This window comes from Carex rostrata, chromosome 13, assembly GCF_964058835.1.
Source record: "Carex rostrata chromosome 13, lpCarRost1.2, whole genome shotgun sequence".
In the NCBI taxonomy this organism is placed as follows: domain Eukaryota; kingdom Viridiplantae; phylum Streptophyta; class Magnoliopsida; order Poales; family Cyperaceae; genus Carex; species Carex rostrata.
Window position 1 is genome coordinate 10,955,294 of NC_135930.1, and position 71,615 is coordinate 11,026,908.

At 32.8% G+C, this 71,615-nt stretch overlaps 6 protein-coding genes across 12 annotated transcripts; 3 read left to right on the plus strand and 3 right to left on the minus strand.

Annotated features, from left to right (window-relative positions):
* The first annotated feature begins 3,760 nt into the window (after positions 1 to 3,760).
* On the plus strand, positions 3,761 to 6,879 carry LOC144564066 (putative pectate lyase 5). Its single transcript, XM_078313572.1, has 5 exons — positions 3,761 to 4,011; positions 4,582 to 4,992; positions 5,335 to 5,667; positions 6,142 to 6,280; positions 6,546 to 6,879. Exons 1-5 carry the CDS (start codon positions 3,860 to 3,862, stop codon positions 6,765 to 6,767), a joined length of 1,257 nt encoding a protein of 418 aa, XP_078169698.1. The 5' UTR covers positions 3,761 to 3,859; the 3' UTR covers positions 6,768 to 6,879.
* Positions 6,880 to 11,918: 5,039 nt separating this feature from the next.
* Positions 11,919 to 14,637, minus strand: EMB1006 (Pentatricopeptide repeat (PPR) superfamily protein). The gene is made up of 2 exons (XM_078314072.1): positions 13,846 to 14,637; positions 11,919 to 13,343 (listed from the first exon to the last, which is right to left on the minus strand). The coding sequence occupies exons 1-2, from the start codon at positions 14,595 to 14,597 to the stop codon at positions 12,041 to 12,043; spliced, it is 2,055 nt and encodes a 684-aa protein (XP_078170198.1). The 5' UTR covers positions 14,598 to 14,637; the 3' UTR covers positions 11,919 to 12,040.
* Positions 14,638 to 19,318: 4,681 nt separating this feature from the next.
* LOC144564494 (TAF RNA polymerase I subunit A) lies at positions 19,319 to 23,803 on the plus strand. 2 transcript variants are annotated; one of them, XM_078314092.1, is made up of 10 exons: positions 19,319 to 19,690; positions 19,852 to 19,956; positions 20,452 to 20,543; positions 20,873 to 21,105; positions 21,192 to 21,379; positions 21,581 to 21,669; positions 21,902 to 22,041; positions 22,134 to 22,225; positions 22,339 to 22,454; positions 22,609 to 22,831. In XM_078314092.1, the coding sequence occupies exons 1-10, from the start codon at positions 19,370 to 19,372 to the stop codon at positions 22,628 to 22,630; spliced, it is 1,398 nt and encodes a 465-aa protein (XP_078170218.1). In that variant the 5' UTR covers positions 19,319 to 19,369; the 3' UTR covers positions 22,631 to 22,831. The 2 variants fall into 2 exon arrangements, with proteins under 2 accessions (XP_078170218.1, XP_078170217.1); XM_078314091.1 differs by adding an exon at positions 23,149 to 23,803 and having other exon boundaries at positions 19,320 to 19,690; positions 22,134 to 22,454; positions 22,609 to 22,890.
* Positions 23,804 to 24,521: 718 nt separating this feature from the next.
* LOC144563984 (transducin family protein / WD-40 repeat family protein) lies at positions 24,522 to 30,563 on the minus strand. Of its 4 annotated transcripts, none has more exons than XM_078313451.1 (11): positions 30,111 to 30,563; positions 29,975 to 30,019; positions 29,705 to 29,767; positions 29,211 to 29,330; positions 28,635 to 28,780; positions 28,135 to 28,282; positions 27,667 to 27,750; positions 27,092 to 27,207; positions 26,613 to 26,671; positions 25,881 to 25,971; positions 24,522 to 24,929 (listed from the first exon to the last, which is right to left on the minus strand). In XM_078313451.1, exons 1-11 carry the CDS (start codon positions 30,208 to 30,210, stop codon positions 24,717 to 24,719), a joined length of 1,185 nt encoding a protein of 394 aa, XP_078169577.1. In that variant the 5' UTR covers positions 30,211 to 30,563; the 3' UTR covers positions 24,522 to 24,716. The 4 variants fall into 4 exon arrangements, with proteins under 4 accessions (XP_078169577.1, XP_078169576.1, XP_078169575.1 ...); XM_078313450.1 differs by having other exon boundaries at positions 29,705 to 29,770; positions 30,111 to 30,298; XM_078313449.1 differs by having other exon boundaries at positions 29,705 to 29,773; positions 30,111 to 30,298.
* A 6,352-nt stretch (positions 30,564 to 36,915) lies between these two features.
* On the minus strand, positions 36,916 to 41,906 carry LOC144564067 (CAAX amino terminal protease family protein). 3 transcript variants are annotated; one of them, XM_078313573.1, is made up of 9 exons: positions 41,749 to 41,906; positions 41,516 to 41,574; positions 41,028 to 41,273; positions 40,489 to 40,546; positions 39,912 to 40,036; positions 39,492 to 39,554; positions 38,982 to 39,106; positions 37,963 to 38,123; positions 36,916 to 37,285 (listed from the first exon to the last, which is right to left on the minus strand). In XM_078313573.1, exons 1-8 carry the CDS (start codon positions 41,819 to 41,821, stop codon positions 37,973 to 37,975), a joined length of 900 nt encoding a protein of 299 aa, XP_078169699.1. In that variant the 5' UTR covers positions 41,822 to 41,906; the 3' UTR covers positions 36,916 to 37,285; positions 37,963 to 37,972. The 3 variants fall into 3 exon arrangements, 2 of the variants coding, with proteins under 2 accessions (XP_078169699.1, XP_078169700.1); XR_013514541.1 differs by lacking the exon at positions 36,916 to 37,285 and adding an exon at positions 38,211 to 38,309 and having other exon boundaries at positions 37,970 to 38,123; XM_078313574.1 differs by lacking the exon at positions 36,916 to 37,285 and having other exon boundaries at positions 37,970 to 38,309.
* Positions 41,907 to 60,219: 18,313 nt separating this feature from the next.
* Positions 60,220 to 61,788, plus strand: LOC144564124 (histone-lysine N-methyltransferase trithorax-like protein). Its single transcript, XM_078313644.1, has one exon. The coding sequence runs from the start codon at positions 60,553 to 60,555 to the stop codon at positions 61,432 to 61,434; it is 882 nt and encodes a 293-aa protein (XP_078169770.1). The 5' UTR covers positions 60,220 to 60,552; the 3' UTR covers positions 61,435 to 61,788.
* Positions 61,789 to 71,615: the final 9,827 nt, after the last annotated feature.

Sequence of the window (71,615 nt, forward strand, 5' to 3'; positions counted from 1 at the left end):
CGGATTTTTGACTTGCACCTCAGGTATCTGGGGTGATACGGATTCATGAAAGTGGTCTCCATTTATGATATATGAGGTCCCGCAGGATTGTTTCTTAAAAGCATTTATGGTTTTTATTGGCAAATGATATGTCACGCAATATATTCAGTGAGGAGTGAGGACTTGTCATATTCAATTATAATAATGGACACTAATTTAAAAGAAATAGGCAGGTTTTTCAATAATTTAAATAAGTCGTGCATTATATTTAATACAGTTTGTAAATCATTTAGTTGTGATTTGGGTGTCGGTAAAATTTAATTTTGTAAATTTCTTAACGGATGACTAATTAATTTTAAAATTGGACCAAATTTATCTAATTAAACTTAATAAGCTATTCAACAAAATAGATATCCAAAAGAGAGTCGAATAATTAGGTTCAACTTGGAGACCTTTATACAAGTTTAACAAAGAATATCCTACGAAATAGTAAATGCTAGTTCACTAACAGTATGAGTGGTTGGATATAAGTCACAAAACGATGATCGCATTCGTTTTCACACAAGAACAAAAAACACTACTATGAATTAGAACTTTAGAAGAGAAGAGCTTACCACCACCGACAAGTGAGCTTCTGAATTAAAAGAATGTGTGGCTCCAACTTGTACCCAACTGATGGAGTTTTACAATATGTTATTTATTATGTGGGTTATTAGATTTTAGAAGTGACAATTAAGAATATATAAATAAAAAATTATACTAATAAATTGAGTAGTAGAACTAGAGTGCTCTTAAGCTCACCAAAGTTTTGGTGAGCTTAACTCTAAAACTTATCAAAGCGATTTCAAATGATGAATCCGAACCGTTGAAACCCGCCCACCTTACATGTGATGCATCTACATGTGAAATTTTTAAACATTCGAATTAATTTAGTATAAAGTCAAGCGGTCAAAAAACGTTCAAAAATGAATGCACTAAAATTAATTTATTAACCTTCTAATTTTGACCGCTTGACTTTATACTAAATTAATTCGAATGTTTAAAAATTTCATATGTAGATGCATCACACATAAGGTAGGCAGATTTCAACGGTTCGGATTCGTCATTTGAAATCGATTTTATGAGTTTTAGAGTTAAGCTCACCAAAACTTTGGTGAGCTTAAGAGCACCCTAGTTCTACTCTAAATTGAGATATATAGTTTTCTCTATGCACCTCTATTTATATTACAATGTTTTAGCTTTATTTTGAAGAAAATTAATTAAGAGTTTGAAAAAAAAAATAACATATAAACATCGGCCATATAAGCAAACCTCTTCATGCATTAAAGAAAAACAGATTTTTATCAAATAATCTCAATTTAGAATTTGCTTGACAACATGTAGCTGAAACAACGTACAAAAAAAAAATACGATTAATGTTTGCTTCCGACAAATTCAAAATGCATTGCAACTCTAATATAAATCTGAAACACACAGCTTATCATATCAGCATCCATCACTGGGCACATATTGGGTGCTTAGTAGCACAAGTACATCAATTAATGCACTATATCCCCTTGCGCCTTACCTATGTGGTGCCTTTAAAGAGCACCCTTTATGGAGCTTTTTTCAAAGATATCTGACATTAGCATGTGAGGTTCTATAACTGTTACCCTCTGCATGTGGAATGTATACAGTTGCACACAGTTTTATATAACTGTCAATCACTCAATTGTTGTTAATTTAAAATTAATTATTTCATAATTTGACCTTTAAAATTATCATGATAAACCTTCACATACACTTCATGCAATGCAAGCAACTCCATTATTCAAGCAAAATTGTAATGTATCTGGTATTATTTCATTTCCAAAGCTGGGCCTTATACAGAGGCAAATAAAAATATTTTTTCGTAGAAAAAATAAATAAATACAGAACTAATGAACTATGTATATTTGAACTATTGTATATGAACTATTGACTTTTTTTTTTCTAATAAAAGGATCATTTTTTAATGTACACGTAGTAGAGAAAATAATATAGCATCTAATGGTTTTATTTTGTTCACATTAAGAGCAGGGTTCAAATATCTCTATTTTTTAACCTTAAAAATAATACCTCTATTTTTTGTGCCTCCATCATACCTTTTTTTTAGAACTACAATAAATTATAATTTAAAAATTATGTCAAAAAACGTTGATATGATTTATATCATTTTTTCTATGCATACATAAAAGATCGACAATTTGATTTTGTTTTCATTAATATCAAGGACTTGTAAGAACACACTGATGTGGATAAATTATAAATGTTAATTTTTGAATTTATTGATTCATATAAAATCGAAATTAAAAATCTCAATATTTTTTGTGCAGTTGTGTATTTAGAAAAAACAATATAAATCAAATATATATTTTGACATATAAATTTTAATTGTTTTGTTATAAAAAAAAAACATAGATATGATGGAAGACACAAAAAAGAAAAAATAATTGAACCCAAACATGATAGAGACACAAAAATGAAGGTAATTCAACCTCCACTAATATAAATTTCACATAATTCCTTGCAAATTTGGATATTCAATTAAAGATTTCTGGTCTAGAGCCCGTTAATGATCTTGATGGCCCATTGGCATGCATCTGAGCACTAATATAAAATAATATAGTGCTCACTAAATTTTTTATTAAAAAAACCATAAAACTTAGTAACGTTAAAAAAAAAAAAAAAAATTTGAAGCGTCAACATACAATTTGAATTTTTATACATTCTCATCATGAGGTAACTGGTAAGTATTTAGTGGAACGAGCAACCTAATTGGGTTTCAACTTTTCCTCATTTGTCATATATGTAGCAATGTTTCAAATTGGATACAAAGAAGCAATATGGAACAACTGTTTGGTCAGGTTTGAAAATATAACAATTAGAGACAAGTCTCACCTTACCTGCAAATGGAACGAGTTCCGGAAAACAAATTACATGTAGGCCCAGTCTTATTAAAATAATATCATAACACAATTGTTTCTTTGGCTTATTTAAGACTTTGATCTTTGGTTAATAAGAGCGAGATCATATATGCTACTTTGCAATGCTTCAGGTAGATTTGTGCTATAGATTTATATTTTTAGTTTTAAATTTTAAACAGTCAATTTGAACCGTTCAACATGATTTTCATATGAAAATATACTTGAAAATCAAATTTACATTTTCTACAAATTTTTGTTATTTTTCAGATAAGCAGAAACCACATGGTCTAAAGATTATGGATCTTCGAAGGTAGTGAGATTCTATCTATCTAAAAAAATCAGTAATTTTTTTTTTAATAAAAATGTAAAATTTAGTGTGCAAGTACATTTTCATATAAATATTATGTTGAAAAATTCAGATCAGCCATTTGAATTGTGAAAACGAAAATATAAACCCATGACACGAACCGATCTGTGCATTGCAAAATACCATACCTCACTCACTCCATAAATCGAGTCAACAATTAATTTTGAACAGTAGAAGAATTGATCTGTTGAAAACTTGGAAACAAGCCAATTTACACCAAGCATGTTATCTATTACAATTTGGGACACAAGTTGGGGTCTTGTAACAGTGATCTTCCTAGACTAGTTTCATATATATACTTGGAAACAAGCCAATTTACACCAAGCATGTTATCTATTACAATTTGGGACACAAGTTGGGGTCTTGTAACAGTGATCTTCCTAGACTAGTTTCATATATATACTTGGAAACAAGCCAATTTACACCAATCAGCTTGTTTTCTCCTCCCTATGCCTATCTATTAAATTCTATATATACCAACCTCGTTCTCTGCCTCACCTCATGAAATTTATTCCCTTTCCCTCTTAATCAGTCACACAACAAACACACACACACACCCCACGAAAGAATGGCAACTCCCTCAATCTCTCTTATAGTACCTTTCACATTGTTCTCCATCTCATTTTTCATAATCTCAACCTCTTGTTCTCGTCTGAAACCACCAAACTTAGCAGCTGCAGCAGTTTCAGATCCTGAAGTCATAGTGGAGGAAGTGCACAGGCAAGTACATTTCCATTTTATACCCCCAAAAAGTTTTCTAATTTGTATTACACCCCTCACTATTAGCAAAGCTTTTCTCTATAAATGTAGACAATGATTCTGGTTTAATTTTCATAATATGCAAAGTTCTGGATTCAATATTTTTGTTTTTTTAGAACTAGCTACCTATTTAACATGGATACTACATTTTCTTGAAAGAAAAAAAAATTGCCTCCAAAACAGAGTCTATTAATATATTGGAAGAGAACTAACAGCAAGTCATGGAACCCATGGCTTGGTGTTGAGTTGCTTGTTCACTAAACCACTTGAAATGCTGAATTAATTTGCATGAAATTTGAGCTCTATTCTGGTAAAAAGAAGCTATTCAAACCCTTAAGAAGAATGTAAAATAGTAAAAAACTAAAAACTAAACTATTAATTATGGTATTAAGCCTCACTGAGAACTACGTACATAAATGGTACCGGTGGGCCCAAATCTAAGGGACTTCTCTTCTCACCAGAAAAACATGCCATAATCAATTTTACTGAAAGTAAAACTTGTCTCAACTGAGTGCTGAAAAGTTCTTACAGGGCTATAAATATGTCCCGAAGGCGGCTAAATAATTACTTATCATGTGGAACCGGGAACCCAGTAGACGACTGCTGGCGGTGCGACCCTGACTGGGCCCAGAATCGTCAGAGACTTGCTGACTGTGCAATCGGGTTCGGCAAGAATGCACTAGGGGGTAGGGATGGAAAAATCTACACTGTTACTGACAGCGGTGATGATGACCCGGTTAATCCTAAACCCGGTACACTAAGGTATGCAGTGATACAAGAGGATCCTTTATGGATAGTGTTTGCGCGGGACATGACAATAAAGTTGAAGGAGGAATTGATCATGAATTCTTACAAGACGCTCGATGGACGCGGTGCAAGCGTGCACATAGCCGGCGGCCCGTGCCTCACCTTGCAATATGTCACAAATGTGATCATACATGGGTATGTATGCACACAGCCTCTTGATCTCTTGATTAGAACTGATTTGACTTGCTTTACAGAGTTATACAGTGTAATCTGCTTTTATATATGTATTTCATTAGGTCAATGTGAAAGAGATTTCCAACAAAGTCATAAATTTAGTACACTTTTGTGTGATTCCATTGCAACTAAAAGTCATTGAACAAAATTTCTCTTTAATTAAGGGTCCACATGATGACTTTTGTAAATCCGACCTCAATGAAACGAAATTTGCATCAATTTTTTCTAATATACAAGAACATATTAGGTACACACAAAATTAAAAACCAATTAAAGGTTTGTGGCTGTTAATTTGGCTGTCAGGCTGCACATACATGACTGCAAGCCGGGTGGAAATGCGTACGTGCGCGACTCGCCAGGACATTACGGCTGGAGAACCCGATCGGACGGTGACGGGGTCTCAATCTTCGGTGCAAGCCACATCTGGGTGGACCACTGCACTTTGTCGGCCTGCACTGATGGACTGATCGATGCGATTCACGGTTCAACCGCCATAACAATTTCAAATAACTACATGAGCCACCATGACAAGGTCATGCTGTTGGGTCACAGTGATGCGCTCCTGTCAGACAAAAGCATGCAAGTCACCATTGCATTCAACCACTTTGGAGAGGATCTCATCCAAAGGATGCCTAGGTAATCTGTTCCTTTTTTTTTTTTATGAAAGCCTTAATAAAAAAAAAATAGAATTATCTGAAAAGCAAAAAAGTAAACTGAGGTACATTTGACCAATTTGACCAGTGTTTACCCCCTCAAATTATGGCGTGGTCTCTTTTTTCAGCTTTGGGTTGCCAATTATAGAAACCCTTTCTAAATGTGCAACTTACAAATGAGTCCATATTTCCCTTCAAATCATGGCATAGTCCTTTTCAGCCTCAGACCAAATTAATCTAGGTTCACAACTTTCTTTGATGTGACTTCATCAAACAGAGGAGACACTATTGATAGCTTCTTTTGAACCTTCTCAAACAACTGGGCACTAAATATATCCAGCTATATTCTGAAAATGAAATCAAGGTTTTTTGTAGTATATGATCACTGATTGATTAATGTTTATTTATTTGCAAACATGTACAATTGGCTGAAAATGGATCTGTTACTAAAATGTAGGTGTAGGCATGGTTATTTTCATGTGGTGAATAATGACTACACACACTGGGAAATGTATGCTATCGGTGGAAGTGCAGCCCCGACGATCAACAGCCAGGGAAACCGCTTCCTTGCGCCTAACGATGATTCCTCGAAGGAGGTACCGCTTTTCCCTTCAGTTCCAAATTTATTTCCTCTCTCAAGAAATTAAAAAAAAAAAGAAAAATTATATTTTAGGGGAAATGTTCTATTACAGTAAAAATGGCATCAAAGGCTGATAATATGTTTACACATTTTCCTTCTCAATAATAGATTATTAATCTCATGAATAAGAAATAAAAAAGAAGAAGTTGTTATGCTATTTTTCTTTTCTTGTGATAATATTCCAATGCAGCAAACTGATACTTTGCAATAAATCTGTGTAGGTAACTAAGCGCGAGGATAGTTCAGAGAGCGAGTGGAAGCAATGGAACTGGCGATCATCGGGCGATCTGATGTTAAACGGTGCATTTTTCACCCCATCTGGCGCCGGCGCCTCCTCCAGCTATGCCAAGGCCTCCAGCCTCGGGGCCCGTCCGTCATCTCTCGTGGGGACCATCACCACTTCGGCCGGGGCCCTCTCATGTAAAAAGAGTTCTAAGTGCTAACTATTAGTTAGCTTATGTAATTTGTGGTATATTTTTGAGGGAATTTGATTCAACCTCGGCTTGTTAGTGACCCCAAAAAATGACATGGGGGCAAGTCATGATGTGTTGAGTTTGGTTCGTGATTTTATGTTTGCTAATTTTATTGCCTTCATACTTAAATTTTGATTATATAAGAGCTTCTACCTTCATGAAATAGATTGAAAGTAAAATAGAAATAATTGAAACTAATTTAAAGTTAATTAGGAAAGCACTGCACTCATGTAATTAATTTTGAGGATAGTTCAAATGCCTCTAATTTTTGTGTCTCCATTATACTTTCATTTTTAAGAATTTTAATAACTCAAAATTTAAAACATAAAGTCAAAATAAAACCTTTGAATATGATCTACATCATTTTATCTATGCACGTTTAAAAAATTGTGACATTTCAACTTTGTTTTGGTTGTTATCAAGAGCTTGTAAAAACGTAATAATGTGGATAATTTCTAGACGTTGATTTTTTAAATGATTGATTTACATAAAAACAAAAATCGAAATGTGATACTTTTTTTATGAGACAGAGAGAAAATAACATAGATCATATATAACGGTTTTATTTTAACGTTTATGATTTAAATTTTGATCTATTAATATTTTTAAAAATGGAGGCATGGTGGAGAGACAAAAAAAAATGAAGGCATTTGAACCCTCCTCATTAATTTTAATTGTTTTTAGCGTCCAAAAATTGAAAAAAAAACTTCTTATACATTCCGGAAATTAATTACTCACTGAGATGGAATAAGCAAATAAGAATTAATATTTTTTAGAGAAATGTTCTGGTACCCCGAGCCATCAAACCCGAGCTTGTTCTCGAACTGGTTTAACTGGGTTTAACCGTCCGCTAATAACATAAATTTGTTAATTTTCCATTAATTAACGAATCGTTGTTTTAACGCATCGCTGTTTTATGTTGATTGTTTTAAATGTTAGCTTTGCACGGTTTTGTCCTACGTTTTAATTTCATGGACAATCTATTAGGAGGAGTTGTAATCACTAATCCCTGAGCTAGTCCCCCAGCTTGTTAATAGTCCTGTAATCATTAATTAACTACTTAAGTACTTTAACTAGTTAAACTAGTTATAAGTACTTGAACGTACTATAAAGTACTTTAAAGTACAATTTAAATCCAGTTAGCTCGAGGACGCGGTGGGGGATTTGTTCTAATTTTAATTATGCAAATTAACAGCTTTTGATATTTAATAACTAAAAAATAGTCTTCATTTTGAACAATTAATCTATTAAATGAAGATTTTTCAATGTCTGTAAACATAGGTTTATATGCTTTAAAATGTGTTTGTAAACACATGTTTATATGCACAAATTTTCAATGCTTTGTTTATGTTGTTTGCTTGCCAGTATATATTGGTTTACATGCTTTACTTGTTCACAGATACTGTTCCTGACACATTCGCTACCAGACAATAGCCTTCCTACCTTTGTTACTGAGTGCAGATGTTACCGTTGCGATCCTGGATTTATAAAGCTGCTGTTTGAAGGGCACATGAAAGCTTGTCATCAGGTCTGTTCTTCCCAATAGCTTCATGAATGTATAAAGCTGGTACATATTTAAACTCTATTTATGTTCTTTTGTAGTGTCCAGATTCAAATTTCATGTGTTTGTTCGACTTATATCCTCTTTGCTTAGTATAATTCTTAAAATTTTAATGCACTCTTAAAATCAGAAATATATTTGTTGATCGATAATAACTTATGATGATGAAGCTGCAGGAGCCTGATGTCTTATTCAATTAAATTGTAGGAAGCTCACAGGGATATACAAGTCTGCATTTCTTTTTGGCTTACAGAATTGACTCCATCCTCTTCGTGCCTTCGACATTTCTTATATTGAATCCATTATTTGGAGGTACATTACTTCCTTTTTTCCTTTGTATTCCAATTTTCTTTCTTTTTTGTTCATATTTCCATAAATATATATATATATAGGAGATGGAATTGTCAAAACCCGATAACATTCTTCTTGATGCAAACTTCTGTACAAAATTGCAGACTTCTTATTGATATTTGTTCACAAGTATTGGTCTTGGTGTTAGGCATGTCTTAGAACCTGAAACAATTCACAGGTATTGATATTAATCAGAGAATTTTCAATGCTTTGTTTATGTTGTTTGCTTGCCAGTACATATTGGTTTACATGCTTTACTTGTTCACAGGTATTGTTCTTGGCACATTCTGCACAAATGAAAAATAAATGTGCTGGGGGATGCCCTCGGGGATTAGTACAAATTTAGAGTTGTAAATTTCGTGCTCGGAGACGTGCTTGGGGATTGGTTCAAATTTAGAGTTGTAAATTTTTGCTCGGGGACGAATTCAGGGATTCGTTTTTGTTTAAAAAAAATGAAAATTTAACTCATTTACAATGAAAGTTAAACACTTGAATGCAGTTGATTAAACGCTTTCCTTTATATGTTTAAATTATACGATTGTTTCGCTGCATTTGGCTGTGCTTTTGTTAAATTTTTTTAACAGAGCGTTTTTCTCTTCATGCAGCGAAATTCTATACAATAAAGAAATATTGGTACTGTTATTGCGCTGTATGAAGTAAAACATGATCTTTTTGTCGCCGACATTCTAGAAGGTTGGAGAACGTGGACAGGTACTTTGTTTGGGGTACAATTATCAGCTTCCTATTTTTTAATATAACATTTTGAAAACAATTTAACTAAAATATTATTTCTATTTATAAATTTATCATACTATCTCTGAAATTGCAAATGAGTTTGTCATATAGAATTTACAATTGAATAAACGAAATTGCAAATGAAATTAATATCTATATATTATGATAAATGCAACTGTTATGGATATGGACCCCTCTCTCCTTAACCTATACATATATATATAGTTGGAGAGTTGGCAACATGCTATTGATTGAGACATGGAGAAGGCATGTGATGTGTCTCTACCCATGACATGTTTGATAGAAACGCAAGACCAGACATACTGCACCTCAATAATTCTTCTCTACAAGGATAAAATATAAGATTTGTTTTATGAAAAAAATAGAATGAAAGAGAACGGGATACTAACTTGAAAAGCTCAAGACAAATTCCAAAGGAAATGCCATGGGAAAGCATTAAAATACGAATGTGTTCCTTTCGTTTCTCGAAATATGTAAAAAATAATCCACTTAGGTTATCCACAAAATTTTCATTGATTTCAGATAATTACACTAAATTTACATATACAAGAAATTACTTTTGCACTACGTAATCTGCATCATTTATTTGCAAATTATAAGTGCTTATATTTAAAATATAAATTCTTCATTCTATTCTGAATTCTGAATTCTGAATGGTCATAGTAAAATCTAAGTTCAAATAATTTGTCGAATATAAAAATATAAATGGTCTTTTAAGCCTCTTTATCTTGCTTGCAAGATCAAAAGCTTCGGTCCCAAATTTTTCTGTTCACCTATTTTATTCCAGCAATTTATTTATTTTTTTAAGCATGAAATAATGATACACGACTGCCAGATCAAACAAATCTATTTTATTTATAAAGGCGCAAGTATTGACAGGAAAATTTATCTTAAAGTAAAAAAAAAAAAAAAAAGCTGGGTCAATTGTGTTTTTTCAATCTTCATTTAATTTTCCGAGAGAAGTATAAACATGCCTCCAGACAGGGGCGGATCCACTGTAGCACAGGGGGGGTCAGCTACCCCCGCTGAATTTTCAAAAATAGTGCTAAAAATTTGCTTTTCGGACCTCTGCCCCTCCCTGAAATTCAAATTGCCCCCCTGTAGCCCATTCTGGAATTCTAATAGACGGAATGGAGCCCATATAAACTCTGAGCGAAACAAATTAGCGGAGCCCAAATAGGCGATGATCCCAAATAGCGAAAATTAGTTGAACCAAAATGTTTTTATTTATTTATTTTTAATTCAAAGGCAAAGACTGCCAAGTTGAACCAAAATGTTGATTTCAAATTTCCTATAAATGTTGAATTTTTGATTATTTTCAAGTAATTTAGGATTTTTATTATATTGATTGGTATTTTTTTTGTTATGTTGAATTGTATCCGATAAGCTATTGGGTTTGAATCCAATAAGCTATTTGCATCCGATTATTGTCCCGTCCTGACAAAAATCCTACGTCCGCCCCTGCCTCCAGATTTGTTCAGAGATTTCAAATACAACAAATCATTTATTTAAACATAAGAAGAGAGTATAATTATCATTTTTTTTTTTTGGGTTATTACACGTTGGCGCTCTTGAACTATTGACCAATTGGCAGAATGGCAGGTGAAATATCAGAACCTATCTAATGTCTAAGTATCTATCAGTTTATTGTTATTTAATATTTGATTTTGTTTTATATTTTTTATCTCACAATAAATCCAAATACTTGAGTTAGGCCTACCTGATAATAAAATTGCTTTTCATCAAGAATATAATTGTAATAACCATTTAACCAATTGATTGAACATCTGATTAGAAAATTATAATATTTGATTAAGCTCCTGTGACTCCCATCTTTTCTTTTCCTGGTCTATTTTTGTGCACAAATTCTTACCAAAACCTTACTCAACTCACCGAAAATTAGTGTCTCCTATGAAAAAATAGAGAGTTCAAATGCACCATATCTTTCAAATCATTTTTCTCCGTTTTCAAAGTCCAAATAGTCAATCCGAACCGTTAGATGCGATCTATATATTAAGATGTCCTTGGAGACCAAATTTTATATTTTTTGAAACTTTTTTACTATTTATTAAACCACTTTGAAAATCGCTAATCCAATGGCCCAGAAAATGCAAAATCAGTTATTTTCAAAGTGACTTAATAAATAGTAAAAAAATTCAAAAAAGTGTAAAATTTGATCTCCAAGCACATCTTAATATATAGATCGCATCTAACGGTTCGGATTGACTATTCGGACTTTGAAAACGGAGAAAAAGGATTTGAAAGATAGAGTACATTGGGTGCACAAAAATTTGAGTGCATTTGAACCCTCCTCGAAAAATAACGATGATCTCAATGATATTAATTAGAGCGGCCTAAGATATATACTTATAGGAGGTGCCTATGATTGGAAAATGTACCATTTACCTCGAAAAAAATAAAAGTAATACCCACATGAAGATCACTATCAGAGCTCAAGAGTAAACTGAAAACTTTACTCACCACAAGTTTCTCTTCTTCTTTTTCCCAGTCAATTAAATAAGTTAGAAAATATACAAATACAGGCATAAAGCCATGATGATTACACATATCTTCTTCATGAATCACCAGTAAGCCTGGCAATGCGGGTTCGTCTCTTTTTGTTCTTCCAAAATTCATCTCTTTTCCCCCTTCTTTTGATCCCAAATTTGCTATTGACAATCCCCAAAATGGCACTTCGATCCCTTATATTTTTTGTTTTCTTCATGTTCTGCAAACTAGCCCTTAATTTTGCATAGGACTTCATGTCAGGCACCAGACCCTTTCTTACCATTTCTTTGTGGTAATAAAATGCCTTGGTAAAATCACGCACCCGAATATATGCATAAACTACAGTCAGATATGTAATTGAATCAGGTTTCAATTTGAGGGTCGTCATCTCTTTTAGCAATGTTGGTATCTTATAGTGTTGACCTCCCTTGGCATATGCATTTATCAATATATTGTATGTCATGGTTGTGGGCTCCATGCCCAGCTTACAAAATTCACATATAACATCTCTGGCTTGTACATAAAGACCGTTTTTCCCCAAACAATCCAAAATTATGTTAAACGTTACCCTAGTTCCCTCAACCTTGTTTTCCATCATGTATTTCCATATCTCCATAACCTTGTGTGCATCTCCAACGCGCCTAAATGTACTTAACAAAGCCGAGTATGTTTCAATGGAAGGCTTAACTCCTTCCCGTACCATGTTCTGGTATGTGATGAGCGCCTTCTCATGCCCACCACTAATTGAATATGCATGTACGAGAGCCGTATAAGCATGTGTATTGGGGTGAATGCCTTCCTTTTTCATACGCAAAAAAGCATCATTTGCCATTTCACTATCCTTTTTTCTCCCATATGAACTAATTAAACTCGTGTATGAGTTCACATCTGGGGCCAAACCAAAATCCAGTAGTTCAGAAATAAGGCTTTCTACAACCTGAGGTTGCATCCTCTTACTATAAGCGTCCATCAAAATGTTGTAGCTCACTATGGACGGTTTTATCCCTCTCTCTCTCATCTCTCGAAATAACCCCTCTGCCTTTGCTACTTCATTTGATTTCACATAAGTGTCCATCAAAGTGTTGTAAATGAAGGTGTTAGATGAAATCCCTCGCTTCTCCATTTCAGATTGGATAATCAAGGCTTCTTTCGTTAATCCCTCTTGGCAAAAGGATCTGATAAGGGTTGAAACTGATTCAAGGCTCCATTTAGCACCTCTCCGTGTCATACTTTGGAATAGGTCCCATGCATCTTTTGCAGTTTTACCCCTTGTTTTTTGCAAAATTGTTATGAGGATAGAGCACGTGATGTGATCAGGTTGAATATTGTTTGATTCTAGCATTTCATATACTTGCCATGCATAGTCATATCTGAAATTTACAAGTATAAAACTATCAGGTATTGGTCGAGAATTCATATTAGTTAGGCCACTACAATGTTTAATAAACATCATCTCTATCATTTTTGTTTACTCGAATTTTAACTCAGCTAGCTGTTGCTCTTTTTGAACGAATGGTTTGCAGCAGCATGTACCAATTGAACTGATCCAGTACTGGTACAGTAATATCATGAAAATAGTAATAGAGGGTTTTTGTGTGTGTGTGTGTGTGTGGCTCTAATCAACTGCACGATGAGGAATTTCGTGCCAACATAACACAAGCGAACAGGTACTAGTATGAACCATCAAAATGGTACAAGTATGATGGATCATCGAGGTAAAATAAAAGAGTCCACTTGTCAGGTACCACTACTTGCCTTGACATACATTGCTGGTAAATTACAAGCCATTCAAAACCAATACCAGTAAAAACCAGCTGGTACCATAACCCTTGGTATGTAACAAACCAATGCTAAATTTAGAGCATTACGAACCTGCCACATATTGCAAGGCTCAAAATGGCTGAGTTATAGACACAGGCATGTCTAAACTGCTTTTCTTGGGGAACACTTCGGACTAAAACCATTATCTCCTCCGACATGCGGGCCAGGCCTAGAGCTGGGAATATTACTGAAAACGATCTGGGAGTGACCAGTACAGGGTCCTGAACCCGCATCCATTCAAACAAATAAAGGCATTCTTTAACTAAACCCTCTTGACTCAGCTTTTTCAAAAGAGATAAACAATCTGCTTCGCTAACAGTCCCCCCAAATCCCCCCAATTGTTCCCCCAACGTCGCATTTTTAGGCAAATTTCTCGCAATCTCGAGCATTTTCTCTACATTACTTGATTCGATTGATCCAGATTCTTGATCTTGTCGGTTTCCTTCAAACCGGGTCTCTCGAATATCGTTCAACTCTTCCAATTGATCCTGAAACAAACTACAGCCCAACACCCCGTCCTTCAAGAAATCGATTAGCGGGTCCGGGTTTGGCTCTCTGACTGGCTTTGGATCAATTTGGTTAGGTTTCCTTTGTTCTATTTCAGGTTGGTGGGATTCGAGATGCGAGGGAAAAATGGGGGAGAAGGCGGGAGAAGAACATGGAATAACTAGGGTTCTATGGGGTTTTGGTTTGGTGACGAAAAAGAAAGGAGAGAGAGAGAAGGGATTTGGGTGGGTATAAGAGCTAGAATAGAGGGGTAATGAGCGGAGAGAGGAATACGCGTTGAGTGGCTGGAGCGCCATGAGTCCAGTTCGAAATTGGAGCTCTGGGGGAGATACTGATAAGGTAAAAGAGGTGATCATCTCCAGTCCATTGAAACTGGAAATTTCAAATACTGCTGGTGAATTGGTGCCGGAATGAATCACGATGGATTTAATTGATAAAGGATAAAAGTATTTGTAGACATGATATTATTTTATAAATTAAGTGAATTTTAATATTACTTGATAATTATCGTATATCATTCAATATGAATCGTGAGAAATATAAATATTGACTACTATAAATTTCAAGTATTTGATCAACGATATAACTTGTATCAAATTTCATCATTTTGTATATGAGCAATATAAAATAACATGTAGATTACTTCTTATTATTTTATTATAATTACAAATTATTTTGACTATTATTGATACTATTAACTTGTTGTTAGTGAATCTCTGACAATTAATAAAACCTCGTGTCTCTGAATCTTATTCGCGAGTTTCTAAAAGACGTCCATGTTCAACACACTAAAAATCTGATCCGCTGATGATAAATTGGCTAAGAATTTATCTAGTTCGTAAATCGATTATAAAATTATAGAAAACAAATAAATTCAACAAATGTCCGATTTCATAGAAACTGATTTATGGACTGCAAAAAAATTCTCGTAGCCAATTTGATTTAGGTGCTTTGCAAAATGAAACTTAAGGAAGAAGATGAATAGATGATTGATAATCTGTCACTTTTACCAATACAAATTCAGTAGAAATTTACACATTAGGATGCAACATTTGATTCATTAGAATGCTAAAAAAATATTGATCTTATTTTTTTTTTAAGGTTAATGGCTTTAATATTGATCGTACTTGGACAATAAAAATGTGTTCTATTGAAGAAAATGATAAATTAGTCTTTTTCATCTTAAAATAAAATATATTAATATTAAGTTCAAATAAAATGTTTAAAATTGGATTTAAATAAACAAGGAATGAGATTGTTCTTTTGGGAAAATAAACAATTTTCAAATTTTAATGGAAAATTTAAATATTTAATTTTTTTTATGACTATGACAATAGTTATCTCTAATTAAAAAAAGAGAAATAAAGAATTTTAATATTTTGATAAAGAAATAGACAAATTAGAATGTTTAATGCCAACCAATCTCTCAAATAAAATACAAAATAACAATGAGTATGGCTAATATAGTATCATTGTCATTTTAGTCTATATAACACCAACTCCAAAACCTATCAAATCGAGTTCAAATGATAAATCCAAACCGATCTACTTCATTAGTTGTGCGTTTACATGTAAAATTTATAAGTTTTTGATTTTATTTGGTATCAAGTCAAGCAGTCAAATATGTGAGTTTTTAAGTTAATTTTAATACATTCATTTTTCAATTTTTTTGCCGCTTGATTTGATATTAAAATAACTTGAAAATATAAAAAGTTTGCATGTAAACGCATCACTCATAAAGTAAATTGATTTAAACGGTTTGAATTCACCATTTGAACTCGATTTGATAGGTTTTGGAGTTGGTGTTATATAGACTGAAATGACACTGATGTTATATTAGCCATACTCAATAACAAGAGTCTTACTTATCAAAATTACAATAGAATTAAAGAGGGGGGGGGGGGGGGGGGGGTGTCAAAGTAAGTTTTAAGTTATCAATTGATGATAGGTGAGAGCAGTGTTATTAAATCCGGTTCTATGCGGCGCATATGCGTATGCGGTCCTCAACCACATAAAATCCAAATATGCAGATTAATATGCGGTATTCAGTCTTAGTATTAACCAAAACTAAATAAAGCCCACTTAAAATATTTCATTTTATTAATAAATATTTCGGATTCGTATCCAAATAAAGGATCAGCAACCCAATTGTTACTACTCATCAGGACAAATCCAGTCAAGTGGGTTTTGGCTAGGTCTCCAGCTTCTTTTATAGAGTCCCAGCCGGTTCGTTCTATTTAGTTACTTGTGGTGGGACTAAAGAAAACAGTGAAATCCGGATTCAATGCATAGATTGACGCAAAGTTCATATATTTTATTAAATCCAGTGACGTGTCACGCCTCACGGCCTTGCATTCAATTAAAATAATAAAAGGCAATGTAAATGGGCCAAATGGGCTATGTATATGTGCAAATTTAACAGGCTTTTTCTCTCGTTATTAATTCTTAAATTAGCCCAATCTTTATATATATGCAAATGGGATACTGGACTGTTTATTTTTTTGTAACTAAAATTATAAATTATATGACTAGACTGTTAGATAAATTGCAAATACTACTAAATTCCGCACATATAAATCCGCATAAAAATCCGCATATGCGGCCGTATACCGTATATGTGGTATGCGGTGGCCTTCCGCATACCGCATAGAAACCGCATTTCACAACACTGGGTGAGAGATTACGAAGGGAGAATGCACAAATTGCCCTTCATTTTCAAACCAACAAACAAAATACCCCTCTTCATAAATTATTAACAAAATGCCCTTGTGGGCTCCACTTTCTCTTCCCTTTTCTCTCTCTCTCACTTCTCCTCATTTACTCTCCATCATTTTTTATTTAAAATGGAGGGTTATGCAACATACCAACAAATATAAACACATTTCCTTGTTGCATAATTTGTCGTGTTTTATTTAATAAACCAATCTCTTTATGCAGTTTTTTTTATTTCAAATGGAGGATTATACAACAGATCATAAAATATAAAATGCATCAAGATTGATTTATTATTTAATGTTGGTCATTAAATTGCTTTCAATTTAAAAATTATAATAAAATTATTTATTATTATGTTATTAATATTTTCGCCTAGATTCACAAAGTATGTAGTGAATATTATTTTCTTAATATTTTGTACTTTATCCAAAAAGTTTGTAGGATGTAGCAAATATTTATTAATTTTTTTGTTGCTGATTAAATTGCATTGAGATTGTTTCATGATGTGTTATATTAGTTTATTTTTTTTGTCGCAAATATTTTGTACTTCATCGCATCAAGATTAGTTTATTATTTTTGTTATATCATTTTTCAAGCTTGCATACAGAGCAGGAATAGATTTCATTATACTATACTAGTATTATAACAAATTTCATTATACTACACCAGTATTCTTTTTTATGAAATTAAATATAAAAGCATAATGCAATGGTGGCCCTATGGTTCAAGTGTCTTCAATTTTTTTGTCTTCATTTTAAAAATTACAATAACTTCAAGTTTAAAACTTAAATAAAAAAAAAAAGTTATATATGATCTCTATCATTTTCTCTATGCACACATAATATTACAAAATTTCAATTTTATTTTGATTAGAATTCAGAGCTTGCAAAAATGCATCAATGTGAATAAATTATGAATGTTAATTTTTCAATTTATTAATTCATGTAAAACTATAATCAGAAAATGATAATTTTATTGACATATAGAGAAAATAATATAGATTAATTATATTTAACGGTTTTATTGTATCGCATAAATTTTAAAAATGATGAAAGCATAAAAATTGAAAATATTTGAACCCTCTTCATCTTTCAAATGATTACAAAATTCAATATTTTGTCCAATCAAATAATTAACTAGCTAAATTGTGAATTGTAGATCTGGTTTTAGATCCTCTTAACTTATGTAAGAAATTTAAGACATCAAAATAACCGACCAAACAAATTTAGAAATGTTTATTAATATCGCCCCTTAAGATAAAAAATTTAACATTCTTTCATGTGGGGCATGTTTTCTACACTGAATGGGACATTAAAGTTTGCTATCATGATTTATGTTAATACATTAATAAAAAAATATGTCTTTTACCTTGTCAAAGAGCCATAGTCTATAGTCCATAGGAAACTACAATAATATAACCAAACCTATCAAAAGATAAGAAAATTGTGGTGACATCATATAATTATTTTATAAAAAAAAAAAGACTAATTGTTGGACACTAGTGATATAATTTTTTATCCGTAGAAATTAATAAAATAAGATGTATGAAAATAGAAAGATTTGCAACATTTTTAGAAAGATCAAGATCATTAGTCCCAAATCAAAATTTTAATACTTTCTTATTCATTCTGAACAACTTTGATGAGAAAAAATAATTAAAATTATGGATCGGAACTAATGATCCCGATCTTTCTAAAAATATTACAAATAAAACACTTTTTCTATTTCTGTATAATTTATTTTATTAATTTCTATAGATAAAAAAATCTCCACTAGTGACTGGAGCAATTCGGTAAAGCAGCGGCTACCAATTAAACAAATTAAAAGAAAATTATGCAACAAAAAAATGTGTTTATATTTGTTAGTATGTTGCATAATTCTTCATTTTAAATAAAAAAATAATGGAGAATAAATGAGGAGAAGTGAGAGGGAGAGAAAAGGGAAGAGAAAGTGGAGCTCATAAGTGTATTTTGTTAATCATTTATAAAGAAAATTATTTTGTTTGTTGATTTGAAAATGAAGGGCTTTGTATATTCTCCCAATTACGAAAGGATTTGATCTGTATTATTCACATTCCGATGAGTATCAACAGAATTCTCACGCCATGGAATCGGATCCTCTGAGGTAACTCAAATTTTGGATTTGTATTCTGACTGTCCGATCAGAATGCAGTCAATCAGGGTCGGTTAAAATTTACGGAGCCCACGGTGCGGATTCTGATCGGACGGTTTATATCTAAATTTAAAGTTTGAGTTACCTCAGGATAATTGGCAGCGACACCTCTTAAAGCCTCCGCAAAACCCTTTCCTTCTTTTCTCTGAACCCTAACCGTAGCGCTACTAACTCGGCATCAATGGAGTCGACAAGCAACGGCTCCGCATGGACCCTTGAGCGGGAATTGAAGGAGGAAGAAAAAAAAGAAAAAAAAGAAGAAAAAGAAGAAGAAGAAGATGATGACGATGACAACGACGGCGATGAACAAGAAGAACGAAGGCGCCAAACGGGCGAACTCCCTACCCTGCCCCTTGTCTCGCATCATCGTGGAGAGTTGCTTTATCTATTAGAGAAACTCCTCTCTTTCCATCAATGGAAAGACGCCGCCGGCGTCGTCAGCCAGCTCCTCCGATCTCCTCCTAGAACACTCAGCGACAAACAGCTCCGACGGTTGTTCATGGTAATTAAGAAACCCGATTGCTCTCCCATGGAATAGACGTGTGTATGGCAATTCAAGGCATTGATTAACGAATCTATGTCTTTGTCTGATTTTTTTTTTTTCTATTTTATTTCCTTGTTAGCGCATGTGTTCATGTGGATTATGTGTTTGTTTGCAAATAGGCTGCTTGTGAAATTGAAAAGCAGCTAGGTGATGCAGATAATTTTCTTAACGGGGCCAAGCAAATTCTCGAAGGATACATCGAACAGATGCTTAGCCCTGAAATGGTAAGCACACATTTTTCTTCTCTGTTTAGTTAATTTTTGAAAACTGAATGTTGGGCTTCGTAGATAGTTATGTATTTTTCTGTACCTTTAGCAGTCGGTCTAGCAGCAGGATTTGCATGCAATGCTTAATACCCTTTGTACTCTTTGTCTAGATTTGAGTTAACTGCTCTGCTGGTATTAGATAAGTGAAATTGATTTTCACTTTGGTCATTTATGCGATAATGCATGAACAAATTGGACACTTAAATGATGCTGAATCGTATCATTCTGGGCTTCAGCTGGGAATGCTTCAGGCTTAGTTTTGGATTTTAGTGTTCTTTAATTTTAGCAATTATGCAATTATAAAGAAATTGGTAACTTATGGTAACAGTGCCATCTTGGTGATGACCAGGGTGGTCCTAGTCGGTACTTTGGATAGGCCGAATGACAGTCTTTATCCCATGCCTATCTTTCAATTCATTCAGCTTGTTTTGATATCGGTATATGAATAAGCAGATTGCAAGTGCTAAACTGGAGGTTGCTAATTTTTACCTCTCACAAGGTGAATATGAAGATGCATACCATTATGCCACAAATGCACAGATTTCGTATGTCTGTTTCGTTGCTTTTCTGTCTCTTTATCTTGTACAGTTTTATATTTTGGTTGATTCTCATCAAACTTGTACTTTTATGTAAGTTGGTTTACTACTTTTAATAGTAAATAGAGGTCACAAATTGTGGCGTGCTTAATGAGCAGTGAAACTATAAGGGAGTAAAAACAATGGACCTAGAATATGTATCAGTTTTGATCAACTGAATGGTTTGTATGTACCAATATCATTACGGAGTGAACTGTACCAAAATCACAGATCCAACAAACTCTCAACTCTCGAGAATCAGTTATTCATCCTCATTAAATGCACAACATTTTGTTTAGGTTGCGTGGGAATTTAGCTCAAAACACAGATCGAAGGGGTAATCCTTTTGTTAATCTGACACTTGGGATGATCTGTTACAAGTCTTGGTACAGAAACTTACCTGAGGACATGAAAATACAGAGCTGTGATGAAAGGGGTACTAGAGGCCTCTATCAAAGTGATGTAGAAGCCGGTTTTGGTTCTCCTACCAGCCATGGAAGATTGGAGGATCCTTCAGTTTTTCTTGTACGTGGTATGTTCTAAATGCCCTCTTTGGATATGATATGGAACTATTTATGTTATATGGTTATATCCTTTATGAGATGAAAATGTATAAAGGACTGGATGTGCGTCTACTGCCCATAAGATTGAGGCGGATGCATGAAGATCTTGAGTATGACATTCAAGAGTACCGTCAATTGGCTAAGGACAAAATGTATGAAGAAGGGGTGCAATGTCTTAGCAATGCCTTGCACTCTTCACCTCCAAAGAGTGCTTCACTGGATGCCTTGGAGCCCTTAATTCAGGTCAACTTTTTGGAAATTTTCTCATTTATGTTTTTTGTGCTGATATTTAGCTGATACCTAGAAAATTGCCAGGTCATTCTTTGGTGTTACTTTGGTATTTTCTCCTTTTCTGTCCATTAGCACCATCTGTAAATTTTATCTTTGTTCTTAAATTATTATCCTGCTCTTGCTTTTTGAGTAAGAGTATGCTTATGGTTCCAGCTCTTGCTTCTTGGTGATCGCGTGGCAGAGGCGGCTGCTAAGCTTGCCATCTCGTGCCGTCGGCTCAATTATTCAGCCATTCCATTTAGGTTAGTTTTTCTGTCACTCTTAAAAAATACACCTGATGTGTTAATATGGTATGAGCTTTTTCTAACATTCTTTGCATTTCTGTATGACGTGGCTTTGGTAGGGATACTTAAAATTTTATGCCAGTACTGTAACACACTTGATTGAGCTAAGAATGTGCTCCAGCTTTGGTGATTAACCTTTATACTTGCTGATTTAAGAAGGCTTATGGAAAGAACATAATTAATCTTGCAGCTTGAGGGCCAGATTCCTAGAGTGCTTTGCTCCACAGGAAATAGCCACCATCTCTTCTTGTTATCAGGCAGCTATGAAAATAGACTCAACATGCTCTTCCTATGTTGAAGGCCTTATTAGAATTCACAGGAACAGAAGCGGTACAAGCTCAAACCTCGCTCCTGCTCTCTTTTAAATACTGATTTCCTTCCATTTAAATTGAATGTCATGTATAATTTCTTCTTTGCCTCAGATGAGGACTCTATGATGGTGTTATTGGAGATGATACCTCGACATATAGATGCAATGGTGTCTTCTAGAGTCTCAGTAGGTCAAGATGACGGGGTTAGTATTGGCAGAGAGGTCAAAACTAGTGTGTGGGAAGAGCTGGCATCCTGTTTTTTGAAAGTTACAAATTATTTTCGAAAGATAATAATCTCTGAAATTTTATCGGAAAGGGTTGCACGTGCCACCTGGAAAACACGTTTCCGCTGGTGGAAAGAAAAACATTTCAGGGAGATATCTTCCTCTTCTCAAGCTCATTCAAGAATGTCCGAACAGGCTTGTGTATCTGGTACAGTTTCTCAAACTTGCATGATAATCTAGTCAGTTTATATCGAGTTATTAATTAGCACTGTTTTGTTTTGTTGTGTTTCTTTTTCTTTGAATTTTGTTTTGACAAAAGGAAATGCTTTGTTATATTTGGATGTATTATTGGTTATTGGTAGGTGCTTCAAATGCAGGCTCTGATTCAAACAAGCGACGGTGTTTGAAGTGGAAGGAACACTATGATCCTGACCTAGAAAACAAAAGTGAAGCTACTTGCAATTATTGTAATACAAATGTAAGAGGGATTCAGGAGATGAAGGAGCACCTAATTGGGAAAAAGGGATTTATTAGAGCATGTAACAGTGTCCCACAACATGTAAAGATGGAACTAGAAAGGCTACTGAACGGAAAAGGTAGAGAAAAAGAACAAAGCAATCTGAGGCTCCTGCCCCTTCATCCAGGTATGATAATGAAGAGGCTCCCCTGTACTCAGTACACTGCTGATTATAATTTTATTCTGTCTTGTTGGGTGTTAATTCAGTTTAATTCAGTCTGGTTTGATCCAAACCTATAAACCAAACCAAATAAGTCAAATAAAATCTGGCTTTTTTTGTGTGTAACAAACTTTTCAAACGATATGAACTACTGACTCATTTAAATATATGGTTATTGAATATTTTGTTAGTTGATTGACATGACATCGGATTTTGGTGCTACAGGGGATGACAAGCTCTTGGCATGTAAGGCCGCATGTGCAAGCCACATTTATGGGCCCAGTGATGAATATGTGGTAGAGATCCTAAAAGTGCTGATGATGCATGGGATAAATGATCACATTTCCTTCTTGCAAACGCATATGCAAAGCACTTTGAATTTCCGTGGTCTTTTGGGATCATGCTAGTTTGTGCTTTGGTGGCAAACTTTGGTTCTACCTGGCTTTAAAGTCGCTCCCACCTACAAGATCAAGTAGGAACCCTGCCTATATTCTATCAACTATGCCGGGATGAAAAGAAGAAGGTGCTTCTTGTTTTTTTTTCTGTCAAAATGAGCAGCAGGCCAAAATAATACATAAGAAATCTCTTCTGTAGTACATTATTGGTTATTTTTGTGTTCAAGATTGTATTGGTGCACTGTGTACGTTAGATCGTTGCAGTTTTCTTATGAAGCTAAATATGGGATGTAAAAAAGGTGGTATGTTTATTTGTTTATGTTATTAAGGTTTCATTTTGGTTATGCAATTGGAGCAATAGTTTCGAGCTGAATTTACCATTTGTATCCATGGATTACCTAGTAGCAAGTACCATGAGCATGAAGGTTGGTGTTGGATGTATTAGTCTGTTATGATTAATTGCATAAAATTTGATTTCCAAGTTATCTATACATTTCTTTAAATTTATTTTTTAATTTTCAATAATATTTGAACTTAGTTAAAATTGCATTGTTAAGATTATCAAACTAAAGCTGGTGTGTATTGACATAGTAGGTTGAATTCGTCAAAAAAAAAGGGTCAACTTTATTGTTTCCTCAGTGTCTTTTTAGTTTGCAGTATATCTGGTGCCAGCTTAAATCATAACTTTTAAATTTATCCTAGTACAAATCTGAAACACAAAACAACGATCAAAACTACAGTTGGCGCACCATTTGTCTGAATCTCATTGTCATCCAGTTGAGACTCGAGAGACTGCAACATGTGCGACTTTAGTAACTGATACTATGGTAAATAACTAAATATTAAAGATTTAAAAACTATTATGGAGATGATAATTTATCATCTAAAAGAGAATATTTAAATGAATTTAAATACATTCAAGTGATGTGAAAATTCCATCTTTTTATTTAAAAAAAAATTAAAAACCATGTGACACAAAATTTAAACCCATTAATATGCAACTAAATTCAGGCAAATATTTGACTAATCCAAAAATACATATAAAGAGATGAGAGTAATAATAGTTAAAAGAGTTAGAATTAAAGAGGACATGAATGATTTCATTTTCTGATAGCCTCTATCAGTTCTTTCAAAAAAAAAAATGATTTCATTTTCATATAAAGTGATACCATTATCATTTTCATAGTATCATCAATACATCCCTTCAATAAATTGGAATACCATTATCATTTTCATAGTATCATCAATTCCATACAGAAAATAACACAAGTTCTCTTAACCTTGACTATTCAAAAACCTCGCAATAACTGCTATAACCAATACAAACAGATTATACAACACAATTGACCAACAAGTACTGCCTAAAAGTACACTCTATAAATAATCCCATTCTAAAATCTAGAGGCCAAATACACGGGCAATACCATCATCTGAGACTGAAACAATGGAAGTACCATCAGCAGTTAGGGCCAGGGATTGTACTGTACTACGGCCTGTGAAAGTTCTTTCACAGTTTCCAGTTAAACTGTCCCAAATACGCACTTTTCCATCTATGCAACCACTTGCAACATATTGGGTTGTGCCGAGCCATGCCACACATGTTATTCCCTCCTGTGAAATTGTTCAAATTGCCCCAATGTTATATACCATTAGTGAAAAGCAAGACAAGAAAAGGAACAAAAAATGATAATCTGTCCCAAGAAATTGGAAAGCTCATCTGCCGAACAAACATATAACTGCACCACTCATCACCTTGTTTCTCAAAAAAGCATGAGAAATTAGTGGTTTTGGCATTATTTCAAGAAGATGGGAACTGACATGGCTTTATAATCAGAGGGATATATGTGATTTGTGTTCTATAGGCACAGGCATGCTATTTTATCATCATACTGTGTCATAAAGCTCAAGCAACCAGACCAACCAACTCAAATGCCAGCAAAAACCGAACCAACTCATAATTGTTAAGATATTTTGATCAAAACCAAAACCCAACCCATGCAACCACCCAGCTCCCAAAGAAAAAAAAAATAAAGGGAAGAAATAATCCCATATCAATTTGGAAACCATGACAAATGGATAAAACAGTTATCAAAATTCAACAAGAGATAAAACTGTATATACCACTCTCCCTATTATATAAGTTGTTTGTCAAACTTGGTGCAATTAGAAAACTTCTTGATCACCAATCAACTGTCGATACAACTAAATTGTTATTCTTTCAAACTGCTTAATGGATGGTCATTGGTTTTCGAATTGCACCAAATTTGATACATGACATATCTAAAACTACAGAGAAGATATTGTAAGTTTTATTTTAAGAACTGTTTGGTCGGTTTGTCATGGTTGTGAAACATATTTGCTGTTCAATATTACTGGTCCCAAGTAAGAATGACAGCACAATTATAATGTTGTTTACAGAATAACCTGAAGTCAATCATTCATAAACCAAATCTAATCGAACCCAACTGACCCAAAACCAAAATAAATCGAATCCGACAGGTATTATGTACAGCAGACGGACAGCATTGAACAAACCAATAATTTTAATTGTTCACAAATTACCTCATGTTCACAAATGCAACGAGAAGAGGTTCGCTGGAGCTCCCAAATTATAAGCTTTCGATCTATCCCTCCTGTTGCCGCAAATCCAAAGCTACATATCCATTTTATGTAGATTAATATTACATTAGTTATCCCTGTATCTTCTTTTTCCTTTAGTCCTTTTACATTAGTACAAAGTTTGTCATAATGGCTATAGTCTTTTTTGTCTTTTCTCCGTAAAAAAATTTAACAATTTTTATATGATTTTATTTGTTCATTTCAGATATTACTTTTGATTCCTGGATTACACAAGTCCTTATATTTAAATTAAGCAGGATTGAAAAGGAAATTTTCAATAATCAATCAATAATTTTTTTTTTCTGATGATTCTCAGCCAAAACTTTATGGTGAAGCATATTCTTCATCTGCTGACATAATATAGATGGCACTGATATGCCGTATTTTTTGTGGGCCACCTGATCAAGGTATATATTACTCCGCTGATCCGTTTTCTGTTGATCTGACCTGATCCATTTGATTTTAATCCGACAGCCATGGCACGTCAGAGCCATAGTTTCTATTGCAGCAGATGAGTTAAATTTCCAGTGCTGGACTGTAATAGATTCAGAAACTGGCCTTAACTATGGTGAACTGATTTTGAAACCACAACAAGAACCAAAACATAAGGAAACCTGCTCAACAATAAAACATGATGCCATGTGAAGCGATATGAGTACCAGACAAGTAAATTACCTAGGAGAAATACCAATGCACTCAACCGAAAGGGTATGACCCACTAATGAGCCCCTAACCTGGAACAGGAAGGGAAAATAGCCTTACAATCATATATTTGAACCACAACTAAAACAACAAGGAAATGTATAGGCACATTGCCACCACAGATGGGTCTGCAATTATTTGTTCTTGTTTAATATCATCTACTTTCCTTAAATGGAGGGGATTGTAAATACATGAAGAAAGGTTTTTATTTTACTAGTGTGCACACAAAACATCTCATAAAACCCTACATGATATGGAAATTACCATCTAGATACCTCAACTATAATTTCTCTGTAAGTACCCAAATTACCCCTGCTTGCAGCTTATATAGAGAAAAGGACTGTAGGTGCAATATGAAACAAATGGATGTAGAAAATCAGATGCATAATATCATTTTATTGAGGTACAACTGAAAGGGACATGCAATTAATAAAAAAAGTTTAGGATTTGACCTGCCCAGTAGACAAGCTGACCATGTGCAACGATCCATCTTGCGCCCCAGTAACAGCAACAGTTGAATCAGCAGTTATCGCCATGCATGTCAAACTATCTTGATGGTAATTATGTCCTATACAAATCATTCTAAAGCATTTTAAATCGGCAAGGCAACAACTAAATATTGTTTGTGCAATTTTTTAACTTCATTAATTTTTGTCTTGCATGACAGATGCTTAACTGCATGGCTGAGAATTATTTGAAGCTAACTTTGAACATCTAGATTTAATCAGTTTCAAATTTGGGGTACTTGCCTATTCTGTGTCTAATACTACTATGTACTGCCTGAAACAATATACTACATTTTCGTAACTACATATCTTATCTATGAGAGTCCTCCAACAGCAGACACAAAAAAAAAATATAAAATAAAATAGCCTTCAAGTAAGCACCCCAAACAAAAAAAAATTATAGAGAAACCATACATATCTATTACTGAGCACGAGCAATTAAATATTTATTATAGCAGATAACTATGGTCAAAAAGTGAAGAAACAAGAAATTCTCTAGTTTTTTTTTTTTTTTTTTTTACCTAAAATTCGATGAATGCTTTCCCCAGTTTTAGGGTTCCATATCCTCATTGTTCTATCATCAGAACCGGAACATACTATCTTACCTGCAAAAAGATTTCAACAAAATACATAAACCGCAACATATGCAGAGGTAATTGTATATATTTTAAGATATTTACTAGGCTATCTATTTGTCAGTTTACTTAGATTTTGAATTTGCAAATTTATCTCTCATATAGAGGTTACAGCATACTTCACATCTCTCAGATACATAATATAAGAAAAGAACCAGCAATCTAGTATTCTACCAAATAAATTAAGTAAACTCAAGCTAGATTAGATATATTAGGACAACCAAAATATATCAAGGAAAAACTCGCACTTGATTGGATATTTGAGGGTAATTTTAAATTTTTTGGGAATAATGCAAGGAATAATATGGTTAGATCCAATTATAGATATAAATTCAGAAAATATATGCAAGTTACCATCGGGAGAAAAACCACCACAAGTGACTACACCACTATGGCCCGAGAAGGAACTAAGAAAGGCTCCTTTATCAGCATTCCACATGTAAACACTAGAATCTTCGGACCCAGCAATTATCAAGTGCCCTTTGGGATGCCATTTTATCCACTATTTCAAAGTAAAAAATCCAAATCAAATTGTAATATTTCACAAACTTCAAATTTAAGAAATTAAAATTAGGTGCATGAGTTAAATATGAACCAAGGGTCGACATATCTGGTATTAAACAAGTTAATCCTGGTATTGATAGTGTAACATTATGTAGTATATTCCCAATTTTACTTGGTATAATTAGTGTATTTTCATTTGTTAACCATTGTGCTTATTATCCATTAATCAATTGCATTTTCTAACTTGGTGTGTGCTTTAATGTGTTTTTAGGGTTGCAGCAATTCCTGAAGCAGTGCCTAATCATAACCCCTTCCAAGTACCCGCAGGTTCCCGTATTTAGGTACTTTACCTCAAATCCTTCACCGGAGCCCTCGAGAGTGAATTTTAGGGTACCCGAAGCAACTTCCCAAACCTTTACCAAGCCATCAAAACCTCCTGATGCGAGTAGTTGGCCATCATGGCTAAAGGCTACACTAGTCACAGTTTCCGTATGCCCTGATTGGATTTCAAAATGATGAGTTATGGGAGTTATTGTTTGTCTCATAAAGATCAGATATTTGTATTTTACCACACCAACAAAAATCGAAAAATAGGTACCACAAATCCACTAGTAAATATTTGAGCCTGGTTATTAAAGAACAGAGGCAGGAATAACAAAAATTTCCTATTATTTATCCAATTTTGTGTCATGTTATAAAACTAGAAATTTCAAAGTATGTAACTAACATATACCTACAAATCCAATCCCAACCAGAAAACATCAAACAAATCTTAAAATAAAATAAAAAAGTCAACAGAAATAATGTCCATAGTTTAACATTGCATATCCCACAACCAAACGCCCCATCAAATGATCAAATACTACCTCCTCCTTTCCTCTATAATGCACAAATAAACACACATACTGACACCCACAAACACTAACCTTGAAGCTCAAGTACTGCATCAGGGTTTCCGATCTTCCAAAGATATGCTCTTTCATCCTTCCCACCTGTGGCCACAAGTAATGGATCTACAGGACTGCATGCCACTGTATAAACTTCGTCTGTATACAATAAACCATACCAATATCAACAAAAACAGTTCTAGTCGTGCGACAGACTTGACCCACTCATCCTTGGTGAAAAATTGCCAGGTTTTGTGTTCTAACCTTCCAACTACGATGTTTACATGCAACCATACTAATTTTCTGGTGACTTCTTTTTGTGCTTGCCTGTGTTTTCCATTTTATAATTGGTATTTTTGTTCACAAGAACTGATAGTAGTAACCACAGACTAATAAGTAGTATATTTCTATCCTAATTCAATACAAAAGAACTTTTCACACTCTATTTATTTAAATAATTATATTATTTTCTCCAGAAAATACAAAAGAGCACTATTTTATTCATCATCAGTACATGATAACAGTATACTTACCAGTATGCCTCTGGAATTTGTAAACGGAACCAATGGCTCCATTTTGTATCTCTTCTTCTTCTTCTTCTTCTGCTAAGAATAAGCACGAGAGTTATTTCATGCTTCAAAAAAGAAAAAAAAGAAAAAAAAAAAAAAAAACTACAAATGAAAGCTTACGCCATTAAATTAGACAAAACAAAGACTAACAATTCAAAATGACACCAACTGGTGCTATAAATAGTACCGAAAGGAGGTACAAACAAACCAAGTACAATAGCAATGCTAGCTCACCAGGATTGTCATCAGGTTCCATATCATCATCTTGATCAGGGAGAACTACAAATTTTACAGAAAGAAAAATAAAAATAAGAGAAAATTAATGCAAATAATTGAATAGAGCTGAGAGAGAAAGAAAAAAAAAAAAAACCTTCTTCGTCAATGTCGTATTCATGTATGATATCATCTTCGTTTATGAAAACCTCTCCCTCGTCGGAATCCTCGCCACCGTCGCCGCTATGGATGCTCATCTCGTCTTCTCAGCTGCAGATGGGAGGGTTTTACAGGATATTTATAAAAGAATAAAAAATAAAAAGTAGCTCCACACCCGCCGCTAGTCTAACAGAGATGGAGGGTTTTACAGGATATTTATAAGAATTAATCCCCCACCCGCCGCCGTAGAAGATTGGAATGATGGCGGTCCGATGTCGGTAGGAACTGTTCCATCAGCATCAAGAGTTGTGCACATTTGATCAGCACGGATGTTAAAACCTTCGCGCGAATCTTAATATTGATCGAACGGCTCCGATGGAATATTGGACCAAATTTGGTATGATACCCATTGGATCCGCCCAATTCCAATGATGTGATGACATAAGTGATGATAGAATTCGTATCCTCTGAGATATCTCAAACTTTGCGTGACTTTATGGAAAATCCTAACCGTTTAAAGACGTTCTGCACGAATCTCAAAGCTCACATGACACTGACCCCCTACATCACCCCCGAATAGGCACCGGACACGTCGGTCACGCAAAAGTTGAGATATCTTAGAGGATACGCACTCGTGATGATAACGGGTTTCATGTTGTACTTCACCGTAGGATCAAATCAGAAAGGTTCCAATTAGACGAAAGACTTCCTAAATATTGCTGTATACTGCTAATCGCCAAGATATCCCATCCCTTATAGGTCTTTTGGGCCCCAGAATGTAAAAAAAAAGCCCAAGGTCGAAAATCGGACCGTAGTTACAAGAGAAAAGTCTAAACTTTTGAAGTTTAGCGGAAACGTACAATCTTACCTGACGGCCGTGAATGCGAGAAACGCCGCGCCCGCGCCCTGATTGAAGCGAGAAAACTGGAAGAGCGAGGCGAGGTATGGAGCGGAGAGAGAGAAATAGAGAAGGGAACGGCGAGACGGCGAGACCGGGTGGAGGGCTTTCTAGACTCGTGGAATCGGGACTGGAACGAGCGAAAGGGAGGGTTTTTGTCTTAACATACTATTTTTAAGTACGAATTATTGTATCTCATAACATATTAACAAAAGGGCCTCTGGACTCTAGAGTCTAGACGACGGATCCATTTTTTTTTTTTTTTTTTTTTTTTTTTTGTGCGCAAACGGATCAGATAAGGGCCTCTGGAGTCTAGACGGATCCAGTTTTTTTTTTTTTTTTTTTTGCAAACGGATCGGATATTATCTGACCGTATCCACATTTGTATCTGAAAATTAGATACGGATATCTGATATTTGAATATCTGTGCGGATACGGATATGAATATGGTTTTAAATTTTAATTATCTGTATTCGAACAATAGATATATATCATATAGTTTACCATAAATTATAAAAATATTTATGTATATATCTACGAATATCTGATATTCGATCCGTATCCGAAAATTAAAAACGATACGGATATGATTTTACCACTAATTGATAAACAAAATGTTAACATAAAATAGCTAAGTATAAATCTAACTATAAATAAATTTTAATTTGGAGTGGGCCGAGCTGAGTTGTGAATTGTGATGCACGTCTTTTGGAAGGAGATATAACAAAAATTTGTTTAGCAAATAGTGAAGCTGATGTTAAATTTGTCGAAATAAAAAATAAAAACTACACGTGAACTTTGAATTTACATTTGATATGTGTGAATTTGACACAATTTAACACTTATTTGATCACCAATATACCAAATTATCAACATAAGTGATAAGACCAATAATTTATAAGATGCACCAAATTTCAAATTTGTTTGTGTTTCATAGTCAACGGAAACAGCTTGTAAGTTTGTAGACATAATAAGTTATAAATACTGTATTTGGATTAATTTAGCTAGCTATATCCTATAGCTTGTCAGCAAGCTACGTCTTATACTCTTATGTTTAAGGGGGAATTTCACGTATACCCCTCAAAAACTTCAAAATTACGTATGTTCCCCTCTAAATTTTGAAATTACGTATTTCCCCCTCTAAACTTCAAAAACTCACAAATTTACCAATTTTATTGTTTTTTATATTAAAACTCATTCTAAATTTATAAAATACCTATTTCGTCCTTTACTAAAAGTATCAATGCCCATTGGACTCAAATTTGAATCTGAAGAGTTCATCTACCGTTCGATCCTTGTGCATCGCATTAAGATCCGTATGTGTTGCTTCAATATACATGCGTGTTCGCTTCAAGATTCGTACTGATCTAGCGCGCACATATCTTAAAGCAATTATGATATGCGCGCACCACATTAAGATATGTGTATATCGCTTCAAGATCTATGCTTGTTCGCTTTAAGTTTGTGCTGATCTAGCGCACACATATCTTAAAACAATTCGGATGATAGAGGAGCCCTTCGTGATTCAAATTTAAGTTTGATGGGTGTTTTATGCTTTAAATTAAGGGTAAAATAGGTATTTTATAAATTTAGAATAAGTTTTAATGCAAAAGACAATAAAATGAGTAAATTTATGAGTTTTTGAAGTTTAGAGGGAAAAATACTTAATTTTAAAATTTATAGGGGGAAATGCATAATTTTGAAGTTTTTGAGGGGTATACATGAAATTCCCCTTATGTTTAAACAAACACAAATAATTGTATGCATATATTTATTTTGTTTATTTATTCCGGGATTGGGAGATTCTAGAAGTTTCAGATTTTTCCAGATTAATATTATAAACATTTTATTAACTTCAGATATTTTAACGCTCTGATCCATGAGACTGACAACATGAAATTTTATAGAAGTCAAATTTGAAATTTGGAATACATATTAAAATAAATAAAAAATTCGTGTCAGTGAATTACCTAATGTAACACCATGATGGATCAAATATTCAAACTCGATATACATTATATCTAAATTTAAAAAAAAAATGATAAGCTTGATTGTCGAATAAATTTATCGTGACTAACTCAATTCCATACCTTCAACATGACAAATAGTAGTTTACTATTTTAATTCGTTGCATTTCGTTTGTGCTTCAGAGCAAAGGGGAAAAATAAATCGTAATTTTGTAGGCATAATATATTATTACCAACTATAATTTTTGGATTAATTTCGTTAGCTTTAGCTTTAGCCTGTCAGTAAGCTACATCTTATGTTTAAACAAACACAAATTATTATTTTATTTTTTAAATCATACTATCATAGTACCATCAACGTATTACATTTACAGTAGTTGCTTATTCAAAAGGAACTTAATAATTAAAATCGGTTTGAAATTTTAGAGGCACATTACAAATAGAATTTTTTTTTATAAACCATAATTGAATTTTTTTTTATGATACCAATATATTAGTTTTTTTTTAATAAAAGTCATAATAACTAATATGCCATTTCGGTCCGTCAATTTTTTTTTTCCTGAGACTGAAATCGCAATTTGGTCTGTATTGTTTTCACAGTTTTTCAGAAAAACAAGTCTAGTCATTGGTGTAACACCCATAGACCAAAATGCCATTTTGATCCAATTTTTTTTTAGTCTAGACCGAAATGATATTTTGGTCCAAACAAACTTTTTTTTTAAGAGTTTGCTTATAAGGCTGTCTCGGATGGGAAAAAAATTAATACGGGACTGAAATGTTATTTCATTCCAAAGATGTTTATGGATTTTCTGTGGTCGTTGGTATGAAAGCTGTGAAACCAATACAGACCAAATTGCCATTTCGGTCCTAAAAAAAAAAAAAAAAACTGGCAGACCAAAATGACATTTCAGTTCTTATGATTTTTATATTAAAAATAATCATGTTGGTTTCATAAAATTATTATTTTTAATTATGGTTTATAAAAAACATTCTTACATAAGGAGGGTTCAAATGCCTCCATTTGCCTCCATAATACTTTCATTTTTAAAAACATTAATAGTTCAAAATTTAAAACTTAAAAGTCAAAATAAAACCGTTGGATATGATATACATCATTTTATCTATGCACGTGTAAAAAATTATGACATTTCAATTTTATTTTGATTGTCATCAAGAGCTTGTAAAAAACACACTAATGTAGATGATTTCTAGATGTTGATTTTTGAACTTATTTATTCACATAAAAATAAAATTGAAATGTCATAATTTTTATGAGCAGATAAAGAAAATAACATAAATCACATCTAACAGTTTTATTTTGACTTTTAAGTTTTAAATTTTAAATTATTAAAATTTTAAAAAATAAAAATATAATGAAGGCACAAAAAATAGAGTCATTCTCTTCTTACACATAGGGGTAGAGTATTAATTATACCCGAGTCGGGTATACCTTACCCTGCCCGCCCGTGTCCGTTGCCCGGGGGTACTTGTGCCCGAGCTCGGGTATGGGTCGGGTACGCGGGTACAAGCAAAAAACGGACCGAACCGGTTTTTTTGGACAAATTCCCGACCATACCCTACCCGACCATACCCGTACTCGACCATACCCGTACCCGACTTTACCCTAGCCGGGTACCCGTCTACCCTTACCCGTACCTGTACCCTTATACCCGACCCAACTTTAATTCAAATTCAAACCCAAAATTTAATTTTTCCCCCACCCGGTTCAAAAAAAAAAGAAAAAAAAAAAAAAGAAAAAAAAAAAAAGAAAAGAAAAAAAAAAAAAAAAAAAAAAAAAAAAAAACAGAAAAAAAACCAGATCGGACCGGACCGCCCTGCCCCTCAAGGGTACAATGGGCACGGATATAAGACGGACAGGACACGGTTTTTGAAAAAAATACCTGAGATACCCGTCTACCCGTGATATCCGTGCCCGATCAATACCCTTGCCCCTGCCCGGATATACCCGGCCCGCCCGTGACCTACCCGACTTTAATCCACTACATAGGGGATATTTTAGTGATAAAAAACAGATTGATTTTAACAGGATTCCTAGACAGTTACAGTCTTACAGACATTCACTTGTACCTTGTCTCCTTTACAATAATCTGGAGACAGATAAGGATTTGAAAGAGCCAACTCAGCTTTTGAAATTTCAACTCTCTCGCCTCTAGGGGCACTAAATTAACTATTGCAAAAGGAGTGTTGATTAGACCATGGACGAATCAAATCAAATTCTGAGGGGAACAAAATTCACCTAATCTGACATGTCAAGCAGTACCAAGGTACAACTGAGGGAGGAATACTTTGACTGAGAATTTTGTGAGTTCTTCTGTGGTGCTCTTATTGTAACCATCCGTGTGGTGGTAACACAATTGAAGTCTTTATCTTTCCCCTAATTCAATGGATTGACAAAGATTTCTAAGAAATAGACAACAGGGATAAAATTAAATTATACCTTAATAGTTATCGTCATGTTGCGACTATTTTTTTAAGTGGTACTTTCAATATAGAACCACATGGACTGAATTTGGATTTGAATATGAGGAATTAGTGTCATTTGTAAAATAAAATTTTATGCTATATTATTTTATTTTTTTTAAATTGGTTTCTTTTATTTTTCAAATTAAATTATTAAGTTAGGTCACAATAACATTTTCTTTCTTTCTTTTTTGTAGACTATGTATAATAAAATAAAAAAGAACCATTACATATAAAAATAAAAATATCAACCCACAACACGAGTTTTGATTTTCAAAACATTTGAATCTCTGGTAAGTCGTATGACAACGAAAAGCTAATATATATATATATATAAAAGAATGAAGTCATCGTCTAAAGTGCGCAACAGGAACCTAGAACTAGAAGGCTTATATATTTGTGCTAGTCCATGGCCAAGAAACCAATCCTCTTGTGTATGTGCGTCTGTGTGTGTGTGAGAGAGAGAGAGAGAGAGAGAGCGTGTGTTAAATTCTGAGAGAGGTGTGTGTGATGTGAAGATAGTTAACGAGTGCTGAGTCCAATGTCAGGAGAGATGACACCTGCATGCGGGCATCATGCAATTAAGCATGCCAGATGGCAATTTGGGGCACAAATTCCTTGTGTGAAAAAAAAAAAAAATGAATGATGCATCCAATTTGTGCCTGCATATACATGCACGCATATATGATTCCATTGCGCCATTTCTATGTTGAGTGAATTGGCATCAATGTCATGAAGCAGGTGTCATCTCTCCTGGACATGGGACCAACTAGCTCCATGCCTCTAATATTTATACTTCTTTAAATTTATGGTAAATTGATCACTTATGGAGTCAGAGACAAAAGAGTGCTTTTGCAAGTTTGTGTAGATGTAAAGAATTAAGATGCCCAACCAAACAACACCTACCTCCAATTAACACAAAAGAGTTAGGCACTTCATTTGTTCCAATTTCAAAGTAATTTTAAATTGGCTGGTATTGTGTTTTCATCCATCCTAACCATCACCTACATGAGAGAATTCTAGGGAAACCCTCCTACAAATACCACAGCTTTGGTATGGTATTACTTACCAACTAAAGAATGTCTGCTTGATGCGCTTCAAAGGCACTCTGTTGAGACTTATCATGGCTGTTTTTCATATTTTGGCAGTTATAGGACTCCTCTCTTTCAACTGTCCTGTCACAGAAGCTGGCATGGCACCTCATCCAAATGACCAACCAGCATCTCCGTATGTTGTCATATCTGGTACTCTCTCTCTCTCTCTCTCTCACACACACACACACACACACACACACACACACCCACACACGTGTGCACACTCACAAACACTTGGTAACTTTTTTGGTCCGAGAATTAACAAGATTATGAAAGTAGCTATTAGCACCAACAAGTACATATAGATAAATAAAAGCATTATCCACATCAGTAGATATACATCAATGTAATTAAATACTGAGATTGAAACTACAATCTTTTTGGTCTGCCTTTTCCATTATAATGAACTCATGAACAAAGATCCAGTTTCCCAAAATCTACAACAATGTAACATGAGTATCTACATCCACTCCGTTGCTATTTTTTTTTTTTCCAAAAAAAAAATATTTTGTGACTTGCAACAAGGCAAGACTCTGTGCATGGGGACACAAGGTAGGTTGCATGCTCTTTCTTTATTTATTTTAGCAATTTTTACAAGAGAGTGTGCCTAAAAATAAAGACAAGCAAATTCTAATAAGGGTGCCATTAACAGGATGCAACAACAATTGTGAGGTGGCATGCTGCTACTGTAACATCTTGCAGGTCCCACCTGTATGTGAGAAGTGTTGCCATCCTTCGTATTACAAGCACAACATCAAAAGTTAAATTTCAAAGATGAGATATTACGTTGTACAGTAAATTCTACTAGTTGTTTGCTCACTTTGCTATGATAGAATTCAAATTTTTATTTATTTAAAACTTCTGTATTTCAAAGTTTCAATGTAGAATTTCATTTATGTGGTGATCAACCCTCTCTTGGACCGGCCTTCTTTTTTAATACATACTGGTTTCCTATTCTGCTATTACATATTGAGCTTATTTCAGCAGAACTGTACTCGAAATTTCAAACCAATGGGCTGGTGAAATTAGGTCTAAATTATTTTATTTTAATTTATCTAAGCCTCACTTTACCTCTAGCGGGTGATATCAACCACCAAACCATCCAAGTCAAGACAAATTACAAAGCAAATAATGCCAAAGATTGTCAAACAGGAACAAACTCATTAAAACTGGTACAAAGGGATGGTAGTGCGTAGGGTCGGGTTCTGTTTCTTTCTCTTTATTGCAGTCCATAAACTAAGAGAATAATGCAAACTAGAAGATCTCATTTTTACACTCTTAGAATAACAAAGATGTATGCGGGTCAAATTAAATAATCCCAATCTGAGTGTATTAGCTGGGTCATGTTAACCTGTTGGGATCAGGTAAGACTATTGGTTAAACTGTTGGATCAAGTTAAATAAATTGTACCTTTTGAGCATCATTTAAGCTTCTTTTTTGAAATTGAGTTTGAATTTAGGTACCAGAAGAACCCTCCAATAAGATTATTCAATGAATGAGATACCATAGGTATGACCAAGCTAGATGAAGCAACAGTTGCGAGGCCATATGCAAAGCCCACAATAGTTGCCCTGAAATTATTTTTAAATATTGGATCAATAGGAAGCACCAGAAAGTATGTTTATTGTTGATACTAGATTATAGAATAATAAAATCACCTTTATTTTTTAAGTTCTTAGAGCAGATATAATTTCAAAAGTTTTTGCAAGGGAGATATGCTGGCCTAGAGTAACAATAAACTGAAGAAAGACCTTCCCCTTTAAAGATTTGCAAACAAGCTCATTCTTTAGAAGGAAAATTAAACAATGGAACCAGCTGTTTGTTGATGCTTCAGGGTTTTAGCAATTTATTATTTACAATTCATATGGTTAAATGCTGCCTATCAGATGATAACATATAAACAACAAGAATTATCAATTCAAATGCTGCAAAGATAGATATGTAGAAAGTCATGTTAGTTTTCACAACATGTGATTGACTTGTTCCATTGTAATTTGTAACTTACATTGTTAAAAGATAACAGCAGAAGTGTATGAGATTTATCAACAGCAGCTAAATTTTTTATGACACTTCACCGACAAATTATGGAATATTTGATTCATATAGAAAGGTTGGTTTTTGTTAATCACTTGACGATTTTGGAGAGTTTCTGCTGATTCCATGTCTATAATTAACCATCCATATCAAAAAATTTGTATAAATCGAACTAAGAAGTATTGATGACTAGAGACTACAAATTGATGGCTGAATATAACATACTTTAAGTTGGTAACTCTATCCGATCGCAAAACACCCAAAGTTTAGGGAGTCACTCGTAAGAAAAGAAAAGGCCTTTTGGTATTAGGACCTTTTCTGCGTATGATAGACAAGTTGATATTTTATTGTGATTTATTACGTCAGCATATTAAAAATTATAGAAAATGACTAACCAAATAGCATACGAGTATTTGCGGCCGCCATTCAAATGTAGAATTCCAAAAATAGCCCCAGTAGCAAGCGCACTTTTCCAATCTAACCCAAAAAGTGGCATAAGACCTCCGCGAAACAATAATTCCTTGGAAAATTACCAGAAAATTATTTATTATCTTCTCATAATATGAGGGGCAAAGATGTCAAAAGTATGACTGGTAGTACCAACTAGTGGCCCAAATAAGCAGACAAGAAAAAAAAAATAAAAAATAGGGTGAAAAGGTTGGAAAAGTAGCTGGATTTGAATGAAACTAATCCTTAGCAATTGACAGCCTTTAAATTTACCATTTACACCTACCAGAAAATGCATGCCTAACTAAAATCTTCAGATGAATAAAAGAACAATCTTCAGCAACAAATGTAATTTTCTATTTCTAGATGAAAACAGATTGCACAAATCAAATATGAAATATCCACTCTTTAATTTCAAAGGATAAGACATAAAGAACAAAGCCTTCATGATATTATACCTCACTAATACCAGGGAGAACAGCAACCACAGGAAGATCCAAAGGCTCCAGAGAACCAAGAACCTAATTGCAAAAATATGTATTCATCAAAGATCTTAAAAGGCATAATTTTGTCAAGTAATGCCAATGGTAAATGCAGATAAGCTTTGCATCATCACCGACAATGTTCACAAAATTCCACAATTGATGTCAGGAATATCCTAGAAAAAATGGCTTTGGAAGGATCAAACCATTAAATAGAATGAGTTTCTCCCAAGTATTGCATAATTAAATGATAATTATGTTGGCCAAATATAGAGTAAAATCACAATAGCCTGTCTTCTTACCGTTGCAGAGACCGAACTGTATGGTGTATGGAGTGTGTATCAGTAGTAGTGCTGACTGAGTTATAGAGAAAAAAATAAAGTAGGTTTGTCAAACCTGCTGATTTGCAGCTTCACTTGACTCAGCAAAATCAGGCCATGCCTTTAATAATATGTACCGACTAGAGGAGATCAGTACCACTAGTAATAGAACCAGTCCGATATGCCAAGTTTCAAATTCAACTGTATAAGTTAAGTCCAAGAACAATTAGTAGCCCAAAATACCAGAGGCCAAGAGTGATGTTAATTTGAATATCGTTGGAAGACAACCTCATATTTTGGCATTGTTTTGTAAGTGTTTCAGTGCTCACTATACTTCTTTGTTATGTTTTACTGTGGTGCTCCATTTTACATGTCTATAATTGCACAGTTCTTACTCCTAGATTAATAATTGAGGAAAGGGGGCATTAATTGAGGTTTTGCACAATTCAAGTGCAACTCGAGCTTAATTGCCCCCGGGGGCGGGGCGGTATCGTAAATTTTGACGAAAACTACAAACTAGTGTAGGACACAGATATGTTTAGAAATGGATTTGTACTGGTAAATACCAGCAGATCTTTCAACCAGAATCTGAAACAAAGAAAACAATTCGCAAAAATTGGGAAAAAAACAAGAATTATTACACAGGAACCTACATTTCACTTCTGTTGCATCATGAATTGGCAATCCATTTGAGTATGCCAAATGTGAAACCTACAAATGAATAATTTGTTAAAATCAACTATACTATAAGTATTATTTAGTTAATAGAGACGAGCCATATACCAGCCAAGGTGGCAGTAATATCTACCTCATACTGTATCAACTCCATCATCCATGTAGTAAATTTCAATCAAAAGCCAATGGAAATATTAAGGTAAATATAGAGTGAAACTGAGACAATCAGGGGTGGCCGTACTAATAAAAATTGAACTATTATGAATGCCATTTCTCCTTTTTAAATACATACTCTAGAAAGAAATCATAATTGATCCCAGACTCTTTTTCGAAAATCGCTCATTTTGACCCCCATATTTTTAAAAATAAATGAGTGAAGCCAAATTTATTGTATAATATCTACAAATTTGTATCGTAGACCCCCCATCGAAATACGTTCTGTCTAACACCCCTAGAGACAATCCAGATCCAGTAACAAAACAAGCAATGATAATGCAAATGACTGGTACAAGCTTACCTGTCTAATTAAGACACTAAATAAAAGTAATCCTGCTGAAGTGAGAATGCAAGCCTGGAGCACTGCAGTTCTACTAGCAACCTCCACCTGAACCCCACTGGTGGTGCCACTTGACACCTCAGTACTGGCTGGAGCTTCTTCGCTACCTGCACCTCCGATATTCTCTGTCAATAATGTAATTTGAGGTACTTCACGATCTTTTCTCTGTTTTCTCTCTGATTTTCTTGATGCAAACGTTTTAAATCCCTTCAAAAGTTAGAAAATTATCAATATTAATATCTTATATTTTGGCATTTTTAAGAATAGCACTGAAAGTTTAATATTTGAGAGAATAAAAGGCAGTGTAGTTAACTTATTTACAAAGTGAACATCATATAATGGAAACTACTTGAATAAATTGAGGAAATTCTAAGATATGAACCTATAAAGAAGGAGATTTCACTTATTAGAAACATAAAATAGAGAAAATGACATTGAGTGGAACTTACTTCTCGGAAATCGTCACGTAAATTTGGTGATGAACCAAAGAGGTAGCTATGTCTTCGACCTGATTAGATAATGCTGTATTCACATTAGATAGAACGGAAATAAAATGAAAAAAAAAATTTTGGTTTTTGATTATTTCTGGACAAAACCACAGAGCAAGTTTTTTAAGATAGTGTATATGTTTACATTACAAATATGCTGGAATTGAAATTCAATCGCAATTAAAAGTAAAAACCTTGCCACAAAGACGAAAGTTTGACACACGAGAAATTGCCTCCCAGCTTCACCTCAATGTTCAAGGGAAGCATCGGAAACGAAATTTGAGGAGCTAACGAAACTCGAAAGAGAAAAATCACTTGAAAGGGAAACCAAGTAATTTTGGAGATTAATCGAAGGCTTGCTCCTACAGTGTTAAAAGCAATTCATTACAGCGAGGAACATTTCAGAGAGCCCTCGTGGGGGGGCTAATATGATCTTCAAAATTTTCAATGGCCTATTAGCCCGTAGTCTCTATTTACTGGATTGAGTTGGTTGGGCCAGGTATTAGCCCGTAGTCTAATTTTGTTTCGCCGTATCCAATCTGACCAGTCAACAAGCGGCTTAGAGAAGAAAGGAGGTCAGGGCAGCAATTAAGGGCCCACTGAGGAGAACGGAACTGGGTACGACGCTGAGAGTTAGGCCAGATAAACTGAGAAAACATGAGTTGGCGTTGAACACTTGAAGAGTTAGAAAGGTGATTTTGAATTTTAAATAATCTTTTGTTTTGCTGATATATAGTTTTTATTGTAATTTTTAAATGATCATTGTCGCCTCTGTTTCGATTAATATATATTTGCTAAAAAAAATTGGAGTTACCCATCAAGTATGGCAAGGTGATTGTCGTAAAGGGCCAACTTCGTTCAACAAATCATCTCTGGCTGTTGATTTTAAGACAAAAGGAAACTTGTAGGATATATTTTTCGTCCATAACATTTTATTTTCAGGTTAACCACAATTTTTTCTTATCAAAATTTTGTAGGTGCTGGAAGTGGGCACATGCATTAGCTCTCTTGGGTGGGGCCGCACTGATTTTCCTCGACTTGTGATCAATTGGACAACTCGGCCAGATTGTATTGATTTACCTAAATGCAATCCAATTAAGTAACCTTGCCCTATATTTGAAACCTTTTGGTCACAATTGACCTGAAATTACTTCATTTTAACTATGTTTCAACTAGTTTCAGGTTATTTTCTTGGTAACTACATCTTAATCACCAATTTTAATAATTAAGCTGCTGTTTAACCTTTTCTACATGCACTGATGTTACTTTTAATCACCAACAGTGGAGAAACTGGATAGGGTTGTGAAATGTGTCTTTATGAGCTATTCTGGTACTCAGAAGGGGTATGTGTGTTAGAGCCCTGCAGAGAGAAGCTTGTTTGTGAGAATGGATGTGACATTTCGAGATCTCAAACTGTACTACCACTCGAAAGTGACATCACCCTTTGGTGACTTGCCAGATACTCGAGGTACGAGGCGAGAGGGGGAGAATAGTGATGGTGAGAGGTTAGTAAATGTGGGAGTAATGCCTTGTCCTGTCTTGAGGGAGGACACTGTGGACTCAGCTAGTGGTGAGCCGAACAATGTGGAAATTGAGCCTGAATGTGGTGGGACTTAGACTCAGGGGAGTTGAGAGTGTATACAAGGAGAAGGAAACAGAATGAGGGAACAATGCCTACAGTGCCAGTAGTGCCAACAAGTCCCTCGTCTCCGTTTACTTTGGCTCCTAAGACACCTACACCATCCACCACAGCCTCAGAGTACACAGGTGATTTGATTCCTATTCCTTCTCCTCCCATTCCCATGTCAGTAAGGAGGACCGTTCGCAGCAATGTGGGACATCCTCTGAGCGATATGGTTTTCCATATGATATTGTCCAGTTTGTCTCTTACTTTAACATATCGCCTGCACATGGAGCATTCATTGCATCTTTGGACATTGTCTCTATACCCAAGTGTTGGCAGGTAGCTAAGAAGGATCCAAAGTGGAAAACAGCCATGCAAGAAGAGCTTGGGGCTCTTGACAAAAATCGAACTTGGGAGATATTGTCACTACCAGCAGGAAAGAAGGCAGTTGGGTGAAAGTGGATCTTCAAGGCACGGTTGGTAGCGAAAAGGTACAGTCAAACATATGGAATTGACTATGATGAGACCTTTGCACTAGTGGCAAAAATGAGCACAGTAAGGGCACTAATTTTTCTGACAGTAAATGGTGGGTGGAAGTTACACCAACTCGACATGATTAATGTTTTTATTCATGGTGATTTGTTGGAGAATGTGTATATGGAGGTACTATCAGGTTTTGGCACAAACCAGATAGTTGGCAAGGTGTGTAGGCTCAGAAAGTCATTTTATGGGCTGAGGCAGTCTTCTCTAGTCTGGTTTGACAGGTTTAGAAGGGCTATGGTAGGCATGGCTCGTTAAATATGTCTAAATTGTGTGACAAGATGGGCTTAGTTGATATCTTTCACCCGTCTTGAGAGAGAGTGTTGAGATTTGTATCTTTGTCATTTGTATCTTTGTTAGGGTTCTATTGGTAAATAAGAATTATAGAGAAATCTAGGAACTTATTAGAAAGAATGTAAGCTCTATATAAACTCAAGAGTTGAATCAATAAAATAACTTTTGTTTTGGCTGAATTCTTTTGTCTTTGAGAATTCACGACAAAATCCTCCATATGCCTTAGAGCTGCTGTCATAACAATTTGGGTTGCCAGTGAACTGGATTGTCATTTTAAATCTGACCAATTTCACTTCACGTTCCAGGTTAGTAGTCATCTCGCATTATCCATTAATCTGGTCAGTGCCGCTGCATGCTGTCTTTGCTGAGCCATGACATCTTGTGTTCCATTACAATTGCCACTAAACAAAAAAAAACCTTAAAAATTGTTGCAGGTACCAGTATATGTACACCCAAGGTAAACCCTGCGTTTTAATTTTTTGTTTTTTTCTTAAGCTTACAATTTATCAACAACAACGAACCAAGCCATAAGCCCATAACTGATTATATTAAAACTAGTCCTTTTTCTTGTTATTATAGTGTTTTCTGGATATTTTTTTTCCCTTGCCAATTATAATTGGAGATGATACTGAGATACGTTGAGAAGTAAAAGTGAGCACGTAACCTTGCTTGCATAAGCTATCTTGGGTGGGTCCATGCATTGATTTTCCTCAACTTGTATTTTACTGGACAAAGTAACATAAACTGTATGTAATTGGAGCCCAATTAGGTAACTTTGCCTCATTTTACACATTTTGGTCACAATTGACTTAATCTATGGAACTATATTTCAACAAGTTTCAGTTCATTTTCTTGGTAAATGATTCATTTAAATCCCAAATTCAATAATTAAGATTTAATAGTGTTGAACCTTAAATATAACTTATCTAATGTTGCAATTATATCCTTATTTTGTTTGGCAACTGAAATCCAAGAATACGAGCAGCAGCATCGACATGGGTATTCATTGAAGAGAATTACAGTTTGGTTGAAAGCCAGTATAATTAATTTTTAGATTTTCTTGCAAGGGATGAGCTGTAATGGGCGAACTAGTAAGATAGGATTTGGTACCAGCATTGTGAAGGTTCAGATCCTTTCATCCTTTATCCGTTGCCCGTATCTTCATTTGCTCCATGAGTGCACATCCAAGCCCCTGATATTAACAAATTAATATGTACCCGCTATTCAGATGAGCAGTACCCGAAAATTTGGTTATCGATCAGGTGGCTCATTTTTCTGAAAAAATTTAAACAAAATCAAATTCCTGTTTTGATGGAGCACAATGGAGGATTGGGAATGGATAATCTATTTTCTTTTAGTTTGATAATTGGAATGGATTACCTTGGGTCGATTCAAATAGGTTAAGGTTAGACCGACCAAGCTTTTAACTCAGATGTTTTCTATGATGTTTGTTGTATAAATTGACAGCCTCTGTCAATATTTTTAAGAAGGAGATTAACAAATTAAGCCTTCAGTTAACTTAATTGTTCAAGAATTAATTTTTAATTCGGTAATGTGGCTTTATAATTTCAATTGGCCTTTCCCAATCTCTTAAGCTTAAATTAGGCTTTAAAAAATAGGCCTGAACTGGTACTTTGCTACATCTGGAAAACATTTGCAGAAATGAAGTAGTTAACATGGAGTTTGTCCTTTCATTCTAATGTATTTTTTATGTAGAAAAAAGAGAGAATTATGTTGGTATTTTTACAAATGAGGTACATTGTGCATTGTTTAGGTTTATTCTGTTTAGTGGTTTAGAGACTGCAGACAACATTTCCCAGCATAGATTTGACCTCATAATTGATAATTGATTGCCAATAATGCAAACATGTGAAAAAAATATTATTAGAACAAAAAAAAGATTAAATAACTTTTACATAGAACCATGAACTTAGTGCAGGGGGCACAAATTTTTGTCTCTCTACATAAAGATGCATGTTCAATTCTCAAGAATAACATAAAAAAAATTGTTGAATTGTATTACGGTCTTTTAATAAAAAATTCTTACATAATGAGATATTGGAGAAAACCTTAAGTTCTAATATTAAATTTAAAAATGAACTCTTACATACATAATGAGAATTTCATCATGAAAAATGAAAACAAAACTGACAAACAAAAAGAAATCTTGTTAAGGAATTAAAATTAGATACATACCAACCGATTTCATCAAAATTAAATACATATATACTACCGGATTTCTCTATTGTTGAAACAGTTATAGCATCCTCTATTGTCAGAAGTGTTATATTAGATTTAACATGCATGCATGGTTTGTTATCACTAGAAATTATAATTCAAATATGAGATGAAATTTTAGTTTAGAAAAACAATGAACCAGAGCACCACGAGAGGGTGATCCATGGCCATTTCCATGTTGAAAAATCTTTTTATCAGAATTGGCAATTCCATTGTACACTTTGGAAAAAGTCGGGAAAAATATAGCTGCATGCTATGGCCATTTCGAATTGTGTGGGATGCATTAAATTAGTTTTTATTATATGATGCAAAGGGGCTAGGTTTTTTGCCAATTGCATATTACTACTGACTATATTAATATAGATTCTGTTTTATGCTTAGGTTTCTAAGTTCACTGGTTTAGCAAGAAAAGATTTGAGATTAAGGCTGCCGCGTAATGCTGATGGTAATTACCACTATGCTTATTTCAATAATCTCTATTTGAAAGAGAATCGTGAACAAGTCATCAAGTTGCTGAGTAAGAAATGTTTCTCTAATTAAGGAGCAAGCTAGTAAATGAACTTGGTTTTGATTTATTTGGTGGAGTTAATTAAATATATCATAGCCGTGTGTTATGTTGACATAGTTTTAATTTTGTCTGAAGCATGCATGTTGTCAAAAGCAATACTACAAATGCTTTTGCGATGTGATGTTAAGACTCATTTTGGGATTGCATTTAGGTTGATGTGAATTGTGTTTATTTTTGCTTATTATTTTGTTGGTTTTTGGTGATTTTTAATTTCTCTTAGGCAAAATTATATAGTTTTTCTTAATTAATAATTCAAGGACATCACATACACAAACCTTGATTTCAAAACTTTTAGTGAGCTTGTCCTAAACAACTCTTCAAAATCTACCCTTTTGTTAAAATTAAATCAATTAGGACCATATTCTACCAATGAAACCTCCTATAATGTGTATTTTGTATTTCATAGAAATTAAAGATGGAGGAAAATATAGAGCAAGTTTGTACACATGTTCTACACAAGGTCTGATATTCTTTTAGCCATGCATATTGGATATATGGAATGTTTCATATTTGGAAGATAATTAAGATGCCGAAATTTTTATAAATATTCAAATCAAATAACAAATTACGGAATCTATCCTGTTTTGCAATGAAATTCGAAAAATACCCAATCCGGTTATCCAATAACCGGATTTGACACAAATGTTCGGTTACCCACTCCCCGGACTCAAAAACACAAATCCGGTTAATGGTTAACCGGATTTGTGCATTTTGCCTTTTTTTTTTTTTTTTTAACATAATTTTTTTTTTGTATTAAAATATTAGAAATGTTGAATATATTTCTTTGAAAATAGATGGAATACAATATAATTTGATTTATTAGAAAGACTGCAACAAATAACCCGAATCAATATTTTTCAGATCGGATTTTTCGCAGCTGTAAGAAAAATTAATATATTTCTTTATGTGTTATTGGAAAAAAATAAAAATAATTAGATTCTGAGTTATTGATCCCGGTTCAAAAGTCACTTCTAGGTAATCCAGAAAATATTGTGACCTTTCTAGTACATTTAATTTATAAAAAGTTGTATCTATTTTGAGAATTCTTTTTGAAAAACAATAATTAAATAAATTAAAGTTTTTGATTTTTTTCAAAAATAGATACAACTTTTTATAAATTAAATATACTAGAAAGGTCACAATATTTTCTGGATTACCTAGAAGTGACTTTTGAACCGGGATCAATAACTCAGAATCTAATTATTTTTATTTTTTTCTAATAACACATAAAAAAATATATTAATTTTTCTTACAGCCGCGAAAAATCCGATCTGAAAAATATTGATCCGGGTTATTTGTTGCAGTCTTTCTAATAAATCAAATTATATTGTATTCCATCATTTTCAAAGAAATATATTCAACATTTCTAATATTTTAATACAAAAAATAAAAAAATTCTGTTTTCAAAAAAAGAAAAAAAAGAAAAAAAAGCAAAATGCACAAATCCGGTTAACCATTAACCGGATTTGTGTTTTTAAGTCCGGGGAGTGGGTAACCGAACATTTGTGTCAAATCCGGTTATTGAATAACCGGATTGGGTATTTTTCGAATTTCATTGCAAAACAGGGTAGATTTCGTAATTTGTTATTTGATTTGGATATTTATAAAAATTTCGGATTAAGATGCCTTAAAAAATCATATTAGTCGTACTGGCCCAATAGTAAATGTAAATGTGATAGAGACGAGATTTTACACATTTATTTCATATATATACGATGTTTCAAAAGTCTAAATTTTATTGAGATTTGATGAAATGTATTTACGTGAACAACTACCCAGAGTAATTGGAGAATAGATATTTATTGCTCATTGATATTATGATATATATATATATATATACTTTTCCGTACCCTAACCCGTTTAGATAATAAATTTTTTTTTATCTGTATCCGATAAGTTTTTAAAAAAAATCTTACCTATTATTGTATACGGTACGGATTGAATAAATGAATTAAAGAGTGCCATTGACACTCCTATGTAAAATGCTATTATTCTTCTATGTTTTTTTTTTTTGAGAAAAATAAGGATCATGTTCATAGATAATTGAAGTTACAAGTGATTGTAAAGACACAAGTACAATAAAAAAGCAATTTGCTCAAAAACACTTGAGCAAAAAAAAAACAAAACACAAAGTTGAGGAATCTTAAAATACACAATCAATATATCAGGATTACTAAATATCATGCATATTTTTTTGAGACCCAACCCTCTATTTGTCCAGAGAAGATCTGAGCCGTTGATTCTATAAATCTCAGTCACTCATCAAAACAGATCTCAATCTCACCCTTTAATAAATAATTTTGATTTTCTATATCTGTTTTATGTAGTCAAACGTGTAAAAATCTAAATTTAGTTAGTTAGATCTATGCTACATACAATGACACACAGAAATTGTATCACCTAAATCTCTTTTTCCACGCGTTTTCTCCCTTTTCCTTCCTCGAGACAGAAAACGCGTCTCTTTTCTTTTTCTCCTTCCCCACGCACCTGTCTTTTGAATTTGGGTTCCTGTTTCTCCTTTCCGACGACGCCACACCGCCGAACCTTCTCTCGGTCGCCTTCTCTTTTGATTAGGGTTCTTTTTTCTCCTTTCCGACGACACCACACCGCCGAACCTTTCCGACGACGCCACACCGCCGAACCTTCTCTCGGTCGCCTTCTCACCTCATCCGTCGCGCCACCTCTGCTGCGTCTCTTAGCCACTGTGCAATTTTCACATTTTGAGGTACCGTTTTGCCTTTTCACACATCATACTAAGAAATCAATTTGAGTTTAGGGTCTTTAGCATTGTGTGATTTGGTTTAGTATAATTTGAGTATTTGAGTTTGATGCAAGTCATTGAATCAATTTGATAAGGTTTCTCAACAGAATAGATTGACATTTGTTAGGCAGAATACGACCTTGTAATTCAAAGATGGATCCATACTCCATAATTTTCTTTATAGAACTTTTTATTGTAGATCATTCATAAATTTTGGGTGTGGGGTACTAACTTGAAATTTAGAACTTTGGTTTCAGAGAGGGGATAATGATGCCATATAGGTACCAGTACTTGTACTGGTACGAAAGAATGAGAGGGTGATTTTATATTTTTGGTTGTGATGTTAGTTTTGTGTTCATATTAAGATTTCAAAGTAGTTCCTAAAAATCACTTTTTTCATTCTATTTCGTTCTTCAAAAAATATTTTATTCGTTCTTCAAAAAATATTTTATTCATTTTTAGTTCTTAAAAATTCATGTTATTCATTCTATGTCGCTCCTTAAAAATCATGTCATTCTCCGTTGCAGAGCACGGACACTTGACCAGTAATAATAAAAACAACATGTTTATAATTTATATTACTATTTTTTAGAACTTTTGGTAAGTTTCGAGAAATTACGGTCACTGTTGTCAAGATAAGTGGTTGTTAATCAATCCTAATTTTTAATGTCAAAATATGCTATATATTTATAAATTTGGATCGTGCCTTAGTATTTAAAAAAAAAAAAAACTTTAAGCGGTTCATATTGATTCAATCAAACAATTATAATTAAATTATAAAGTTTACTAGTTGGAGATCTTGAAGTCATTACATACATAAATTATCAGTATGTGATTTAAATATGAAATCAATGAAAACAATATAGGATCTTAGCATATAATAAGGAAAAACTATATAGAAGACAAGATAGCAGACTTAAAATTAAGATTTTTGTATAGGAAAATAAAATAAAATTGAATATAAATGATTATCTTGGTTAATCAAACAATTATAATTATTTGTAATTATCTGTAATATTTTGTGTTAAGAAGTAATGCAGTGGAGTAAAAATGTTATAAATTTATATTGTTTATGTTAGCATCTTGTTGTGATGTAACAGTTCAAATATTGATGCATGTGTGAAGTGTAAATTTAGAAGTGGCTATTTTGACGATAACATGGCTTTCATAAGCACCAACATATATAAAAAGGTGATTTTATTATGAGATTATTTTTACTGAGACAGATTGAGAGTTACTCTTTCCTTGCATTAATTGTTTTCTGAAACCATGGGCTTCAAAACCATCAGCAAAGAAAGTGATTAATCTGTGGATTTGTACTTATCTATTGGCTTAATCCAATGGCCAGGATCTAATTACGGTCCTTATTTATACCCTTAATTGAGATGCTCATGAACTATTATTGAAAATCTAGTGCAAACTTATGTAATTATCTTCCTTGCTAAGAGAGTTTTATTGTTATTGAGAGATTATTATATATGGTAATGGTGTTCTATGCTTAATTAGTTCGGTAAGAAAATAGCTTCAGATTTAGAGAGATCATTTTTATATTAATTATCTCGTAATTAAATTTGATGGAAGTTTTGGCTAATTCATTATCTTCACCTTTTCTTGATTCATCATCTATCTCTATTTTTACAGGTATGTTAAGTTATATATAAAACAAGACCACCTTTACTTTCTATATTCGTTTTTTTTTCTTTTTCTTTTTTGTATTTTTTTAATATTTTCTTGCACTTTGGTACTTTCATTTTCCGTGGAAGTTGATTTGTGATAATTTAGGATAGTAGTTTTGCTATCAGATTTTGATGTTCAAAAATAATTGGAATGATTCATTAGGTGATTTTTTTTTTCAAACAAATTTAATGTCATACTTGGTCCCTTTATTCATCCGAAAATTCCCATCAACATCATAAAAAGTAAAAGGAAAAATTAAGGTAATACAGTAAGAAAGAGAATCAATATATTATTGTATGTACTTAAATATTAATTCGGGGCTATAATCGCAATCATCAGTTGCGAAATGCGACATTTTTTTTTTTCTATTTACTGTTGTATTTATCATGAAAAAATATATTCTCTTGATGAATCTCTTGTACAGTAGTCTTTCTGTTAACTTAATTTTTGTTTATTTGAAAATGTTGATGATTGATAATAAAATTATTCATTATGTTTCAGAGAATTTGGCATTGGCTTAATACGGTGACATCTCAGATAAAAACTTTTTATGAGCGGAAATGTCACTTAGCTTGCTATGGCTTCACCTGATGTAACTCCAAGTGTGATTTATAATCATGTAGAACTAGGTGTTGTTTTAAATTTATATGATGTATATGTCTCACTAGCTCTATTCTTTTTAAAAGTCTCTTTTTAGGTAAATTTAGACATATGTAATTTCTATGTTGTAACTTCATTATTCCAATATTTGCTGTACAATATTCTCTTTTGAAATATTATTAGAAATTTTAAGCTACATAGTTTTTTTTTTTTTTAATGTTATAATTTGTCGTTTCATTTCTCTAAAGAAATTCGTTCATTGACCGATTAAAATTCAAAATATTAAGGTGGCCCAAGAACTAAAACAATCCACATCATGTAATTATGTACAAATTAGCACTAAAAAGGTTTACAATAATTGAGATTGTTTTTTTTTTTTGAAATAACGGTACTTCTGAATGTACACTAATAATAAAATAATTACTTTGACGATTTTGAATTAATATTCACGGTGAGGTCTTAATTTACAAATTTAGGGCAAGTGCGGTAATTGTTAAATAATAATTTCATGATAATTGCTAAAGATGGACGCACACCTTTTAAATTAATGCTCGTTGAAGTTACTCTGTCACGTAACCAAGGAAAATTAAAGAAGGAAATTCAGTAAATCAAGATTAATAAAAATGATTTAGTAAATTTTTAGAGAACATTTTTTTTGGAGGAAAAATAAGAGTCTAACTCTCATTTCATTTAAAAAAAAAAAAATATATATATATATATATATATATATATATATATATATATATATATATATATCATTTCATTAATTTAGTGGACTGTCATTTGAAGTCATTCTCATAAATTTTGGAATTAAACTCATAAAAAGGGTTTGATAAGTATATAATTTTTGTTAATATCTTGGTGCTATTCACGTATCAAGTATAAATTTATAAATGATTATTTTTATCAAATCATGGACTTCAAAAAAAATTAAAAGTAGTTTTATTATGATATGTATATATTTTTTTTTGACAAATTGATAGTGGCTTTTATTATGATATATAAGTTACTAAAGGAAAATTAAAGGTTACTGTTTTCTTGAGGGGTTTTTTTTGGAAACCAAGGGCTTCAAAACCAGCAATATATAAAGTAATAATTCTATGGGTTTGGAGCCTTATCAATTTATTTATTCCAATAGTAGGATATCGCTTGAATATTCACGCATGAAGTGCAAATTTAAAAATGATTATTTTCATGAAATCATGGATAAAAAAAATTAAAAAAGTAGTTTTATTACGAGAAGTTACCAAGGTAAATTAGGAGTTACAGTTTCTTTGACGTTTTTTTTTTGTTGAAACTAGGTGCTTCAATACTATCAATATATAAAGTAATTATTCTCGAAATTTTTATTAATATAAAAAAATGAAATTTCAGAAACTAGCCATTTTTTGTATTTTTTTTTAAACCTATCCAAACCGTAATTATTTTTTGTGGTTTTGGAATTCAAAACAGCAAAAAAATTTGTGGTTTCAAAAAAAGAAACCGCAATAATTTTTTGCGGTTCCAAACCAATATGAATTTTTTGAATTAAATAGAAATATTTATAATTTATTTATTTTTCGTATTAAAATATTATAAATATTTTATATATTTCTTTGAAAATAGATAAAATACTATATAATTTGATTTATTAAAAAGACTGCTACAAATCAACATTTTTTATATCAATTTTTTTGTGGCTCTAACAAAAATTAATATGTTTCCTTATGAGTTATTGGAAAAAAATTAAAATGCTTGGATTCTGAGTTATTGATCCCGGTTTAAAAGTCACTTCTAGGTAATACAGAAAATATTATAATCCTTCTAGTACATTTAATTTCAAAAAAGTTGTATCTATTTTGAGAATTCTTTTGGAATAACAATCATTAAATAACTTAAATTTTTTGTTTTTTCAAAAATAGATACAACTTTTAGAAATTAAATTTACTAGAAGTATGACAATATTTTATGTATTTACTTAGAAGTGACTTTTGGACCGGGATCAATAACTCAGAATCCAAGCATTTTAATTTTTTTTCAATAACTCATAAGGAAACATATTAATTTTGCTTACAACCGCAAAAAAGTCGGCATGAAAAATGTTGATCTAAGTTATTTAGAGCAGTCTTTCTAATAAATCAAATTATATAGTATTCCCTCTATTTTTAAATAAATATATAAAATATTTCTACTATTTCAATACAAAAAATAAATAAATTATAAATATTTATATTTAAATCAAAAAATAATTTGAAAAATACAAAAAAATCATATTTGTTTGTAACCGCAAAAAATTATTACAGTTTCTTTCTTCTTCTTTTTTTTTTGAAATCGCAATTTTTTTTTGCGGTTTTGGAATTTCGAAAACTACAAATTTATTTTGTATTATTTCAATCTAAAATCTAAAAAAAATAATTACGGTTTGGGTAGATTTCAAAAAAACGTGAAAACCTAGATAGTTTCTGAAATTTCATATTTTTTTTGGATATTAATAAAAATTTCGGTAATTATTCTGTGGGTTGCATCCTTATCTCAAATCCAATGGTCAGGATGTTGCTCGAATATTCACGTATCAACTGCGAATTTAGAAATGACTATTTTCATGAAATCAACAGACTTCAAAAACTAAAAAAAAAGTAGTATTAATTACTAGAGTAATTATTATGAGAAGTTACTAAGACAAATTAGGAGCTAACGTTTCTTTGAGGAGTTTTTTTTAAACTAGGGGCCTCAAAACCACTAATATAGAAAGTAAATATTATGTGGGTTTGAATCCTTATCTCTTTATTTAATCCAATGATCATGATGCAAATAAGTTTCTTGTTTATACCCTTGAGGTGTTCATGATCTAATATTGAAAATTTAGTGCAAGTAAAAAAAAACAAAAAAACTCTGCAAGAGTGTTTAGTATTATTGAGAGATATATATAGTTGGTCTTTCTCTACATCTTATTAGGTTAGAGAAATTTTGAGATAAAACAATATTATTTTTTGTGTTTCTCATTACGTGAATGGAGGTTTTGACTTATTTGTTATTTCAGGTAAGGTAAACAATCAACAAGTTCCCAACAACTTTAAATATTTCAATATTTTTCTCTTGCAATTCTTTGATTTTTTTTAATACAATATTATTTTGATCGAGGTTTGGTTTCTCTTCCAACAATATTTTTACTTGTTAATTCTTCATTTCAATCTTGCTTTATGTTGTGAGGCCAACAGAACTCAACACTGAAACTGTCCTTCAGGCACTTTTGAAAAAAAAAAAAAAAAATCGTAATATAATAGTTTAGCCCTTTTATGCATGTATTTAAACAACTAAAAATAATGGAAATGAAAGAATCTCGTTTCTTTTACCCCGCTCTGTACCAATACTTGCCAATTACACAAACTATGAAACTATATGATGTCGTCGCATATACAATCTCGTTTTGTTACAATCGCAATCATCAGTGAGACTTTCGATTAGTTCGATCTCTGGGCTTAGATATTGGGTCAGAATCACAGTATCTGATTTCATATTATTAGGTTCAGATTTTTTTGGGCTTCGATTGATTCCGGAAATCTGTTTTTATTTAAGATACAAATTAAACTCCGGGCCGTAGAAAAATATCACAACTAACATTTTAAATTTTGTAATTGTTAGGATTAGTTGCATACTAAAAAAAGTCTGAAAATCATTAATTAAATGAAAAGATGTAGGCTAAGCCCAAATTATCTTTGATTTGTCCATTTTGAAAATTTCTAGACTTGTACATTCAATTTTTGAATAAGTACCTTATCAGAGACGAAAAAGTATATAAAAATATTAATTCTGAATGAGAATTAATTATACAGTACTCATAGCGTTTTATCTTAAAATATATAAAAATAATATATAAATAAAAATATTAAATTAAATAGAGATCAATTAAACCCTTTCAATACCAATAGGTCTGCCCCTGCCTTCCACGTCATACAGATTTGGGCTCTTTCACATTTAAATTGTTTGATTATAGCGTCCCTATTTTATAAATGAAATAGAAAAAAAAATCCACATCAAAATGTGTTAATTTCTAGAAGCCCCACCTTATCTCATGTCTGTCACCAAAAAGGTATCTCGATGGGATGTGTATGTTGTAAATTGGATGAATGGTGATTGGTGAATCTGATTTTCTATGATATAAATGAATATGTTTTAAATTATTATTGAGTCGGTAATTCGATAAATAATTCGGTTTCCTTCTTTCAAAAAGATGGAAAAAAGAACAGAAAAGCATGGCACTTTTGACTTTGAAATTTTTTTTCGGTGACTTTGAAAAAGATTTTATTGTAGGGTTTACAATAACACATGTATATTGTCGGTGATCAAGAGAGAGAAAGATGCCATTTTTCTGTATTTCTCTATCTTGGACCACAATGCCCCTACACCTCACGATTCACAAAATCATCTGAGATATTTCAAGCAGTGCAAGATAATTTTGAGCTGAATTTGTATATAATGTCAACAATAAAAGAGGAGGATTCCAATGCCTCATTTTTTTCATACCTCATCATACCTCATATTTTATATTTTCGTATTCAAAGTCCAAATTGTCGATCCGAACCGTTCAACAAAATATTTATACTAAAATATGCATGGAGATGAAATTTTATAATTTTTGGAAATTTTTTGCTATTTTTTAAGATAGGTACAAAATCACTGTTTTTGAACCGTTCAAAAAACAGTGATTTTCTACCCATCTTAAAAAATAGTAAAAAATTTCCAAAAATTATAAAATTTCATCCTAATCATATTTTAGTATGGATATCATGTTGAACGGTTCAGATCGACAATTTAGATTTTGAATATGAAGAAAATGAAGATATAAAATATGAGGTATGATGAGGTATAAAAAAATGAGGCATTGGAACCCTCCTCACAATAAAATTTATTACTGTTGATTTTTGAAGGATTTCTGTGCTTTATATTTACTATTTTATCTATGGGGGTAATAAATAGGAACTTTTGCATGGAAATGTCATTGAAAATTTCCGTTCAAGTACCTACCTGTTCCTAGCTTGTACACTGTAGAAAGCAATGACAGTGCATTGAATATTTTAGATTTGACAATTCACACCTGTTAGGTAAAATTAAAAAATAATGAGATGCATATAAAAAATTTCCTTTCATACCTTCAGAAGTTGACAAAGTAATTAATTAACGTGCTGTCCACCCCAAGCCACATGAATTCGTATCCTCTGCATTAACTCAAAAAAGAATCTGTTCAGTTAATGCATCTGGACCGTTCGATTCACTCTAAAATCTGTGTGAACTAGATTCACACTAATATTAAAAAATTTCTGAATTTTAATCTATAACCGGATTGACTCCGTTTAAAATCAGACGATCAATGCAGGCGATGCGGACTCAAGCCACATGCGCTCCGAAGGGTTTGTTATCTTTACACATATCGGGTCGGACATGTAAAAGATCCGTACCCGCATCAGTGCTCTGTTAGATGTTGCATTTTTTTCAAGTCATTATTTAATATAAAGTCTAAACTGTGGAATTTATAGCTGATGGCTACGTTTAATAGACTTTCAAAATGTAATTTCAAAAGTTGAAAATTGTGAAATATATTATTAGCATGTATCAATATTGCTTATTAAATTAATAATAGCACTTCGATGCTTGATTATAATAAATTATCTTGTTTGAAAAGGATTAAACAAAAATATACTTATAATTTTATTATGGAAAAAGTAAAACATACTTCCTTAATTAATGATAATAATAATAATAAACTAATTAAATCAATAAATAAAAAAAAGGACACGTGCACCAAGCAGGTTTACTTTTAATTGATTTGTCCATCATTTAGCTAACTAATACTTTCGAAGATTCTAGATTTTTTTTTATATTTTTTTTTTTGCACCTATATATTATTAACATATCACAAGTAAGATCACAACAGAATGATCTAATGACAATGACATTCTTATTGTTGGAATGAGAGAACAAAAGGCAAAATGATCTTTTCAAAATAATGATGAATTTGAAAAATAAAAAATAAAAGAAACCCAGTTTATAATTTCATTAATAAATTAGTTTTTAGAAATTTGTATTAAATTGTCTATTTATTTCCTTTCGAGTATAAAATAATTTCCAGCTGCTTTATATTTTCTTATCAATTGCCTTCAAAATTTAGATTTTTTTTTTTCATTTTAGTTTAATTCCTGTATTATTGAATTCAGCTAACATAAACACCTTAAAGCCTAATCTCGGATCAACCATAACTCTTGAACCCGCTTGCATCTATAACCGGATCCAATAAGCTCTTGTGAATTCTACAGGAGCAAATAATTGAGATTTGAGATAATGTAAGCCAGCACCATGTGAGAACCGTTTGTTCACCGAAACTTTATGAATATTGAAAAAAAAAATGAAATTTCAGAAATTATTCAGATTTTCATGTCATTTGAAAATATATTCAAATTGCAAATTTTTTTTTACAGTTTTATACTGAATTACCGCAATTTTTTTTGCGGTTTCAACAAAAAAAATGCTATAATTTTTTGCGGTTTTAATTTTTTTTTTATATTTTTTATTTAAATAGAAATATTTATAATTTATTTATTTTTTTGTATTGAAATATTAGAAATATTTTATATATTTGTTTAAAAATAGATGGAATACTATATAATTGAATTTATTAGAAACACTGCTACAAATAACCCGGATCAACATTTTTCATGCCGGATTTTTTGCGGTTGTAAGAAAAATTAATATTAATAAATATCCAGGCTTTTGTATTTAAATATCCAAAAATTAATATTACCAAACTATCCAGGCTCAGTCAAGTTACTAAACTATCCAGGCTTTTGTATTATTTTTTTATTCAAATATTAGAAATATTTTATATATCTCTTTGAAAATAGATGAAATAGTATATAATTTAATTTATTAGGAAAAAAATAAAATTGTTTTGAATATGAGTTATTGATCCCGATTAAAAACTCATTTCTAAAGTAAATACATAAAATATTTGGATTTTTCTATTTTCGGAAAAACAAAAAAATTGTAAAAAAAAATTCAATGAGAATTTTTGTTAGAGAGTTGTCAGACAATTTTTTTTGTTTTTTCAAAAATAGAAGAATGATTAAAAACTTAGATTTAAAATATTTTTATTTTTTTGAATAACACAACTCAATATTTTAAATTTTCTTACTGCCGCAAAAAATCCGATCAGAAAAATAATGATCCGGGTTATTTGTAATAAATCAAATTATACAGTATTCCATCTATTTTAAAGAAACGTATAAAATATTTCTAATATTTCAATACAAAAATAAATAAATTTATAAACATTTATGTTTAACTTAAAAAATAATATAAAAACTTAAAATCGCCAAAAATAATTGTGTTTTTGGAATTTCAAAACTGCAAAAAAAAATTGAGGTTTTAGATTGAATTTTCGTTTAATGAAATTGCAGTTTTGGCAGATTTCGAAATTTCTCAGCATGAGGTGTATTTTTGAAATGTAATATTTTTTTTGGATATTAATAAAAATTTCGAAAATAGTTTGGTAACTTGACTAACAACCTTTACTAAAAAAATAGTCAATAAAATAGTTTTGGTTAGCTTGTTTTTATAATTCAGCCAAAAAGAAGTCATGAAAATTAGTTGATTCATCTTTTTTTGAGAGAAATTTGTAGGCATATTTCATATCACAAGAAGAATCTTAAGGGCATATTCTTTTTTAATTTTTTTGGTAAGGTTTCTTTAACAATACTATCTTGCAAAAAATACTATAATATATATTTCATGTTTGCTAGCTTTTTTTAGCAAGTTTAATGCTCCTTTATATTCTCAATAAAAGAAAACCCTGGGTTATTTGACAAAATTAAAATTTAATGAAATACATTATATATCGGTTGCTTACAACAGAGATTATTATTGATGTTGACAATGTCAGTTGAAAGCCTGTCATGACTTATGAGCCTTCCTAATTACAGAGTTTAATTTTCTCTACACGTTGCCTAACTAACCATGTTTCAACCCTTATCCGATATTCTACGGTGATGAATATATTTTGCATTGACCAAATAGGAATAATGAAAATGTTTACGTGTTTGTACTTATTTTTAAGTCTTAATTCATGTCCGTTTTCTATATATAAATAATTAAATTCTTCAGAAAAGAATTAAAGTGGAGCAGGAATTTTGAAGAGAAGCGGGCCTCATAAACTCCCTGAATGAACGCAGAATAAATTAGAGACCTGAAAAGAAAAATAATATTGAAGGGCATCTTTCTTGGGCCCGCTGCTGGTCCACAAAAACAGGTTCACGTACAAACAACTCCTCCTCCCCAATTTGTCTGAGTAGATAAATCTTGGTGGTAGAGTGCAAATATCAACCACCAAAGAGGATTGTTCTGGCAGAAGATTCCTGATTCCGTGCATCACTTTCACAAGGTATCATTGGCGTTTCTTTCTCTCTCTAGACCCCCCATTTTTTATACAACCAAAGGATTAAGGATTTCTTCCCCACCTGTTTAACCCGCTTGACCATTTACCTTTTAGAGAGAGAGAGGGAGAGAGAGAGAGAGCAATATAATTTGGAAAGAGATTTAATTGCGTCAACAACCAATTTATAAACCAAAGAAGCATTCAGAAAGAGAAAGGAGAAACAGAAAGAGAAAGAGCGAGCGTTCAACCAAACCATTTCTTACCAATTCCCGATCTAGAGTTCCAGCAAAGGATGAAGAGAGAGGGAAGACACCATGGCAATGCTAAATCTCACCCCAACAAGACCGCGCGATACATCGAGAAGCTCCCATCGGCTACTGTGGAGATCCGTGCCAACAAGACTGCGCGATCCCTGGAGAAGCTCCCTCCAGCTAGCGTCGAGATCGGTGCCGACCAGCTGCAGCTTCTCCACCCAAAACCGACCAACGGATCGAGGTTCACCGGGAAGTGCAAGAAGCCGAGGTGCAAGTCATGCCACTACCACCCGGTGACCAAGTCCAAGGACAAGGCAAAAGGTTCTTACAAACTCAAGTCGTGCGATGTTGCGCTGAACCATAAGTTGGTGTCGTGGAGAATTGTCGGCGATGACTTGGGGATCCTAAACTATAAAGGCGCGTCGGCGAGTGCGGTATTAAAGGATCTGGCCGGCAGTATTTATTCTAGTAATTATTCGTGCGACGAAACTAATGAATTTCATGAGAGAGCAAAAGAGGTAGGTTATGATGTAGATAATCTTAGTTATGGTTACGGAGGTGGTAGTTTTAATAATTCCATTGACAATTCAAGTGATTTTATTGAATTTGGGGGTCTTTTTGATGAAAAAGATGAAACTGTGCAGCAGAGTAATAGTGTTAATACTACTGACAATTCAAGCGATTTTATTGGATTCGGAAACCTTTTCGGTGAAACTGAAATAGAACCAAATGATTTTATCGGATTTGGGGGTCTTTTCGATGAAATTGAAAATGAAGATGAGCCAGGTGTTGCCAAGAAACATTCTAACATGAGATCTGAGACAGAGGAGGAAGAAGGAGATGACATGGGGTTCTACATTGTTGGGGTTGCGTATGAATTCTCTGACGGTGAAGATTGGCTTGTGGTGGATGAGATTTGAGATCTTGATCAGCGCCAGCTCCCCTCCAACCACCCAATTGAAAAAAAAGGAAAAAGAAAAGAAAAATAAAATAACGGGTGGGTTATTTGTGGTTGTCTTCTATTGTGTCTCTGTCTCACAGGTTATCTCCTGTGGTTGGTTATGTATGTTGGCTTGATTTGGCTTTTAAAAATAACCTTCTGATGTGAATATTATTGTAAATTATGGCAGTAAATAAGCCATGTCATAGTGGCGATATTGGCTTCTTTCTTTTGTATTCTCTGTCTAATTTGATTAACAGAAAAAAAAAAAAAAATTTATTCGTGGTGTACAATTAAGAGAAAATAGAAAAGAAAATTACAATTTCTCCTTTTAGTTATCTCTCCTGTGTTGTGTGTTTTATGCTTGATTCAGTTGTAAGACAAAAGATCTATGGAAAGTGGTTGAGAATTTGAGATCTAAATCAATGGAGTGTAGTACATTTTTTGGAAATCAAGGTTGAGAAAATTGATTTGCACTTTGCTTTCAAACGCAATGAAATTGGCAGTATTTCAAATGACGACTTCTATGCTTTAAAACTAAGATCGTAGTTCTAAAGAATGGTTCATAATTTTCAAGACATGAGTTCGTGTCACGATTCATCTTTTGAAAAGAAAAGGTGAATTTCAAGTATACCCCTAAAAATTTTTGAAATTCAGTATTTTACAATTCATAATACCATATGTATCAGTCAAAATTTCAAAAGCTCAAATTTACTCAATTTATTACTTTTTGTATTAAAAGTCATTTTAAATAAATGATGAATGAGAACTTCATAAACATAATGAATTTTAATAGAAAAGACAATAAATTTTAAAGGAACAATATGATGTTATAAATTTTAGAGCAAAAAATTATACGTAATTTCAAAGTTTTTGAGAAGTGCACATAAAATTTCCTCAGAATGAAAAAGTAGCTTGCATAGGCTGTTATTTAAAAGAACAGTATGTATATAATAATTTTTTAATTTAGTTTGTGGTGTGATGACGAGATAATTGTTTGATCTTTGAAACATTAAACTTTCCCAATAAGTCTTGTTAAAATATTAAAAGAGAATTTTGCTTATAAAAAATTTCAATTTGGCTTTCACGAACAGTGTGGGACCCATGGTAAATCGTCATACTACATGAACAGGCACACGGACACGGTGCAGCAACCAAATGTTGTGTCTTTGGCAGTTGGCATGTGTTGACAAGTCACTGTCTCCATTGATTTGCAAATGCTTGAAACAACTTCCAAAAAATAAAAGAAAACCAAAACTATTTCAATTTTCCATTTCTTTTCATTTTCTTCTTTTAGTATATTTCTCTCGTTAATAAAAACCAGTGTTCTAAATAGCGCGCTATAACATTTTTGGACCCTAAACGCTAAGCTATAGTATAATAATGCGCTATTTGAGGTACGGGCGCTATAGCGGTAATAGCGGTCCGCTATAGCTCATAGTGTGTAGCGCAAATAGCGCCTGCTATACAACATGAGCTATTTTTTTTCTTTTCGATTTATATGGGCTCTAAATAAAGACTCAGATTGGATTTTAACCGTGATTTTTCTTTTACAATTAACCTACCAAGCTTTATATTAACCTATTAAATATTTAATTAATGAGAGATTCATCAAACGAAATCAAAATAAGAAAGCTACAGTACGCTATGCAACATGAGTTTTTTTTTTTCAATTTATATGAGCTTTAAATAAAAGCTTAGATTGAATATATTTAGATATTTCTTGAAGTAACAAAATGATACTTACTATATAGTAGTTTGAATATTTTGAATAGATTAAGATAGTTAATTATGTCATGATGTCTAGGTTATTTTGAAATTTAAATAGAAAAAAGATTGATTATGTCATGATGCTGAATATATTTTGAATAGAAAAAGATCGATAGTTTATGATATTAGTATTACTATGGATATTTTGAGTTGCAATTTGAACTTTGTATTGGTTTAATATGAATATTATAATTTTTTTAATCAATTTAATATTATTTATTGTTCTATAAGACTTAGATAATGTTGATATTTAGTACAAATATATATAATTTTTATAAAAATAAAAAAACACTATGTAGCATAGCTTTCGCTATAGCGACGCTATTCGCTATAGTTTTTTTTGTAGATTTCCCGCTACGACGCGATAAACGATATTTAGAACCTTGATAAAAACCAATAGCCCGAGTTACTTGGATTATTCTAAATACGAGAAAAAAAACAATTTAGTTCTTGTCCACATCAATCTTGGTCCATAAAATAAAAAATAAATAAATAAAGAATACTACTTTAATTGGTACCTACACGTTATCATTTTGAAAAGAATAAGAAAAATCTTTTTGATTATATTTGAGTAAAGAATATAGTACGGGATAAGAAGATGACTCTTATCACTATAGGTTAGGATAAAGTGTGAGGATAAGAAAATATATTTTATTTCTTATGAAAGTGGTAGCAAAATCTTTTTACTTATCCTCACACTTTTATTTATTTTCAATCTAATGTTAAATTTTAAATTAAAAAAATAATGGACAGTGATAACAATCCCCGCAGGTTTATCCCCGCAAAAAAACCCGCACAAACTGCCAAAAATATCATGGGGGGGGGGACCGCCCAGTCATTAATATAATTGTAAATACTTGTCAGAACAATGATAAATACTTTCTTGAACATCAATAAACAGATTAATATTTATTAGCGGGAATTGTTATTAAAGGATAGTATAATTAATGCGTGGATTGTTATTAGAGGACAGTATAATTAATGTGGGGATTGTTAATTAATGCGGGGATTGTTATTAAAGGGCAATAATTAATGCGGGAATAAATAGAAATTCTTAGAGGAATTAGTGCGGGGATAAAAGACAATTAAGGGAGTTAATTTGGAGAGAGAGGGTGCGGGGTTAAATGGGGGACAGAGTTGAGGGGATTGTTATAATTATTCAAAAATAATTACTATTTGGATCCTCCATGGCTCCATCTCTCAATGTTATCACCTATTTTTGGCAAGCTCTCTCTTTCTCCAACCAACACCTTTCCTTTCTGGTCCTCGGTACTAGCATTTCGATCATTATTATTTTGGCATTTTTTCAAACATTGAGTTCAATTCTGAATACCTGATATGTAATGAACAGATATATAATTGTGCAAGTTTAAATATCAAATAGTTCAAATTTAGATCCCAAGACAATTTAAATTCAATATCGAAACAATTCAAATTCAAGCAGTCGTTAATTTTAATACAAATATACCTGGCTACGGGCTACCCATGTTTACCTAGTTTACAACAATTAAAAGATCTACGTATGGAAATGATAAGCTGCTAATTCGAAAGAAAGCCTCAATTTTTGGGCTATAGATCCAGTCTACGATCCGTAAATCTCTAAGACCCAAATAGTTGCATCCAGAAGAAATATCAAGTTGAAGCCCAATCCGTCTAGGACATTTATATAAAGTTATGTTGCATGAATATGGGTACGGGTATTATATCGGATACGAAACGGATACGGTAATACGGTAATTTTCAAAAATCAAGAATACAATATGGCTATTATATATATTATTTTAATTATATTATTTAGATTAATTATAATAATAATTTTAATAAAAATTGTAAAAAGAAACTAAAGGCTTAACTTGTAAGTATAAAGTAAATATAATTGTTAGTGGCTAAGGCCTTTGGCACTCAATCCGATGGTGTGAGTTGGAATCACGCACAATTCATTTATCTGGAAGGGTATCTTGGGCTGAAAAGTCAATCAATCTATTGGGCTGCCCTTTAAAATAGAAATTAGCACAAAAAACAGTAGTAAAGTAGTAAGCAGAAACGTATCCCTGCTGTATCCCGAACTCAAATAGCCGTATCGCACAATTATTAGCGTGTATCAGAGACGTATCAAGAAGTTAGAGATATGCCATGTAAACCGATACGCTAGCTCGATACACCAGCTGGCGTATCGGATACGTATCGGAGCCGTATCGGATGCATGTCGATATCCGATACGTGTTCGATACGATAACATAGATAAAAAAATAAACTTTCATCTAGTCTACTACCCATATTTAGCCCACACTTTTCTTTATAACCAATTTTAAATATATTTTACTACAAATAACTATATTTTTGGATTTTTTTTAAAAAAAAATCCAAACCGCTATATAATATAGAGGTTTGGAATTTTTTTTTCACTATAAATATCCCGTTTCTCTCTCCTCCCTCTCAAACTCACCAGAATTCAAAAAAAGAAAGAGAGAAAGAGGAAGAGAAAGAGAAAGCAATTTCTGAGGCAAAAAAGGCCACTTTTGAGGCGATTTTCGGGTAATTTATTTATTTTTAATTTTTTTTTTAAAAATTTCCTACAACTGTCACAATTAATTGTAAGGAATTGTTAGAAAGTATTACAAACTGCTCTAGACTAATTGTTATTAATTTTTATGAATTGTTTACAATTAATGCCTAATCATAGGTCTTACCATGTCCATTTCACGTGAAGAAAAAAAGAAAATCATTAACAATTTCTGGATGGGTAAGCCCTCGCGAGGAGGCAAATGCGACATATGCATTCACCCAGAAATTACGACGAATTCCTAAGCACCCTTGATCCATTAATTAGAGAAATTCTTGATGAGGCTGCGCAAACAAGGACCCTCCAACTGGATGGAGACATTGCCTCTTATGTCAGGTGAAGGGGGGGGGGTATGGTGGATATGTTTTTTGTTTTAATTGTGGCATAGTTATTCACCCCAACTGCATGGACAAGAATACAGATCCGGTGAATGACACTAAGTGGGAGTGTCTTTTGTGCGTACGCCGGGCTTCAGACAAGAATAAAGCAAATTTCTCATCTCGTAAGCCGTATGCTGCATTTTATTGTATCGTTATATTTTATGAACTCTACTAGTTTGTATAATTTTATGTTTGAACTCTACTAGTTTGTAGTATCTGGATTCTATGTTGTATTATTTTATGAAATGCATTTTATGAACTCTATTGTATTATACTATTTTATGCTTTATCTATGTTGTAGAATTTTACATTGAATATGGATTGTAGTATTTCATGTTTGTAACTTAGAGGAGATAGTTTTGATAGAATTGCTAAGTTCTCAAACTTGCATCTAATCAAAATGGTTCTCAACGCAGGTTATCAAATAAAAGTTCTCAAACATTCATCTAATCAAATAGTTCTCAACACATACAAATAAAGTTAATACAAACTTCAAATAAAAATAGTCCGCAAACCTTCATCTAATAAAATAAGTTCAGAATGAACATGCAAGTTAATTTCTATTACACTTAAAATGCATTATAAGGAGCCGACCAGTTCCCATTGATGATCTTTGTGGCTCTGGCCTGGTTGAGTACTGTATTGTCTGTACTTGATGGCCCTGCTTGCACCTTGCTGGGTTGCGATGTGCCTTTCCTCCCTCCACGGCCACATCCTCTAGTTAAGGAAAAAAACTCCAATTCTCTTCATCCTTCTTATGCACAATTGTAGATGTTAAAGACAGCAAATGGTTCTCAACATCATAGCCCTAAGCCATCAAAAGTATTCCCTCATACTGCCCATATAGGAAGGCTGCATCTATAGTGATCGCTGGTCTCAAATATTGAAATGCTTGGATACATGGTCTGTAACCCATGCTACGACCCTGAATTGAGCAACACCTTCCATGATCTCTCGTGTATTTTTATCTCGAATCAGACTGATAAAAAATTGGTTACCTCAAGCCGGGATTCTTGTGACATATCCTGATAAGCAATAGTTTCATGAAATTGTATAAAGTCTCCCAACTCCCAAATTGCCGGGCTATTGCAAGCTCACGACCCCTCCAAAGTCGGTTGTATTTCGAGGTTATATTGCCATACTGAGTCCTTACGTAGTTTGCCACACTCTAGATGCTTATACAAGGGGTCTTCCATAATGCTTTTCTCAAGGATATCTGCGATGATTGATGTTGTGAGGCGTGCATGGTCAGTCCTTGAGTACTCAGACCTGCATGTGTGAGACGTGTCTTGCTTAGTTATTATCTATTCATCTTTATAACCAGTTGCTTTTGCCTTAAGAATGTAATGACAACCCATAGTCTTGCAAATCACTTCTAGCCGAGTAGTATCACTTCTCTTTACTTTTATCTCCTGGTTCTTCGAAATATGGTGCACTCTAATCTTCTTCATTAGTTTCTCTTTGTTTTTGAAGTATTGGTCGGGAGCCAACTCACTCCCGTATTCAACCCGATGACTATAGTAAGAAACATCTGCTTCTAAAAAATTAGATAAGTCATTGAAGTTTGAGAACAGGTGAGTCGCATAACGGTCATTTAACGACATATTTCTTCATGAGCAGGGTCCTAGTTTCCTTCCACCCATTCATCCCTAGTTTGCAGAGTTTCCTTTATAATTTCATTGATAAATTTAAATTCCAGCTCAGTTGGATCTTCATGTACTGGTGCCGATATGGGGTGATAAATTGGTTTAGGCATAAGTAATGATGAATGAGCCCTAATGCCCCAAACATGGATATAAGTGAGATAATGGTGGAGATTGTGGTTGGGGTGAATTATTGTATATTTCTGCATCTGGTACTGGTATTGGTTCGGGTATGAATAAAGGAGTGTGTGGTTCATAATTTGTTTGATAATTTTTTGCAATCAAATTTTGGGTTGAACTTCCAGCCCCTGACTCTGCAAATCCTGCAAACAAAAACTTCGAAACCATTATAGCCGGACCTCACAACCCGCGCGATCATGCCTCTCAATGCCCTTTCATCTCCCAATGTGGGTCTGATATACTTTCTATTTTGGATTATTCGGCTTTTTATTTCTAAGTTCCAATGATTCCTATTGTAACCGCTCGCTTCGTAAATAAATATGTATTTATTGGATCTTTGGGGTAATGAACCTCATATTGGTTAGTCATAAACTTCCCTCCAAAATGTAATGAAATGACATTAGACATGGCTAATAAACTATATTGGTAAATGGTAAATATTTTGTCAATTGTGATAGTTGTAGGGAAAAAATAATAATTAAAAATTAATTAAAAAAAATAATAATAAATAAAGAAATTAGCTGAAAATTGCCTCAGAAGTCGCCTTTTTCGCCTTAGAAATCACCTTCTTTTCCTCTCATTCTCTCTTTGAATTCTGATGAGTTTGAGAGGGAGGAGAGAGAAACGGGGTATTTATAGTGAAAAAAAAAATTAAAATCCCAAACCGCTATATTATATAGCAGTTTGGAATAAAAATCCAAACCTCTATATAATATAGCGATTTGGGTATTTTAAAAAAAAATAAAAGGTGGTTATTTGTAGTAAAATATATTTAAAGTTGGTTATTAATAAAAATATTGGCATATTTAGCAACGGGAAGTCGGAACACTAATTATGAATTTAAACTTTAGTCCTATTCCTTTGCCGAAAAAAATAGTCCTATTCAGCTAGACGATTTTTTTTTAATACAATCAAATTTAAATATTTCAACGAAATAAGTAAGCTGGACTTGATTATTATGAAAAAAAGCTTCACTGATCCTATAGATTGGTGGAGGCAGCATTGAAACATTTAAATTTTATTTTATTTTTAAAAAAAAAAAAATCAGCTAGACCTTGTTCTGAAGCACGAGATTTTAGACAAATTTTGTTAAAAATCAGGCTTAAAAATTGTTTTATTTGTATTGAATTCATGTGAATATATTTAAAACTTAATAAAGTTACAGAACCTCGTAAATCTAAACTGTCCACACGATTTTTTATGTGGATCGAATGTTTTAGGTCCAACTTTTGATGAGGATTTGTCCAAAGCCTTGGGACAAAACCCCCACCCTTTTCAAATATTGAATACGAGAGGTTTTTTTTTTTTCTTTCCAATGATTGCAAAAATGTAGGGTTTATTAAACTTGTAGCAATGCTTAGTTGTTCTTAAACATGGAACACCAGTGAGCATATAAAAGTTTTATGTGCTATTTGAGCTTTAATTTGATATGCTTATGTAATTATTTGTATATCTTTCTCTCTCTCGCTCAGACATGAGTCAATATTCTACAAATTAGAAACAAAAACAGCTATTCTCTACCTAAATTTAGTATATGCATTGTAGAGCAGAAAAAGTTTTTCTCCTCTTCTCATATTAGTTTGGTAAGAATTAAGAAGCCGAAGAGAGAGAAAGAGAGACATCCACACAAATTTAGAGAGAAGAGGAGATGGAGGTCTACTCCGGCGGTTTGTCGTGGGCTGATCAGTGGGACCCTGCTCCTGACCCACCGCCATCATTGGAGCAGAACGGAAAATCTGGTAAGAAAGGCTCGAAGGCTCAGACAAAATTCAAGAAATGGATCAATGAAATATTCAGCAAGAAGTCTAACAAATGAAAAAAAAAAAAGACTTATTTTTTCTTTTTCGGTTTGTCTTCGTTGTCTCCTTTTTCCATCTCCTGTATGTGCATTCTTGATTTATAGAATCAATTGGGTATGTCTATTTCTATCTACTTATGCACATGGTTGGATCAATTATTACCTATGTTAGCCCCGTTTTGTTTTCAGATTACAAATATTTTTCATAATTACCTTCGTTAATTAAACAAGACAATAGATTCTTACAGGCTCGTCAAGAAAAATGATGGATGCTGGTTTCATATTTTTCTATAAAAAATGCAGGTTCAATTTATGTAATAATATTCAATTGAATTAATGAAATTCTCATGAAGCTCATATATAATAGCGACAAAATGAGCACACAACAAAGTTCATGCATTTTCGTGAATATCCTTTCAATTTATGCCTTTTTCCTAGGTTTGATTTGGTTTGGTATATGAATTTTTTTTTGTGAATAGTCAAAAATACGTGAATGAGAAATAATGTGTGGGACTGTGGGGTTTATTTTGTTGTTGTTCTGCTGGTCCCGTAGTAATGCCTTAAATGAGTATGGTATTTGGGTCTAAAAGAAATCAAAGCGGTTGATTACAGTAGCGTTAATTTATGGAAAAGAACCTCTCACTTTGAGATATTTTTCATTGTTTTTCATATATGGTTATCTTGTGAATTGTCAAAGTTTATGAATTAACTTGCATTTTTTCCTTGGTATATCAATGCTTACCACCATCGTATTATTGTGAGGAGTAAATATGAAAAATTAACACCTAGATACTTTGGAATTCGCATCCTCAGAGATATCTCAAACTTTAATTTGAGTTCTTTTTTGGAAAATCTCAACCGCTCAAATAAGTTATGCGGGAATCTTAAAGCAAAAATAATACTGGGCTCATGCTCTATCCCCGAATAGGCATCCTACACATTGGTCACACAAAAGTTAAAGATATATCAGAGGATACGCACCCGATACTTTGGAGCCAGGTGACTTCACTTTTTGTATAATATCTGCCCGAATTTTTTATTAATAGAAATAAAATAAAAAAAATATCGAAATTCGAGAGCACTGTTTATTATTTTTGAAAAATAGGTAGGATGGGTTGTGTCAACCCGTCCCACCGGACGGGTCTAATTAACCCGTCCCGGTTCCCTTCTTAATCACTTAACTTAATCAAATTCATTCGCGCAAAAAAAAAAAAAAAAACCCGGACGGTACTACACAACCCGTCCCGGGTCAAAAAAAAAAAAAAAAATTGTCGGACGGGTTAAGTAAGCCCGTCCCCTACCGATATTTCAGCTTTGAGCCGTCCAGAATCAAAAAAAAAAAAGAAAAAAAAAAGAAAAGAAAATCCGGACGGGTTAAGTAACCCCGTCCAGAATTTCAAAGATTATATTATATTATATTATTATTATATTATATTATATTATATTATATTATATTATTATATTATATTATTATTATATTATATTATATTATATTATTATATTATATTATATTATATTATATTTTTTGTTTTTTATATTATATTATATTATATTATGATTTTATATATATTATATTTTTTTGTTTTTTATATTATATTATTATATTAATATACTTATATATATATATTATATTATGAATAGAACTAGTTTAGTTGTGCTTAAGTTCACCAAAGTGTTTGGTGAGCTTAACTCTAAAACTTATTAAATCGGTTTCAAATGACAAATCCAAACCATTAGAACCTGCCTATCTTGCGAGTGATGCATCTACATGTGAAAATTTTAAACGTTCGAATTAATTTAGTATAAAGTCAAGCGGTAAAAAAACGT

Excerpts from the sequence above, each read along its gene's own strand:
- LOC144564066 (XM_078313572.1), top strand. The coding sequence starts at position 3,860 with ATGGCAACTCCCTCAATCTCTCTTATAGTACCTTTCACATTGTTCTCC. Across the intron at positions 4,993-5,334 it reads ACAAATGTGATCATACATGG|GCTGCACATACATGACTGCA; the intron begins GTATGTATGCAC and ends TTTGGCTGTCAG. Across the intron at positions 6,281-6,545 it reads ACGATGATTCCTCGAAGGAG|GTAACTAAGCGCGAGGATAG; the intron begins GTACCGCTTTTC and ends AAATCTGTGTAG.
- EMB1006 (XM_078314072.1), bottom strand. The coding sequence starts at position 14,597 with ATGGCGCTCCAGCCACTCAACGCGTATTCCTCTCTCCGCTCATTACCC. Across the intron at positions 13,344-13,845 it reads AGCCTTGCAATATGTGGCAG|ATATGACTATGCATGGCAAG; the intron begins GTTCGTAATGCT and ends TGTAAATTTCAG.
- LOC144564494 (XM_078314091.1), top strand. The coding sequence starts at position 19,370 with ATGGAGTCGACAAGCAACGGCTCCGCATGGACCCTTGAGCGGGAATTG. Across the intron at positions 19,957-20,451 it reads AGATGCTTAGCCCTGAAATG|ATTGCAAGTGCTAAACTGGA; the intron begins GTAAGCACACAT and ends ATGAATAAGCAG. Across the intron at positions 22,891-23,148 it reads GCTCCTGCCCCTTCATCCAG|GGGATGACAAGCTCTTGGCA; the intron begins GTATGATAATGA and ends TTGGTGCTACAG.
- LOC144563984 (XM_078313448.1), bottom strand. The coding sequence starts at position 30,210 with ATGAGCATCCATAGCGGCGACGGTGGCGAGGATTCCGACGAGGGAGAG. Across the intron at positions 27,751-28,134 it reads TGGTGGTTTTTCTCCCGATG|GTAAGATAGTATGTTCCGGT; the intron begins GTAACTTGCATA and ends ATCTTTTTGCAG. Across the intron at positions 24,930-25,880 it reads GTTGCATTTGTGAACATGAG|GAGGGAATAACATGTGTGGC; the intron begins GTAATTTGTGAA and ends ACAATTTCACAG.
- LOC144564067 (XM_078313573.1), bottom strand. The coding sequence starts at position 41,821 with ATGCTTCCCTTGAACATTGAGGTGAAGCTGGGAGGCAATTTCTCGTGT. Across the intron at positions 40,037-40,488 it reads TGATGCAACAGAAGTGAAAT|TTGAATTTGAAACTTGGCAT; the intron begins GTAGGTTCCTGT and ends TAACTTATACAG. Across the intron at positions 39,555-39,911 it reads GTGAAGCTGCAAATCAGCAG|GTTCTTGGTTCTCTGGAGCC; the intron begins GTTTGACAAACC and ends TTTTGCAATTAG.
- LOC144564124 (XM_078313644.1), top strand. The coding sequence starts at position 60,553 with ATGAAGAGAGAGGGAAGACACCATGGCAATGCTAAATCTCACCCCAAC.